A 72,089-nucleotide genomic window follows, 5' to 3' on the forward strand; every position below is an offset into this window, starting at 1 on the left:
TAAGAGGGAGAACAGCTTAAAAGCACATGAAATAAGTGGTAGATAAATGCGTCCCATTTTAATTTCTCCAGAGGGAGGGTGAGATTTAAGATCTGGAAACAGCTCCTTGCTAGCCTGGATTTTGAGAAAATAACAGATTAACAGAGTTGGAAGGGACCTTATAGGTCATTTAGTCCAACCCTCTGCCCAAGCTGGAGACCATTCACCATTTCTGACAGAGGGCCAATCTCTTCTTGAAAGTCTCAAGTGATGAAGCTCCCACAACTTCCGAAGGCAACTTCTGTCCCGTTGGTTGATTGTTCTCACTGTCAGAAAATGTCTCCTTATTTCTAGGTTGAATCTCTCCTTGATCAGTTTCCATCCCTTATTCCTTCTGGCCTTCAGGTGCTTTGGAAAATAGCTTGATCCCCCTCTTCTCTGTGGCAGCCCCTCAAATATTGGAGTACTGCTATCATGTCTCCCCTGATCCTTCTCTTCACTAGACTAGCCATGCCCAGTTCCTGTAACCGTTCTTCATATGTTTTAGTCTCCAGTCTCCTAATCATCTTGGTTGCTCTTCTCTGCAATTTTTCTAGAGTCTCAACATCTTTTTTATAGTGTGATGACCAAACCTTGATGCAGTACTCTAGCTGTGGCATTACTAGGGCTTTATAGAGTGGTATTAGTACCTCACTTGATCTTGATTGTATCCCTCTGTTAATGCAATTTAGGATTGCATTGGGTTTTTTGGCTGCTCCCACACACTGCTGGCTCATATTTAGCTGTCTGTCCACTAAGACTCCAAGATCCCTCTCACAGTCACAGCTATTAAGCCTGGTCTCACCCAGTTTGTATGTGTACTTTTGGTTTTTCTTGCCTAAGTGTAGGACTTTACTTTTCTCTACACTGAATTTCATTTTATTCGATAGGGCCCAGTATTCAAGTCTGTCAAAAATGTTGCCTTTCTGCCAGCTGGCAAATGGGAATCTTCAAAACCTTCAGAGAGAAGTTAAGGTAAGGGAACTAGATGGATTCCAGGTGCAGAGCAGTCCCATGTCTTGATCTCTTGTCCTGCCTAGGAGTTACTCAAATATACTTTTTTTTTAATTGTTTGTTTGTTTGTTTTGTTTGTTTGTTTTTTATTGGTTTTATATGCCGCCCTTCTCCCAAAGGACTCAGGGCGGCGTACAACATTAAAAAACACACATCCCGAAAGTTAAAAAGAAATTAAATATATAATTTTCATTGAATGTTTTAATCTTTAAAAACAGTAAAGAAGACACAACAAGAAAACAAAACAAAACACAGAACATACATAACAATATACAGTAATTTTACAGCGTTCTATATCGGCTTTCCTGCTTAGCTTTTACAGTTCTCCCTTCTACGTTGCTTTCTATTGCTTTAACCTTGTCCTATAATGTAGCAAACATAATATTAACACTTATAATAATATTCATTATTTGTATCACCATATATTTATATTCCCTATTTTCTGTTTTGGCTTCTGATTTCTAGCCAGTGGTACATTTTATTCCATACTTTATAGAAGTCCGATTCTTCTCCTTCTTTTAGTTCTATTGTCATTTTATCCATTTCTGCGCATTGGAGTATATTCCTGATTATAGTTTCAATTGAGGGTGTATTGATTTTTTTCCAGTTTTGTGCAGGGGCAATCCTGGCTGCAGTGAGTGTGTGGATGATTATGTATTGAGATTGTTTATCCATTTTTTGGTCTAGTAGTCCTGATAGGAATGCTTATGGTTTGAGTTCTATTTTTCTCTCAGTAATTTCTTCCAACCATTTCCGAATTTTGCACCAGACCTTCCTTGTCTTGGGGCACGTCCACCACATATGATAGAATATTCCAGGCTTGTGGCTGCGTCTCCAACATTTGGGAGATAGATTTGAGTACATTTTGGGCAATCTTGCTGGAGGCAAATGCCATCTAGAGATTTTCTTTATAAGCTACTGCAGTCGTAAATTTATAGTTTCTTTCCCAGGACTCAAATATACTTCTTTCCCCCATCTTTTCTTTGTCTAGGAAGACAGTACAATACAATACAATACAATACAATAGCAGAGTTGGAAGGGACCTTGGAGGTCTTCTAGTCCAACCCCCTGCCTAGGCAGGAAATCCTATACCATTTCAGACAAATGGTTATCCAACATCTTCTTAAAGACTTCCAGTGTTGGGGCATTCACAACTTCTGGAGGCAAGCTGTTCCACTGATTAATTGTTCTAACTGTCAGGAAGTTTCTCCTCAGTTCTAAATTGCTTCTCTCCTTGATTAGTTTCCACCCATTGCTTCTTGTTCTACCCTCAGGTGCCTTGGAGAATAGTTTGACTCCCTCTTCTTTGTGGCAACCCCTGAGATATTGGAACACTGCTATCATGTCTCCCCTAGTCCTTCTTTCTCTTAAGCTAGACATACCCAGTTCCTGCAACCGTTCCTCATACGTTTTAGCCTCCAGTCCCCTAATCCTCTTTGTTGCTCTTCTCTGCACTCTTTCTAGAGTCTCCACATCTTTTCTACATCGTGGTGACCAAAACTGAATGAAGTATTCCAAGTGTGGCCTTACCAAGGCATTATAAAGTGGTATTAACACTTCACATGATCTTGATTCTATCCCTCTGTTGATGCAGCCTAGAACTGTGTTGGCTTTTTTGGCAGCTGCTGCACACTGCTGGCTCATATTTAAATGGTTGTCCACTAGGACTCCAAGATCCCTTTCACAGTTACTACTGTTGAGCAAGGTACCACCTATACTGTACCTGTGCATTTAGTTTTTGTTGCCTAAATGTAGAACCGCACTCTTTTCACCATTGAAAAGTAATATAAGAATGAGTGAAAGAAACATCCAACTGAGCAGTAAGGAGAATAGCTGGCCTCCTGGGAGTTGTGGATGCTTCATTACTGGTGGTTTTCAAAAATAGACTGGACAACGAGTTGACTACGATGGCATAAGGCTCCTGTCTTGAGGAGGGGGTTGGACTAGAAGACCTCTGAGATCCCTTCCAGTCCTGTGGTTCTATCATTCTCTCTTCACTGTATTGTGCATCCTCCACAGTCAGACCTGATCTATCACTTATCTGTTAGATTTAAATTCAGGTTCTCCTCCAGAAGCTCAAGGCAACATACAGGGGAATCTGTTTATCCCTAGAATAATAATAAGCCCGTTTGGTCTAGGGCAGTGATGGCGAACCTTTTCGGCCCCAAGCGCTGAAAAGGGAGCGTGCGCATGCACACACATGAATGCGCTCATCAGGGCCGCAACCTGGAAGAGGAGCTGCCCAGGGAGCATGCACATGCCAGAACATGAACTTCTGATATCCGGCACGCATGCTAGTCCTCCGGTTACTGGCGCACATGTATGTGCGATGATCAGCTGGCCGGTGCGCATTTTCACACGGGAAAACAGAAGACCAGCTCTTCCCGTTTCTGGCACTGGCGCATGCATGAATGCCAGCTGATCATTGCATACACATGCATGCCAGAAACCCAGAAGAGGAATGGGTGACACCAGGCGTGCCAGGCGACGTGGCTCTGAGGGCCACTTCGAGCACACCCGCCATAGATTCGCCATCACTGGTCTAGGGGTTAAGGCATCAGGGTATAAACCAGGAGACGGGGAGTTCTAGTCCTGCCTTAGGCATGAAAATTGACTGGGTGTCTTTGGGTCAATCACTCTTTCAACTCATAAGATCAGGGTTGGAAGACAACCTGATCAGTCAATTCCTGTTGCAACCAACACTTGGTTGATCCAAAAAGTGGACCCTGGACTTGTGGGAAAACCACTAGGAATAATTTTTAAAAAGGGTGCCTTCTTAGTGGACAAGACAAAGGGCGGGGGGGGGGGTGTTGGGGATCTGAAGGCCAACCCCAACACCCTATTAAGCATTTCATCCAAAGGAGAATGTCTTCCCATTGTGTCTTTCATCCAGGCTGATTCAACCCTTTTCAGTCAGGGGTGGCCATGAAAGCTGGTTGGGTGGCTTTGAGCCCAACACACCTCACAGGGTTGTTGTTGTGGGGAAAATAAGAAGAGGAAGGAGCATTAGGTATATTTGCCACCTTGAGATGTTCATCAAGTAATAAAGGCAGGATTTGCTGCAGCTGCCAAAAAGGACAACACGGTTCTAGGCTTCATAAACGGAGGGATAGAATCAAGATCACGTGAAGGGTTAATACCACTTTATAATAACGCCTTGGTAAGGCCACGCTTGGAATTCTGCATTCAGTTTTGGTCACCATAGGTTTAGGTTTTAGGTTTATTAAATTTATAGACCGCCCCCTCTCCCCGTAGGGACTCGGGGCGGTGTACAGACCATTCGTGTATAAAACAACAAAACATAACATAAAACATCAGACAAAACAACGCAAACATACCGTCTGTATATACAACCCAAACTAATTAAATAATTAAAAACAATTCTAAAAACAATTCTAAAACCAATTTAAAACCCCAAAATTTAAAATTTAAAAAGCCATCCAGGAAGGTCAGTAGTGGGTGTTCCCTGTAAGTACAATTACAGTTACAATTAGGCCAGGCCGGCTAGTCGAAACAGGTGGGTCTTGCGGAAGGAGCGGAGGTCCAAGGTGGTTCTAATATCGGGGGGGAGTTCGTTCCAGAGGGTTGGGCCCATCACAGAGAAGGCCCTATTCCTAGGCACCGCCCGCCCGCACTGCTTAGCGGAAGGTACCCGGAGGAGTCCCTCTCTGTGAGAGCGGATTGGTCGCAGGGATGTGTGGGGTAGAATGCGATCCCACAGGTAACTAGGTCCCGAGCCATGATGTAAAAAGAATATGGAGACTCTAGAAAGAATGCAGAGAAGAGCAACAAAGAGGATTAGGGGACTGGAGGCTAGAACAGAATCAAGATCACATGAAATGTTAATACCACTTTATAATGTCTTGGTGAAGCCACTCTTGGAATACGGCATTCAGTTCTGGTCGCCACGATGTAGAAAAGATGTGGAGACTCTGGAGAGAGTGCAGAGAAGAGCAACAAAGATGATTAGGGGACTGGAGACTAAAACATATGAAGAACGGTTGCAGGAACTGGGTATGTCTAGTTTAATAGAAAGAAGGACTAGGGGAGACATGATAGCAGCCTTCCAATATCTCAGGGTTTGCCACAAAGAAGAGGGAGTCAAGCTATTCTCCAAAGCACCTGAGGGTAGAACAAAAAGCAATGGGTGGAAACTAATCAAGGAGAGAAGCAGCCTAGAACTGAGGAGAAATTTCCTAACAGTTAAAACAATTAATCAGTGGAACAACTTGCCTCCAGAAGTTGTAAATGCTTCAACACTGGAAGTTTTTAAAAAGAGATTGGATAACCATTTGTCTGAAGTAGTGTAGGGTATCCTGCCTAAGCAGGGGGTTGGACTAGAAGACCTCCAAGGTCATTTCCAACTCTGTTTATTCTATTCCATCCCATCCCATCCTATTCTATTCTATTTCCTATCCTATCCTATCCTACCCTACCCTACCCTACCCTACCCTACCCTACCCTACCCTACCCTACCCTACACTATACTATACTATACTATACTATACTATCCTTTTCCATTTTTAAATATATTTTAACAAATGTGAGGAGTGAGCAATGGAGCCAAAGTCATCCAGTTGGCTGAGGGTGGACTGGGTCCTAGATCCTCCTCGGACTTAGTCCAACAGTCTAAGGACAACGATACGATTTCAAAAATCCAGAGGTATTTTTGAAAGCAGCTTCCGTTCTACTTGATTATTTTCAGCGATGTCCGGAGAGCCTCGCACGAGTTTCCCAAACCCACGTAGCTTTATTAGCCACGGCAGACCAACTCCTGGTGGCCTGTCGCCCCGCAGCTTTTTGGTAACTTGCCCACCCACCCGGGCCACACATCCCCGCTTCCCTCCGTCTCCTTCTCCCTCCTTCTGCTTTCCACGCCTCGGATCCGGTGAGTCACGCCCGTGTCAATCCTTGTGAGAGAAAAGTAGGGATAGCCTCCCACGTGCTGTCGCTCCTCCGGGGGAGCTCAACAACTCCCGGGTGGTGGAGGGGTATTTAGAATAGAAGAGAATAACAGAGTTGGAAGGGACCTTGGAGGTCTTCTAGTCCAACCCCCTGTTTAGGCAGGAAACTTTACACCATTTCAGACAAATAGCTATCCAACATCTTCTTTAAAACTTCCAGTGTTGGAGCATTCACGACTTCTGGATGAAGTTGTTCCACTGATTAATTGTTCTAATCATCAGGAAATTTCTCCTTAGTTCTTAGTTGCTTCTCTCCTTGATTAGTTTCCACCCATTGCTTCTTGTCCTGCCTTCAAGTGCTTTGGAGAATAGCTTGACTCCTTGTTCTTTGTGGCATCCCCTGAGATATTGGAACACTGTCTCCCCTAGTCCTTTTCATTAAACTAGACTGCAATTTCTTTAAAAAAAAAAAGCCGCGGGAGGGGATGACGAGAAGTACAAGATATATATCTGTTTATGTTAATCAATATATTAACATATACCCATTAAGGTTTCTACTAATTAATGTATCAATACATACTCAAGGTTTATATTAATGCATTCTTAACATTGGATTAATATCCAACTAAGATTGGACTATCATTTGTCAGAAATGATGCAGGGTCTCCTGCTTGGGCAGGACTAGATGACCTACAAGGTCCCTTCCAACTCTTGTTAATCTGCAATATAGATAAGATTTTTACACCGTGCATTTCGGGGTAAATGATGGACGGGAGTCCCTTTGAGACCCTTTACAGTCACACACGCACCGTCCCGCCCCTGCTTCCTTCCCCAAAGCCTCCCGAGCGATGAACGAATGAAAGAACCCGCGCGCAAAAATTGTACTTCGGCATCCCAGAAACCCCGCCCACCGGGAAGGAGGAGGCGGGGCTGGAAAGTCCTTTCCTTTTTTCCCCTTCAAGGAGTAGAAAGAAGAGGGTGAAGAAGGGGGCGTGGCGTAGCCCCAGGGGGCGTTGGTGAAGACCCCTTTCCCTCTTTTTTCCCCTTCTAAAGGAGCAATAAGAAGAGGGAGATGGTGGTGGTGGTGGTGGAGGAGGAGGAGGCGTGGCGTGGCCTCCAAGGGCCGGGGCTGGAGACCCCTTTCCCTCTTCTTTCCCTTTCTAAAGGAGCAATAAGAAGAGGGGGAAGGCGTGGCGTAGCCCCCAAGGGGCGGGGCTGGAGACCCCTTTCCCTCTTCTTTCCCTTTCTAAAGGAGCAATAAGAAGAGGGAGGGGGAGGAGGCGGGGCTGGAGAGTTCTTTCCTTCTTTTTTCCCCTTCAAGGAGTAGAAAAAAGAGGGTGAAGAAGGGGGCGTGGCGTAGCCCCAGGAGGCGTTGGTGAAGACCCCTTTCCCTCTTTTTTCCCCTTCTAAAGGAGCAATAAGAAGAGGGAGATGGTGGTGGTGGTGGTAGTGGAGGAGGAGGAGGAGGCGTGGCTGGAGACCCCTTTCCCTCTTCTTTCCCCTTCTAAAGAAGCAATAAGAAGCGGGGTGGAGTTTGGGGGGGGAGCCTTCCACCTCTTCCCAGGGACCGAAGCTCCGCCTCCTTCCCCCCCTCTCTTCCTCCTCCTCCTCCTTTCGTGCCTCTGGTTTGGAGGGAAAAAAGGGAGGCGTGGCTATACACGGCTTGGGTAGGGGGAGAGAAGCAACCGCCTCTTAAAACCCCCTTCCCTGAGAGGAGAGCGGTGGAGTAGCGCTTTCCGAGGGGGGAGAGAGCGGGGAGAGCCGGCCGCTCCTTCCTTCCAATGCGAAGAGGGGAAGGCGGCGGGCGGCAGTGCGGCTCGGGAAGCGCCGAGGGGCTGCTCCGAAATGCTGGAGAATGGCTCTCTGAGGAACTGCAGCGGGCTGGCGGGGCGAGGACCCTTCGCCTTCCCTTGGCCCCAGCGCGGGGAGGAAGACGCTTCGGCCGCGGCGGACCCGAGACCGCGCTGGGTGGTGACGGTGCTGTCCAGCGTGCTGATCTTTACCACCGCCGTCGACGTGGTGGGCAGCCTGCTGGTCGTCATCTCGGTTTTCAAGAACCGCAAGCTCAGGAACGCAGGTAAAGGGAGAGGCGGCCCGGCAGGCTTTCGCATCCCCCCTCCCCCCCCGAAGACGAATCATGTGTCAGGGAGTTCCACCGGGACAAGAACTGTGGGGAGGAGGGAGTGAAGTGCAGGGCCGCCCGAGAAGATTATGGAGTGCCGGAACAAGACTAGTAGCCCCCCCCCCTCACCTACACATGGACACATAGTCTAGCCTTTATTGTCATTGTACGAAATAAATACAACGAAATTTGTTTTAGCCTCGCTGGTGCAAAATTATAGCGGAAACGAAAAACAGAAAGAAAAGTGTGTGCATGGAGTGATTGTGGTTGTATTTAAAAGTCTGACAGCCCAAGGATAGAAACTATTTTTAAAGCTATTTGTTTGGCTGGCTATACTTTGATGTCTTCTGCCCGATGGTAGAAGTGCGAAGAGACACTGACCAGGGTGTGAATCGTCCCTGAGTATCTTCCTTACTCTGCTAAAGCAGCGAGGTCTGGCGATGTCATCCAGTGGTGTCAGAGGGCAACCAATGGATTCTTGTGCCAAATTGATCCCTCTCTGTCGTGCCTTTCTGTCCGCAGCTGTTAAACCAGCTTACCATCCTATAAGGCAAATGCATACGTCAATAATTGTACATTTACAACGCACGGCGGTTTTTGAGTTCCAGATTTTGGAGAGGGCATTTCATCGCCGTTCTCATAAACTGAAATGAAATAGAAAATATATTCGTCAACGAAATGAAAGTAAACTTGCAAACTTAAATAAAGGAGTAATGAAATTAAAATGCAATAAGTGTCATAAGTAACTGTTCACCAAGTGTTATGTCAAACAAAGCTGCAAGGCGGTTTTGCTATACACACAAAGTATAGAGTGTGAAGTGTTTAGCCAATATTGTTTTTCTTCTTAAAAATTAGGTTTTGTAAAAAAAAATGTTAAAAAAATTCATGGCCCCCCTTTAGGCTCCATGGGCCCCGGAATAATGTACTGGCTGCACCCCCCTCTCCTCGGGCCTGGTGGAGTGGGAGAAGAAGATGTCAGGCACCATCTCTTCCTTGGCTTGGTTGGTTCGCCTATTCGTTGCCAGAGGTTGGTCCCTTACCCAAGGGGAAACTGAGGGAGGGTTTAAGGTTGGGCACTGAAACTTGGGCAACTTTCCTGCAAGGAGAAAGAAAGCAAATATTGCATTTTTGTTGGCAGGGTTATTCTTTAAACTTCTTTAATTTCTTTCTTTAAACTTTCAACTTCTTTAACTTCTTTCCCTGTGAGACTCTCCTCAGTGCTATCTAACATGGGGCACAGGTGGTCCTTGATTAACAATTGCACTGTTCAGCAACCATTTTAACTTAGCATAGTGCTGACAAAGTACTTTAATTGCCATTTCTGAGCTTCACTGCCAACTTCTGACAAGCAAGGTGGATGGAGAAATTGGTAAGAAGTGACAAGTCATGGTGACACGATGTCAGTCATTGGTGATTATCTTAGTGTCCTTAGAGGAACTGATGTTGTAAGTCCAGCAAGATCACATGATGTTTCACTTTATGAGTGCATTTCTTAGCGATAGCGTTGTCGCTGCTCCAGTTGTTGAGTGAGGTCTACCTGTATGGGAAGGGAATGACCTTAGGAAACAGGTGGAAGAGTGTCAGACTAAACAACAGTCAGATAAGCAGCATATTTAGCTCACAGAAAGAATGTGTTTGTGGCAATCATCTTAGAAGGGAAGCTTGCTAGTTAATTGGACTATAAAGGAGGGAGCACTATACATTTAGACTTCCAGTGTTTGATTAAAGTTACCTTACAATAAAAGGACATGGTGGCTCAGTGGCTAAGACGCTGTGCTTGTCGATCAAAAAGGTCGGCAGTTCGGCGGTTCAAATCCTTAGTGCTGTGTAACAGAGTGAGCTCCCGTTGCTTGTCCCAGCTTCTGCCAACCTAGCAGTTCGAAAGCAAGTAAAAAATGCAAGTAGAAAAATAGGAACCACCTTTGGTGGGAAGGTAACAGTGTTCCATGCGCCTTCGGCATTTTGTCATGCCAGCCACATGATCATGGAGATGTTTTTGGACAGCGCTGGCTCTTAGGCTTTGAAACGGAGATGAACACCGCCCCCTAGAGTCAGGAACAACTAGCACATATATGTGAAGGGAACCTTTTATCTTTACCTTACAATGAAGTTAGAACTAGTTACTTCTGGAGAACTGTCTTGCTTGGATGATCTCGCAAAGCTGACATGTGGCTTTCTTGATTTCTCCCTTCTCTCTCTCATTTGTTGTTCTTCAAATATTTATTTTGCAATTCATTTCTCGTTCTTTCTCTGTACACAGCCAAACCACTTCATTGTGGGTCTTTGTGTCACTCAATTTTTGCACGTGCAAGATTTCGCAGAAAACATTTTCCTGGGGAATCATTCTGATTTGGGCACATAAAACCACGCCTGCTCCTTACCTAGGGCTCGACGTAGTTTCTAAAAGGCAGAGCATTTGAGGTCAGCTCCCCCCCCCCGCAAAAAAGGTTTCCTGCTCACGAATGAGATTGATATTCCATCCTTCACAATCTCTCCTGAAGATTTTCCTTCCTCCCCACCTGCAATTTTAGTGTCCTTAGGAAGCCTAGTACAATTAGTCCTCACTTAAGGATGGTAATTGAGACTGGTAACTCTCTTGCTATGCAACACAATCATACAACGTGAGATCACATGACTGCGCCAACTTACAGTGGCAGTTGTGACCATCCCAGTTGTCAGGGAAATCCTATGCTGTCCCAACATAGCTATTTGTGATTTCTTGCCTGGTTCCCAATTGACTTTGCTTGTTGGAAGCCAACAATGTAGATTACAAATGGCAATCCCATTACTGCAGGACACTGCAATGTCACAGTTGTGAGCTTGTTGGCAAGCACTCCTCGTGATCGCATCATTGTGGGGACACTGAAACGGCCACAAGTACAAGGACCTGTCGTAAGTCCCCTTTGTTCAGCACTTTCGTAAGTTAGAACAGCTGCTAAACATGTGGCCTTTACATCACATCACTCTTCATTCATCTATAATGCATTATTAGACTGATGGATTCTCATCACTGGTTTGAGTTAAAATAACCCAACAACTGGGCATTTTTAGACTTTAAAGTGTGGATATAAATAAACATTTATGAGCCTTTTCAAAATACTCATAAAAGAACAGCTTCTAGTACTTAGTCTTCCCGTGTGCCCTGATTGAATTGGGGTGGAAAAGGACAGAGAAGAAAAGGGAAGGTTGATTGTTATCTCATCCTATGAAGGTTTATTTTAATCTTTTTCTTCCCCCTTTTTTCCTTTGAAATGAATTGTCTTCCCATCATTTCTCAGAACGGCATTTGAAAGTTCTGGCAAAGTTAGAAGAACTAAAATCAGACTAGACTCTTCCCAGTGTGATGGAAGGTGGAACCTGGAATGAAGACGGTATCATTGTTCCAAGTAACATACCCCTAGCAATCAAAACCCCAAGGCTGTTGAATTCCTCAAAGAATAGATTCATTGGATATGTCATATTGGTGCGAACTGGTGAAAACCGACTCTAAATGTTCCCACGGTTTTCACCTAATTAAAAGTAAAAGTTCTTTCATTTTCTCCAAACAATCCGTCACATGGTCCAATCGGGATACAGCCCAGTTGCTAGATGACTCCAGTCCCCTCCTTCTGTTCACCTGGCAGGAATGTTCTTGGTTCTCAAGAGAAAGTATTTTATTTTGGCTACAGCACCCCAGCTACCTCTACTCCCCCCCTCCTTTCCCACGGCTCCAGTTGTGGCAGCACTGAAGCCCCAAAATGGCCACAGCCAGGTCAGTTTCAGGATTGACAGATGGATCTCCAGGAGGGTGGGGCTGCAGGAGTAAGAGGCACATTGACCCAGATATCGTATGTGAGAGAAAGAGGGTGAAGACAGTCCCTCCCTAACAGTTGACGGAGTATATTGTAGATGCAGGTAGTAGAGTGGTTATCCTGACATGATGTTGTCTATAGGTGTGAAACAATTTTTTTAAAAAACTTGGAATAATTACTACATGTGACCTAAAATAGGCATTCTGACCGAGGCTTCCCAAGAGCATGAAACAAGCTCCTTGTCCTGACAAAAATCCCTTTGATTAATTTCCCGTGAATTCTGCTCATTCACAACAAGCAAAGTCTATCAGAGGAGGATTTACAGTCACAGGCATTATCTGGTTTGGAGAGCTGCCAGGCCGATTTCTGCAAAACTTGCCAAGGAGTCACAAACCAATTAAGCGAACTAATTGTCTCCTGCAAACTCCCCTCCCCTTTCGCTCCTCTTTTATTTCCTCTGGGAGGGATCATTCATCGTCTGGCCTTGCCCCCAAGTCGACCCCTTTTCTTTAACTATTCCCTTTGTCTGGCAACTCTGCACATGTGCACACTGGGAACAGGCTCCAGCTGTTCATCTGCCTCACTGATGTCTGACTCCGAAGGCAGCTGATAGTTGGCATACGGCTCTCTGCCGCATACGGTTCTCTGCCCCTTTCTGCCTCTGACACAGAGCCCACATCGGAGCCTTCCCCGGGCCCCAGGACTGGCCCATGTTCCTCTCCAACCTCCTCACTGTCCGAATCTGTTGCCAGCTCTGCTGGCCTCTGGCGGGCCACAACAATAGGGAAGTACATTGTCCCACACAGGAGACAATGCATTGAAATCAGATTTGTGTACCTTGGTCTAAGAATCTTTCCATCTTGGTGCATATAACACTCTTGCTGCAGTTAACCTTGGGAAAAACAAACCATCTGTAAGTCATCCATCTAGTTTGTTTAATGTCTTTGAGTACCACTATACCTGTTCTTTGGCACTGTGCCATTTGCAGCAGGTAATGCCCCACGGTTGCCGCAGAAAAGCAATGCTGCCATTCACATTATCTCTGTTTATATTGTGAGACGTCGAGGCATTCTGCGCAAGGCTGCCCGCTGAGATTCTTACAGTGAGTCAATAGCTAAGTGCAGCACATTACGGCAAGCAGTTGCCTTAAATGCTCCCAAGCCTGGTTTATGAGGAAGGGATTCAGCCCTTCGGGGAGTTTTAGATGGGAAGGCATTTGGTAATTAGGCAGAGCTCTTCCAGATGATGTTCAGGTCGACATTTGATCTTTCCTATTAAATCTCCGCACTCAGACTGGTTCAATTATACCCCTTCTGACCCCGACAGATTCTGAGCTATTAAGAATTTTGGAAGAATCTACAGTATGGTTTGCCTGCTTGGCCAGTCGATCCACTGGTGACAGTGGAAACTACCATTGGCAGAACTTTCTGCCAATTCCTGAACCTACAGCCTTCTCTTTATCTCACAATTTCTGATGCTCAAGAAGCCCCAGGATGTTGTTTATCTTCTCATCTGTGTAATCATTGTCTCTGCAATATTAAAGATGATGTGTGTTCAGGTCCACCATCCACATAGCCATGAAAATGGAGAGGCCGTTACTTTTGACTTCCAGGGTTTCAAAGTCAATGCTGGCTGGACCCGATGTCCCTTTTTTGTGGTGGAGAATTGTGTCATGATGGTTAATTAGCACATTGCTCTTTTTCCTAAGGAAATCTTACAGCTGTCAGCGTTCCAAATAGCATCCGAAATTAAATCAGAGCCCAAGGCAAAGTATTGCTCAAACTTTCAATTTATTAAGAGAGCCAGGTTGGCACATCTGGGAAAACCCGAATCTGAAAGCTTCCCGGTTTTCCCCACCCAGTTGAAAGTTCAAGATCTTGCCCCCACGCCCACCAGTCCATCACGTGGTCCAATCTCCCACTGCCATGTTGGCAGTCCACCCATCCAGTTCCTGTCAGGTGCAGAGGTGCAAAGACAAAGGATAACCTTGGCCTTTTAGAAAGAATTTTGTTATGGCTACATAGCATCTAACTCTGTACAATCCCCCTTCCCATTTTCCCACAATAGAAAATGCATAGTACAATACTAAAAAGTGTGGCAGGCCAAAGATCCAAAAGAAAAGATGGCTGCAGGCCTGACAATGGCTTTGTCATTCAGCCATCTAGCTGAGTGCTCTGAGGAGGCCCCGGGAAACCGAATCAGAGCGGTGGGTGGCCTTTCATCAGACTTTTAAGAAATACGATCAGACAGAGCTGAGCTGAGAAAAAGGATGTCATCTGCTGATTGTCAGTAAATTCAGGGAACTGAAGCAGCGATCGAAAGCAGACTCCCGCCAGATGACTGTCAGTGCACAAAGACAGCTGTGGTTAGTAGCTGAGCTTTGGCCTGTGAACATGGGAAGGTGGCAATTCATTACCTCATCCTCTACAGGCCATATGTTGGCAATCACCATAAGGAGAAGCAAATGTCTTATGATAGAAATTGTTACGGACAACAGCCGAGGGTAATTGCTAAAGTAAGGACATAACTATTCATTCAGCTTGCAAGGCCCATTGGTTTTAATGGGACATAATGTTCAACCTTCAGTCTGTTTGGCTCATCACAGTTTAGTTACCAAGCAGCCAAAGAATAATCACATAACTGTGGTGAACTTGTGATGCTTATATGGATATATATATATATATATATATATATATATATATATATATATATATATATGTATGTATGTATGTATGTATGTATGTATGTATGTATGTATGTATGTATGTATGTATAGATGTAGATGTAGATGTAGATGTAGATGTAGATGTAGATGTAGATGTAGATGTAGATGTAGATGTAGATGTAGATGTAGATGTAGATGTAGATGTAGATGATGTAGATGTAGATGTAGATGTGTAGATGTGTAGGTGTAGGTGTGTGTGTGTGTGTGTGTGTGTATTTGTGTATTTGTGTATTTGTGTATTTGTGTATTTGTGTGTATTTGTGTTACAACCCCTGGTATGCCTAAATATGGGAGGAAGGTCACTGCTCCCTCTTTCTGTCCTTCGGCTCATCACAGAAGACCATGCAGGCAGAAAACCATATTTTTATTTTTAATGTTGCCTTTTAAAAAGGCAACATTAAAAATAAAAATCAAAATATGGTTTTCTGCCTTCCTCCCATATTTAGGCATACCAGGGGTTGTAACACAAATACATACCTATTTCCCTGGCTCAACTGATAAGGAGGCGAGCCTGTGGCTTAGTGGCTAAGACTCCTGCCTAAGATATAATACAGCCCAGGTTCAAATCCCAGTAAGGGTATGGCTAGCTGATGAGAGCTAATTAGCTCGAAATAGATCTATACTAGTCTCCCTTTATTTATTTATCAGTACAAATACAACACAAATATAAAAAGGCAACATTAAAAATAAAAATATGGTTTTCTGCCTGGATGGTCCTCTGTAATGAGCCGAAGGACAGAAAGGGGGAGAAGTGAGCTCCCTCCCATATTTGAGCATACCAGGGGTTGTAACACAAATACATACCTATTTCCCTGGCTCAGCTGATAAGGAGGAGAGCCTGTGGCTTAGTGGCTAACAAATCTGCCTAATATGTAACACAGCCCAGGTTCAAATCCCAGTAAGGGTGATGAGCTGATGAGAGCTGAATAGCTTTATTTCCGGTGCTGTTGTAACTTCAAACAGTCACTGAATGAATGGTCATTAGGCAAGGACAAATCTGTAAAGTAGGCAATTTCCTGCTCAAGATCAAATGAAGCTTTTGGGCAAGATGCAAATTCAGGGATGAGCTGGTGCTAAAAGTTAGAAAACCTCTTCAAATGCTGCACTTTCTTGACAGTGTAGGGACAAGCCAAGAAAGAATAAAGTGCAATTGGTGGAGATCCATCTGGATGTCCTCTGGAATGAAATATAAACTTGAATAATCTAAAACAAGTAGATAAAAATGTATCACATTTACCATGCAATTTTTTGTGGTCAATTGCCAGACAAAATCTTGGTGGAGGATCCCAAGAGATGATTAACCTTCTGCAGGTTTCCTTCCTTCCTTCCTTCCTTCCTTCCTTCCTTCCTTCTTTACTTACTTACTTACTTACTTACTTACTTACTTACTTACTTACTTACTTACTTACTTACTTTTGCATTTCATTTTTCTTTTCTCCTTAGTTTCTTTTTATCTTTCTTCTTCTTGAGCTCCTTCCTTCCTTCCTTCCTTCCTTCCTTCCTTCCTTCCTTCCTTCCTTCCTTCCTTCCATGGCAAGAAATGTCCTTGTGGGCTCAGTTCCAAGTGGGAAAAAAGACACTGGAAACATGGAGGCTGCTTGGAAAGATGGTTTTAATGGTGGAGAAGACCATATGGTTTGAGGTCCTGAACAGAAAAGGTGATCACATGCCTCAAAGATGTTGAGGAAGAAAAAAGGGCTGGCTTGCTGAAAGGGTTTTATGCTCTCTGTTTGGCCCCACTCCGGGGCCTCCCGCTCCTGTGTAAGAAGTGCACTTTGATTGGCTGTCAGACCCTCCCCAGGGGGCAAAGGGTCTTAGCTAAGTATGTAGGCTGTCCTGAGACCCAAGCTTGTTTGCCTTGCTGGCTGATGTAATTTTCCCAGGTGCCTTGTGGTGAGTTTCTGTTTCCTAGATGGGTCTGCCTGAAGGGGGCAGTTCTTTGTTATGTAGAATAGACTGGCTCATGCCTTAATGGCCCATTGACAAAGGTGGGGGCGAGCTGAGTTTCTTTCTTTTTTTGAAAAAAGTTTTTTTTATTTTTAAATAAACAAAGACAAACAAAACATGAAACATAAAACCCTCATCAATTACATACAGCATGTCGTTAGGTTACAAGCATTTGTGCATCACCACTTTCAATTGTATATAAGGTCACAGATTATCCATCAAGCATACATAGATACATTATCATTGTACATCATATTGTTCAGTTATAATTTATATCCCTTTGTTTTAAACAAATATTCTAGAAACCAGATTCACATATATACCAATATTCCATTGCATCCTTATTTGTCTATTTAATAATAATATGTCTTTATAGAATCACCTATCTCATTATATTATTTTTGCAATATGAAAGAATTCTCCAACATTTTATATTTATGCATCACTACTTTCAGTTGTATATAGAATCACAGATTGTCCATCAAGTATACATAGGTACATTGTTATCATTGTACATCATATGTTCAACTATAATTGTTATTCCTTCATTTTAAACAAAATGTTTTAGATATTCGATTCATGTATATACCAATATTCCATTACATCATTGTTAGTCTATTTAATAATAATATGTCTTTATAGTTTCACCTATCTTATTCTATTATTCTTACAATAAGAAAAGCTTCTCCAACATTTTTTATTTCCATGTTTTTTTATCTAGTCATTGATAAAACAAGTCCCATACCTTATAAAATTGTACATCTTCTTGTTCTCTAATTTCAAATGTCAATTTACTCATTTCAGCACATTCCATTATTTTTCGAATAACTTCCTCCTGCGTTGGTATTTTCTCATTTTTCCAATTTTTTGCAAATACAATTCTAGCTGCTGTTAAAACATTTACAATCAAATATTTCAAATCTTTGTTATATGTTTCTGGTATAATTCCCAATTTTAAAAAATCTCTGGTTTAAGGTCTATGTGTTTTTGTATATTTTGCGAGCTGGTGCTAAAAGTTAGAAAATCTCCCCAAATGCTGCACTTTCTTCACAGTGTAGGGACAAGCCAAGAAAGAATAAAGTGCAATTGGTGGAGATCCATCTGGATGTCCTCTGGAATGAAGTATAAACCTGAATAATCTAAAACAAGTAGATAAAAATGTATCACATTTACCATGCAATTTTTTGTGGTCAATTGCCAGACAAAATCTTGGTGGAGGATCCCAAGAGATTATTAACCTTCTGCAGGTTTGTTTCCTTCCTTCTTTCCTTCCTTCCTTCCTTCCTTCCTTCCTTCCTTCCTTCCTTCCTTCCTTCCTTCCTTCCTTTTGCATTTTGTTAGATTCGGGCAACGAGAGAACACACTGCGGACACGTAGTGACTTATCAGCTCTTCATTAGTAGTAGTAGTAGTGATCCAGCTTGCTCTGTGGTCGGAGGGTTCCCCTTTTATAGGGATCGGGTACGCCTCTCGACCAATCAGAGCGATACCTGTTTCCCGCCGTAGCGGAGGACCTGAGAGGAGACTTGCTACGATATATGTTAATATCTAACACCCCTCCCCTCTTAGATGGAGCATTGCGGTTAGTTACATAGTCTTTTAGGTACGTAGGTGTTTGCCTTACGCGGGTGGAATGACGTAGTTCGGGTTGATCGGAAGTGGTTGCAGGATCAGTTGCTTTTTCTGCGTTGCTTTCGGGGGTCTGCAGGCTTTCATTGCTTTGGCGTTGTTCTGTTTCGCATTCGACCTCTTGTTCTATCCTGGGCTCGCAGGTGTCGTGATTCTCTATGTTGGGGCTCTCGGATGGCTGACTTTGTATTGGCAGGTAGTTCTCGTTCTCAGTTCGTAGGTCTGAGTGTGCCAGGCGACCCCGTAGTTGATCGATGTGCCTTTTCCAATTCCGCCCATCTTCCAGTTCTAGCAAATATGATCGTGGACCCGTGATCCCAATGACCCTTGCCGGCATCCACAATGTCCCCCCTGCATAGTTGTGGGCGTATACGGAATCCCCTATGCTAAAGTTCCGAATTTTACTTGTAGAGTCTGGGGGCGACGTGGCAGAGTAATTTGGGTGAAGACGGTCCAGGTGAGACTGTAGACGGCGGCCCATGAGTAGTTCAGCGGGGCTCCTACCCGTCGTTGCGGTGGGGGTAATATGCTGAATTAGGAGGTAATGGTCAATGCGTGTTTGTCAATCACCTGGACCCATCCTAGCGAGGGCCTCTTTTGCGGATCGCACCATTATTTCCGCCTGTCCGTTCGATGCCGGGTGGAATGGCGCGACGAGGGCATGCCGAATTCCCTGACCTGCTAGATACGTTTCGAATTGCATGGCCGTGAACTGGGGCCCGTTATCGGATACCAGGAGGTCGGGCAGGCCATGAGTGGCGAAAAGTCGCCGTAGAACCTTAATGACTGCCTCTGCCGTGGTTGAAGTCATTAGGACTACTTCTAGCTATTTGGAGTATGCATCCACAACTATAAGGAAGGTCTGACCCTGGACTGGCCCTGCGAAATCGATGTGTATTCGCGACCAAAGTGCTTTGGGCTTCTCCCATTCTGTGGCGGGAGCTTCCGGGGGTGCTGGTCTCGATTCTTGGCATGGATCGCAAGTGGCCACCCATTCCTCTATCTCTTTGTCCATGTTTGGCCACCAAACATAACTTCTTGCTAACGCCTTCATCCTAACGATCCCCGGATGCCCAACATGTAATGCATCTAACACATTTCTACGTAATGCATAAGGAATAACAACTCAATCCCCCCACAATAAACAACCTTGCAACACTGAGAGTTCATCCCGTTTTGACCAAAACATTTTGAATTCCGGGCCCACGTTTCCCTTCGGCCACCCCCTCCAAACCCATGTTTGAACTTGCTTTATTATACTTTATTAGTAGTAGTAGTGATCCAGCTTGCTCTGTGGTCGGAGGGTTCCCCTTTTATAGGGATCGGGTACGCCTCTCGACCAATCAGAGCGATACCTGTTTCCCGCCGTAGCGGCGGACCTGAGAGGAGACTTGCTATGATATATGTTAATATCTAACACATTTCATTTCCCTTTTTGCCTTAGTTTCTTTTTATCTTCCTTCTTCTTGAGCTCCTTCCTTCCTTCCCTCCTTCCTTCCTAGATGTATTACTATCATTTTGCTTTATTTATTTGCTTTATCATTGGCTTGATTTTTATTTAATTCCAAGTGAATTGCACCAAAGTTGATCAAGCTCATGTGAATTTAAACTTTGGATCGTAGTTCTTTACTCACAGTATCTCAGAGTAATCCTCATTACTTCTCTATAGTTATGGATAGGATTGCAGTACATAAGCAAATCCATAAGATAGCTGTGTCCATCCACTCAATAAAATACTTGCAAAGTCTCGAAGCTTATTCTCTGATCAATATTTTAGTCTTAAATTTGATAAATGGCTTATGGGTGTGCGTGCATGTCCTTATGACTGGTCATTTCATGACTGTTTGCAGTCTCAATGACCTCTCAGAATGGGTTTTTTATGGCCCATACAGCTTTAAAACCCCTTGTAAAACTTTATGCCAGTCACATGACTGCATTGCAGACACTTGGCAAACTGTTCCATATTTACAAGCGGTTGGCAAGGGCCCTGCAATCTCCATTTGCAATCTACTGTGCTGGCTTCCCTAGAAAAATCAATGGGGAAGCTGGCTGGGATGGTTACAAGCAGAGGGACATTGGATTGGAAGCCAATTCTTCCAGTGCACCAAGGTATTTTTCCTCCTCACCATATAGGGAGGGGAAATTCTCTACGTCCTAGAGAAATGGACTTCAGGTCCTATGGAATACCACATTGTGAGCATTTCAAAATTATGGGATTTGCTTTGTTATTAGTTGGGAAGTCATGCCCAACCCATCACAACCCCATGGACAACGTTCTTTCAGGCCTTCCTGTCGTCTACCATCCCCTGGAGTCTATTTAAGCTCATGTCGACTGCTTCAGTGACTCCATCCAGCCACCTCATTCTCTGTCGTCCCCTTCTTCTTTTGCCCTCAATCTTTCCCACCATTAGGCTCTTCTCCAGTGAGGCCTTCCTTCTCATTAGGTGGCCAAAGCTTTTTTTTTTTATTTATAATAAAATTTTATTGGTTTTTCAAGATTTATAGGGAAAAGGGTAAATGGACAGGTATACAAATTTTGGCAGTTGCAAAGTGTGTGAGGCCCCCCTCCCTCCATACCCATAGTATACATTTAATATAATGCATTAGTATATAATTGATTACAGTCAGCATATTAGTTCTATTATTAAATTCAATCAAATTAAACATTACAGTATAAAATCCAAATATAATTCCATTTTCACTTTCGGTCAGTTTATAATAATATGATTTTCTTGTTTATTTTTGTGATCTGAGTCTTCTTGCTATTGCCCCATCTCCCTCCACTGGCAGAGCTCTGGCCCCTCCCGTGTCCTGCGTGTCCGTTGTGGTATCTGGTGGTTTCTCTAGGAATGTTTTATTTTTTTCCATAAAGGCCTGCGCCTCTATGGGTGAATTAATTCTAATTCTTGTCTCCTCCCAGAATATCAGCATACCTTCAGGCATCAACCATCTAAACCACACCCCTTTCTGGTATAATTTATTCGCTAATTGCGAATAATTTTTTCTTTTTTCTCTAATCTTCTTAGGGATCTGCTTCAGAGTGGTTATCTCCATATCATGATATATCAATGCTTGCCCCCTTTGTACACCCAGAATTTCATCTCTTGTGCTTTTTCTAAGAAATTTAATATGAACCTCCCTGGGTACATTGTGTGTTCTAGCGTAAGCTGAATTCACTCTATAAACCAGATCTATATCCCACCCCATCTGTTGTTTTTCTTTGTGTGTGTAGTCAGCCAGAATGTTTGTCATGATGTCCCTTATATTTTCCCCATCTTCTTCTATAACATTTTGAAATCTAAGATAATAGGACATTCTCTCAAATTCTAATTTCATCTGTTGGATGTCAAGATCTTTATTCCCTTTCTGCACAGCTTCCACCCCCCCCCCTCACCTCCTCCACCCCCCCTTCCACAAGATCCAGTCTCTGTGAGTTCTTATAAATTTGGGCTTGATTTTCTTTAATTTCATCTTTCATTTCCCTTAGCTGTTTCTTGATTTCCTCCTGGCCCTGTAAAATTTGTTGAAGCATTTGTTGAAAGTCCATCTCTATAGTCTTAGGTTGCATCAGTTCTGTTATCTTGGACTGTGTGGCTGGACTGGATGTTACAGATGTTGGAGCAGATGTGGCAAAGCCAGATTTCCCAGGAGGTGGTCTTTTGGATGCCATCCTTTATAACATTAGAAGTTCAGTCCATATATAAGATAAACAGTTAGAAAAGAAGGGTAGCCAGGTGAGGTCCGGGAGCAGAAGAACCAGGCAGAAGAGAATCTCTCTAATAAGTCTGGCAATAGATGAAAGGTTTCCCCTAGAAAGTTCAAAAAGACCAATCCACAAGAGATTCCTCTGGGAGACACGGAGACAAAGACCGGAAGCCTGAATTTTAAAGGTGGAGTCAGGTTTCACAGTTCATAAAGACAACGGAAGTGTGCCATCTTGCCCTGCCAGTTTTGGGCACAGAGGCATATCAAAGTTTTAAAAAGTTCCAAAGGTCCTCAAATCTCAGTAAATAGTGAAATTAAATTGCAAAGAAAATCATCCAACCTGGGTGAGGCTTCATTCGTTGGCTCTCCCCCCTCCTCCTTCCCCGGGGGCTGAGAGCAAGATTATTCCTCGCCGCTTATCCAAGGGGGGGGGAAACCCCCCTCCCTCCAGCCGCGCCTCCAGAATACTCCGAAAGTTATTTAAAGAAAGCTAACTAGTTCTTTGTGCAAAATAGGGCATGAAGAGAGAAGCAGCCTCACCGCACCGCAGCTGCTTCCTTCACTTGCTTCATTCTCCCGACGGCTTTAGCGAGGCGCGAAGCGCAGAAACGCGAGGCGCCCTCCGATCTAGCTCCCCGATGCCTTGGGCGCGCGAGAGACCTCCCGCCGGCCGCCGCCGATGCAGGAGCTCCCCGCGATGCCGCCCCTCCGGCAGGACCCCTCTGAGGGGTGTCCTGTGCCCCCCAAGGAGTGGGGAAGCCCACCGGAGAGCCGGAGCGGGCAAAGAGCTGCCCGTCGCCGCTGCCGCCGGAACCGGAACTCCGGTGGCCAAAGCTTTTGAGTTTCATCTTCAGGATCTGGCCTTCTAAAGAGCAGTCAGGGTTGATCTCCTCTAGGACTGACCAGTTGGATCGCCTTGCAGTCAATAAGTTAACAGTTAACAGATTAACAGAGTTGGAAGGGACCTTGCAGGTCATCTAGTCCAACCCCTGCCCAAGCAGGAGACCCTACATCTGCCTCTACCTAGGATTGAACTCACAACCTCCTGATTGTGAGACAAGAGCTCCACTCCACCTCTAGGGTGGAGAAGACTCCTGCGAGTCTTCAAAGTTCAATTCTTTGGCGCTCAGCCTTTGTTATAGTCCAACTTTTGCAGCCGTACATTGCAACTGAGAAAACCATAGCCTTGACTAAATGCACTTTGTTTGGCAGGGTGATGTCTCTGTTTTTTAGTATGCTGTCTAGTTTTGCCATCGCTTTCCTCCCCAGGAGCAAGCCTCTTTTCATTTCTTGGCTGCAGTCCCCATCTGTAGTGATCTTGGAGCCCAGGAAAATAAAATCTATCACTACCTCCATTTCTTCCCCATCTATTTGCTAGGAATTCAGAGGGCTAGTGAATGCCAATATCCTGAAAGGCTCAGAAGAATGATGTTTGCTAGCATTTTATGTTGGAGAGTGAGGAAAAAACAAATGGCCATTTTTTTTCATGATTGCTCAGCTTGGTGGGGCAAGGAGAGGACTTGGGCCTTCTGGTCTGGTGGGACACCTTGGTTCTCTCCCCATCCCCACCACACCTGAGAAGCCTTCTCCCAGCACTCTATTTAGCCATGGTCACTTAATGACTGAAACTAGGACAGATTGGACTGCAGTTGTTGAGTGAAGTGCTCATATGGCATCTTGCTTCATGCCTGCTTTGCTCAATGAACAAGGCTATGTGGTCATAATGGGAAGACTATAAATACAAGACTGTGTATTTATTCTCTTGGTTCTCTTTTTAGAACAGCCAGTGGAAACAGCTACCACTGCAATAGTTGGAAGTTCTAAAAAGTTGAAGATGTGTGCTAAAGGAAGGGTCGGCAAACTTAAACACTCAAAGAGCCATTTGGACCTGCTTCCCACAGAAAAGAAAACACCGGGAGCCACAAAGGTCCTAACCGGAAGCCCCCTGTTCAATTCTGCAGCTGACCGGAAGTTCAGTTCCCCACCATAGAGTCTCCTCCTAGCGCGGCGTACTTTTTCCTCTACCTGTCATAACCGAAAGCCCTATCAATTGTGGAGACAACTGGAAAATCCTCCCCTTGCCATAGAGTCTTCTCCTGGTGCACTGTGCTTCTCCCCCCACCCCGGCCACCGGAAACTCCTCTCAAAATTGTGACGCCGACCGGTGACAGAGCTGCAGCAGAGGGAGGAAAGAGCCACATGAGGCTCCAGAGCCGCAGTTTGCTGACCCCTGTGCTAAAGAAACTTAATGCTTTCAAGCATTAAGCATGATCTTGACCTAACTACTTTCTCTCAGGACTGTGGCATTAGGACAGTGATGGTGAACCTTTTCAGCACCGAGTGCCAAAAAGGAAGTGTGCATGCGCACGCTGGGCACCGAGTACAGAAAAGGGAGCACTTCGCGCATGTCTGGGATGCGACCAACAAGAGGAGCTGCCCAGGGGTCATGCGCGTGCTGGAAAATGAACTTCCAACTAGCAAGTCTTCTGGTTACTGCTGCGCATGTGCATGCACTGATTAGCTGGCTGGCATGAAGGCTCACGCTAGAAAACAGAAGACTAGCTCTTTCATTTTCCAGCACTGCAGCACGCACAAAGGCCAGCTGTTCGTCACGGGCACATGCGCGCCAGAAATCCAGAAGAGGAGCAGGTGACGCCATACATGACAGGCGACATGGTTAAAACATGCCACTTTGGGCACATGTGCCATAGGTTCACCCTCATGGCATTAGGAGAAACAGATATTAACTTGATCTCATGAAATAATTGATATAATGCTGCAACTATAGCTTCAGGACAGGTCTAAAGAGCTCTTGGTTCTAACTTCTGTCCAACTACGAAACTCCATCATTCACTTTGCCCTAATGGGTAGTGTTGGTGTAAGGATAAAATTAAAAAGGGGAAACGTTATTTAAAATGTCTGGGGATCCTTGGTTGTGGCTAAGCAAACAACCAAAATAATCGGCAGAATACAAAATTAGTATGATTCAGCAACAATCCTGATCCAAAATATTAATCAACTTGCTTTGCTTGGGACATCTGTTTCCAGTTTTCCAGGATATTAAATATATAATGATGAAGTGAGTCAGTCTCACTCAGTGAATAACATTTCAGAGCCCTCATTCACAAGAATAGTGAGAAGGGAATTCTTCCAGATTTGGTGATTTCAATCTCACAATGTCTCTTTTTAGAAATGAATTTAGAATGGAATCTCTTAAAAACCTTACCGGTGTAAAATTAAAACACGGAAGAACGTTAATATTTTACAAAAAGTGACGGGGCGCGACATCCTTAGTTGTGAAATAAAGATGAACTGGGAAGATATAAGAGTATGAAAAACACGAAGGAACGGAATCATTTTGCAAATCCAACTTCATCTTAGAAAATGAAACGAGCAAGTATGCCTTACCTTGTGAAGTTCTGGGTTGAGCAAGCGTAACGTAACATATAAAACTCGATCCTTAATAGCCCTAATGTGTTTCTTAGAATTGCTTGGTAAAGATGACATGACTACTGAATATTTATATATATATAGTAGAAAAATAGGAACCACCTTTGGTGGGAAGGTAACAGTGTTCCGTTAGCATTTAATCATGCCGGCCACATGACCACAGAGACGTTTTCAGACAGCGCTAGTTCTTCGGCTTTGAAACGGAGATGAGCACCGCCCCCTAGAGTCGGGAATGACTAGCACATATGTGTGAGGGGAATCTTTACCTTTACCTTTTAGATATACATATATTCTTGTACTACAATAAATGTATTAAAGACGCTATGAAACCTTTCCCTTTTATTTACTCCGCTTATTTCTATTTCCATATTCATCCAATGTCATTTTCAGTTCCTTCCTCCCTAAACAAGAGTTTATTCCCAAGTGCATCAGGCTGTTATCTAAATAGATTGCACAGCTGAGTGATAATAATGACTCTGCTGAACATGAACACTGTTATTGATTTTTTTTTCCTAAAAAGAAAAAGAAGAAAGAAATCTTAGTAAAGAACAGTGACCCTGAAATATACAGTACTATGACTGACAATACTGAAAGCTGTTAAAAGATCCAGGAGGACAGAGAATGTCACCATTCTCCTTCGAGTTATTGGATGTACATCATCCATTAAGATAATCAAGGCTGGTTATGTCCTAACCCAGGGTTGTCAAACACAAGGCCCGCCAGCAAGATCCGCCCCGTGATGTGGTTGGATCCAACCAGGTGTGGGTTCCGGTTTCTGTTACTCCCACTTCATTCAGGGACGAACTTTGGGCCTGCACACGCGCTTGATGTGCACATGTGCAGAAGTAAAAAACAAGGTGGCGGCTTCTATTGCGCCAATAGAACTGGTTCGGGGCGTGGCTTGCCAGTTACTACCTACTCAGCTGAACCGGGCCGAACTGGTAGGAACCCACCTCTGGATCCAGCCTGCGGGGCCGTCCTGGAAAATGCAAGGGCTTGCCCAATGCAAAGAGGAAAAATCGGGCCAGCGTGGGTTCGGACTGGCCTACCCAATGCGAAGAGGAAACATGCCAATAGTTTGAGGAGTGGCATCAAGCTGGCCATGCCATTGCAAGTAGGGCCACAGATGGACGATGAGTGGCCCTCCCACAGGAAATAAAAGAGGAGCAAAGGGGGAGTTTGCAGGAGACAATTAGTTTGCTTAATTGGTTCGTGACCCTCCGAGACTCCTTGCCAAGTTTTGCAGGTATCGGCCTGGCAGCTCTCCAAGCCAGATAAGGTCTGTGATTGTAAATCCTCCCTCGAAAGACTTTCCTGGATGTGAATGAGCAGAATTCACAGTCAATTAATAAAAGCGGTTTTTGTCAGGACAAGGAGTTTGCTTCATGCTCTTGGGAAGCCTCGGTCAGATCAAATGTATCATTCCTTCTCCAACTTAAGTTATTACTGAAGTGCAGAAATTAAGTGGGGCACAGCTCTTGAATCAGAGACTTAAAATGAGAATGACTCACTTTGAACCCTGTTTGCAGAACTGCTTGAGAGCCGGGGAAAACGAATGACGTCCAAAGCGTGTTTACAGAATTTTGATAGGCATGAAGCTCACCGGCCAGCTTTTTATACAAACATACAGCACAACCCCCAGAAGCTACGGATAAACCCGTAAAAGCCTTTTGATACAGAACTTCAGAGCATTTTCATTGTTCGCTTCACAAATCTACTTCAATGGGGTAATTCAGTCATTGAGGCGGGACACATTTGGGCAGCTTTGGAGAACCTTAAATATTGCTTCTTTTTACTGTCATCATCACCACAAAAGGCCCGAAAATAGACACCTGCGCGCACATCCCCTCTATTCTCATCCCATGGCTCTCTGACTCATATATTCTATCAGCGGATGAACTCAAGACCCTGTGGGGAATGAGAACCACACGGGAATATTGTTCAAAGTCTCCGTATCAGAGACCGTGATTCGTGAGATAAAGGGAAAGTAAATAAGGTTAGATTAGAAGATAAAAGAAGTAGGCCCATAGCAACAATCTCAGTACAAAAGAAGATGCTAGCACTTTTCAGGGGTGGGCTGCTGGGGGTTCGGGAGAACCTCTAGCTAAGATTCTGTGCAGTTCGGAGAACTCCCAAATCCCACTCCTGGCTGGCCTTGCCCACCCCATCCCTCCCAGGAGTCCCCATGCGGCTCATTTTGGATGCAGGTAAGTGAGGGACACACGGAGGCTCGGGGAGGGCAAAAAACAGGCCTCCCATAAATTCAGGAAAGCCAGAAAGGGGCCCGTTTCCAGACTCCAGAGGGCCTCAGGAGCCTGGGGATGCTGTTTTCTCCCACCCGGAGGCTTGACAAAAACCTCCGGAGGCCAGGGAGGACAAATCCCACCTCCCGGTGTGGTGCAGAAGGCTGATTAGGCCACACCCACCATGGCCACGCCCACCCAGTAACCCGGCAGAGAACATGTTGCTGAAATTTTGAACCCCACCCCTGGATTGGTCTACAGTTTCACCATAAGAAAAAGAAAAGGATGATATCTATCAGATGTCTAGGCAGGAGATTGGACTAGAAGACCTCCAAGGTCCCTTCCAACTCTGTTATTCTATTTTAAGATGTTTGGGTGTCTCCATTGTCAAAGGTATGGGATGAACACAATGGGCAACCTCTCTTAGGCAGTCATACCCAAAAATTTGGAATGCCATTCTAGATACTCAATTCTATTCTATTTTCACTGGCCTTAGGCATGAAACAAATTTGCCCACCAAGCCTTTACAATTGTAAGTTTGCCTTTGTGTATTTGAGAACCTGATTGCTTATTTGCTTCATTCTGGTGCTCTGGGAATTTCCTTTTTGCAACACCTGATTTTAGTACCACCGCTTTAAAAATTGCACTGTCACTAAGTTGTTGTTCATCTGTTCGTGGATGCAAGGATTCCAAGTTGGGATATCAGAACTTGGTATAACAAATGCACGTTTGAGATGTTCCATACCCCAAAAGTTGCATTTTTCTTTCCGGGATTTTGTACCTAAGTTGCATTTAGATAAAAGATAGAATTCTTTATTGGCCAAGTTTGATTGGACACACAAGGAATTGGTCTTTGGTGCAGATGCTCTCAGTGTACATAAAAAGACAAGATACACTGGTCAAGAATCATAAGTTACAACACTTAATGATAGTCATAGGACACAAATAAGCAATCAGAAAACAATATCAATATAAATTGTAAGGATACAAGCAACAAGTTACAGTCATACAGTCATAAGTGGGAGGAGATGGGTGATAGGAATGATGAGAAGACGAATAGTAATAGTAATGCAGACTTAGTGAATAGTTTGACAGTGATGAGGGAATTATTTGTTTAGCAGAGTGATGGCGTTTGGGGAAAAACTGTTCTTGTGGCTAGTTGTTCTGGGGTGCAGTGCTCTATAGCATCATTTTGAGGGTAGGAGTTGAAACAATTTACGTCCAGGATACAAGGGGTCTGTAAATATTTTCACAGCCCTCTTTTTGACTCGTGCAGTGTACAGGTCCTCAATGGAAGGCAGATTGGCAATAATTGTTCTTTCTGCAGTTCTGATTACCCTCTGAAGTCTGTGTCTGTCTTGTTGGGTTGCAGAACCAAACCAGACAGTTATAGAGGTGTAGATGTCAGACTCAATAATTCCTCTGTACAACTGTATCAGCAGTTCTTTGGGCAGTTTGAGCTGCCTGAGTTGGTGCAGAAAGAACATTCTTTGTTGTGCTTTTGGATGACATTTTTGATCTTATGTATCCATTTTAGGTCTTGAGACATGATAGAACCTAGAAATTTGAAAGTCTCTACTGTTGATATTGTGTTATCTAGTATTGTAAGAGGTGGTAGTATGGGAGGGTTTCTCCTAAAGTCTAGCACCATTTCTACAGATTTGAGTATGTTCAGTTCCAGATTGTTCTGGTCGCATCATGAGGCTAATTGTTCAACTAAAACCTCAGTTTAGTACACAAACATAATAATTTGACCCTAATGCCATATCTGAACACAAGGGACATTCGGTTAATGCCTTTAACCAGATACTGCCAAATCTGTTATAATGTTGGAACAGTGTCCGTTCATGTAATAAGTTACACATGGCTTCATAAGAATTGTCCTTGACAATACAGCAGTTGAATATCATGTGATCCAGAGCCCGGCTGGTTTTCTTTATAGTTGTCAGATGTGTACCTTGTGGCAATCAGTTATATTGTACCAGAATCCTTTCCTTTTTGACTTGCGTGTGCATCACAATTGAAATCTGTCTGTGAAAGAGAGTTAAGGAAACAAAGTATTTAGATTCAGACTCATAGAGAATTAAATCTTTAAGTCTCATCTTTCCAGACAAAAATCATTACGAATTGGCAGCATTTCTAGTTCCTTAAGTGTATCTAAGGCAGGGGTGTCAAACTCGATTTCATTGAGAGCCTCATCAGGGTTGTGTTTGACCTTGGGTGGGGTGGGGTGGAGTGGGCGTGACCAAAATGGGTGTGGCCAGCTTGACGTTACTTGTGTCAGGGGCACCTGTGGTGGCCCGAGCACTCTGCCAGAGAAAACAGGCTCCCGAGCTCCATTTTTGACTGTGACAGCCTCCTGCAACCCTCTGCCAGCAAAAACGGAGCTCAGAAAAGCCGCCTGCAGTCCTTGCAAGCTCCGTTTTAGGCTGCAATGGCCTCCTGCAACTCTCTGCCAGCAAAATCGGAACTTGGAAGAGCTGCATGTGGCCCTCCCAAGTTCTGTTTTCACTGACAGAGGCATTGTGGGCCAGTCCTTTGTTGTCTCCAGGGGCCCCTGCGGGCCAGATCTAAGCACCCCATGGTCTGGATCTGGCACCTGGGCCTTGAGTTTGACACCCCTGATCTAGGGTAGGGAATAACATCTGATTTTTCAGAAATGATGGTTACTGAGGGGATATTGGTGTCTCATTGAACTGTGCCTCCTTTTGAAGAAGGGATAATTTTCTTCGAGATAAGACCTCATTGAAAACTTAAGTGAGGAGCAGTGAAAAACAAGCGAGCTGCCAAGTTTCCTGCATGAAATTAGGGTTTGCAAGAACGCTTCAGAACGCTTTGCTGCAGAATTAAATTGTAGTGAATGACTTTTCCAGAATCAGTTCCCGCACCCAGCAGTCGGCTTTGGCTTGATTACACCGCTGCTTTTCATTTCGTTCCATTTCTCTGTAATGGGATTTGCTTTGACAAGGCTAGTATGCGGCACCTTTTAGACGCTGCTTTCAGGTGAGAAGTGGATTCACTAGGTCTTTCTTGAAAACCTCTAGGGAAAGGCGTTATCCTGCAACAGTAGGGACCAGTTCCACTGTTGTGCAATTGCTATTAAGAACATCCTGTTTCTGTATCGGGGGTCTATTACCAGTTCTTCATTCTCCACTGCATTCATTGGCTCTACTTTCACAGAGACATCTTGACATCTTCACGGATTCCAGTGGATAGTTAGAATTATAGAAAAAAAAGCCTATTGCAACCAGCTTGCCTTTCACTGAGGATATGTATATTGTGTGGGTCAGAAGGAGCTCTGAGAAAATATCTACAGACCCCTCACATCTTGGACATAAACTGTTTCAACTCCTTTCCCCCCCCCCCCAGGGGATGGCGCTATGGAGCACTGCATGCCAAAACAACTAGACACAGGGGAGTTTCTTCCCAGTGCGGTCACTCTGCTGAACATCTAATCCTCACAGCATTGTCTTATGTCTCAGTATATTTATCCAAGTTGTATGGCTGTAGTATTGTTATTATCCTTCTCACCTTCCCTACTACCTGCTCTTATTGGTATCATTGTTATGATTATTATTACCCTATTGCTTTGCGTGTACATTGAGAGCTTCTGCACCAGTGACAAATTCCTTGTCTGTCCAATCACACGGCCAATAAAGCTACTCTATTCTATTCTATTCTATTCCATTCCATTCCATTCCTGCTGGGGAAGGATCTCATTCTGTGACATCACTTTGACATCATTCTGAAAGTCTCTTCAGCAGGAGGTGAAACACAACTGCATTTTGTTTGTGGAAAAGTCTTCTTGAACCAATGCAACCCTTGAACCCTTTGGAACTGTGGGAAGAGGAAGCACTTAAGTGTATTGCTTCCTGTGTCACTGCTACTGTATCACCGCTCCATCTGTGTCACTGCTCCATCCGACTACTGTAACTAGAATGGATTGAAACCCCAGACACATTCAAGATTCCTTGGGCTAATTTCAGGTAGACAATTCTGCTATTCAAGGCTGATCCAGACTTCCATCCTTACGAGATTGGTAAAATGAAGATCTAGATTGTTGGGGGCAGAGATGGTATTCAGCCGGTTTGCACCGGTTCACCCTAACCAGTGGGGGAAATTTGGCCAAGTTCAGCGAACCAGTAGCAATAGTTGATGCCCGTGAACCAGTCCCCCTGTCGCCGTTTCCTCGTCCTGACACTTTGCAAAGCGGCTCTCAAAGAGATAGCAGCTGGGAGGCTTCTTTGCCAGCCAACAGGTTTCCAGCAGTGGCAGCTGGCTGGGGACCACTGAAAACTCTGGTTAGCTTGCCTTCCGGAGTCTCAACCACCCATTGTGGAAGGTAAGCAGGCCAAACAAAGAGGCGGTGGGGAGGTAGGAAGAGGGGCTAGGGCCGGAGACTCTAAAGGAGGGGAAACTGGCGAAGAGAGGGTGAGGGTAGATAGGTAGAAAATTTCCTACTTTTTCCTGTGGGCGTGGCTTGGTGGTGGGGGCCATGTGACTGAGTGGGCATGGGCATGAGTGATGTCAAGCTAGCCACGCCCACTCAGTCACATGCCCCCTACCTAGCCACAACCACTGAACCGGTAGCAAAAATGTTTGAAACCCACCACTAGTTGGGGGCAATATGCTACTCCTTAGAGAGGGCTGTAAAGCATTGTGAAGAGGTATGTAAGTCTAAGTGCTTTTGCTGTTCACAAAACCTGGCATCCTATGGCTTTTGGAGAAGGCATACGTGGGTTCAAGATTAGACCTAAAAAGGAGAAACTGAAATAAGCTTGAACATATGAATACTTAATTCAATCCAAACCTATTACGAAAACGACAATTGATGCATTATCTTTGCTAGAAGCCTCTAAGACAGAAATCTTGGACTGAAATGGATGAGCTATGAACAATCTTCTGAATCATCTTTGAAGCTCTTTCAAGGATGCAGAAGACAGTGGGGTGGGGGCAGGGTAAGCTCAACCGTCAATGAGTAATACATGATTTTTAATGATGAAATAAAAGATGGTTTTCTAGGAGGAATTCAGATCAGTGGTGGGATTCAAAAAAATTTACTACTGGTTCTGTGGGTGTGGCTTGGTGGGTGGCAGGGGAAGGATACTGTATAATCTCCATTCCCTCCCCACTCCAGGGGAGGGTTGCTGCAAAATCCTCATATCCTCCCGATCAGGTGGGACTCAGGAGGCAGAGAATAGATGGGGGCGGGGCCAGCCAGAGATGGTATTTACCGGTTCTCCGAACTACTCAAAATTTCCACTACTGGTTCTCCAGAACTGGTCAGAACTGGCTGAATACCACTTCTGATTCAGATGACTGTAATTCTTGCTCCATACTTACAATAGGTTGCAATGAAAATGATGTGATGCATTCCAAGAAGACCATCTGAAATTTCTGGTGTATCCATTTGCATAGGATGTTGAGCAAATGCAGACACAAAGCCTGTAACTGGGTCAGTCTGTTCTCTTAACACAACACTGGAGATAGACCAGCCTACAAAAATGATAAAAGTGATTAATTCAGTTAAATTAAAAACACATAATGGAAATCACACTTTGGAGGTTACTTCTGCTAGCATCCATGAGTCTAAAAGGCTGGGCCAAAATGGATTAGCAATTAGCATTTGTGCAATTCTTTTAAGCATAGAAGAGACCAAAAAAAAGGGCCAGGGCTCCAAAGGATACTATTAAATCAATTAGTGGTTGCATGAATGGCTTTTAATGAGATATAACAGATGCCAGAAATGTTCAGAGATTTTCAAGAGTCTTTCATTTTTTGTTATGCAATGCAGTTCCTGAGCTGGATTGGGGTTCCTGCATCTCCTTTTTTGAACAAAAAAATTGGTTCCACAGAGAGTTTTCTCCTCAGGCAAGATTAGATTAGATTTGCTTCATTGATTAGCCTACATAGGCCGTATCAAAATACAAGGTCCAAACATGTATTACCAATAAAACCCTATAAAAACAATTTAAAATGAGAATAGGGTAAAATACAATAATTATGGGATAAAACCCAATAATTTAATAATATGTGTTGTGGCCCAGCAGGAGCCATTGGAGCTGCCACCAGACTCCGACAGCGAGGGTCCCTATGAGTCGGCTCTGGAGGATGTGGTGGACCCTGGGCAGGGTTCTGATTCTGAGCAGGGATTGGAGAGTCTGGTTGGCCACCAGGAGGCGCCTGAGGCATGGAGCAGTGGTGAGAGCCAAAGGAAGGGGGCTCCTGATGCCATGCCTTGGAGCAGTGGGGAGGAGTCACGGGACAGTGACTCAGACATCAGCAGGGAGTTATTAGATGCTCGTTATCGCCGCGCCCACAGGCGCAAGGAGCAAGTGCGCACTTACCGGCGGTAATTGTTCTCAGCTGCTGATAAGTAGACTCCTCTCCAGTCTATAAAAGGACTGGTTGTGCATACGCCCTTTGCAGAAGTCAAAGTAGGAACTTTTGGGAAAGTTCCGTCTTGTGAGCTTGGCATGCTGGATAGCTGCTATCATGTCTCAGTGCCGGAGGGTTCTGAGAGCCTAGTCGTGGTGGATTGCTGCCAAGGATCTGTCTGTCTGTCTGTGCAATAAATCCTGTTGCAGTAGTTTTGGCCCGGAGTGTGTTCTTTGTTGGCGTGGGAAGAAGGGGGGTCAGAACACATACGTATGTGAAATAGAATAAAATAACATAAAATTATATTTCTGTATCCCCCCTACAATCTATCCCAATCAGGCCCACATATGCCGACTATTTTAGTCAGAAACTGTGCTGTATTAAATGTCATTTTCAAATTCTGACCACCCATGAGGTATCTTGTTTTCATATGGTCCTCCCACTGGGCCATACATTTATCTCTACCCCCCCCCTCCCTCTTATACGGACAGCAATCAAATAATATATGAGTTAGGTCTTCTACCACTTCAGCTCCTCAAATACATGTATGATCATTTTATGGGGTAGAATGGAATCTCCCATATCTAACCATTGTATCAAGCTGTTCGAATCTTGCTCGGATAAATGTCTCCCTAAGTTTAGGCCTCAAGCAAGTAGGGCAGGGGTGTCCAAACTTGGGAACTTTAAGACTTGTGGACTTCAACTCCCAGAATTCCCCAAACAGCCGGCTGGGGAATTCTGGGAGTTGAAGTCCACAAGTCTTAAAGTTCCCAAGTTTGGACACCCCTGAAGTAGGGGATGTAGGGTAAATAGCAAAGTTTACCACTCCATTTGCCCGCATCTCCTTCCTGTTATTTACTGCTGATATCCATTGGCTCCATTTCATCCAAACTGTGGGAGGTTCATTCTAGAGGACTGGAAAAGAGCTGATGTGATTAAAATTTAGTGACTAAATTAGTAGGCCAGCGAAATACTGTGGACATAAAATGCTTAGACTTCACCAAGGGCATTCGACAATGTAGACCACAACCTACTTGGTAAGCTAGACAAAAGTGTGATAGGTAGTATCACCACCAGATGGATTCATAACTGCTGACAAAACATACTCAATGAGTAGCCTTAATGGGTCTACATCTACATGGAGTACTGGGTTACCACAAGAATCTTGCTCAGGTAAACGTCTCCCTGAGATGTTTTGGCTTCAGGCAAGTAGGGGATGTAGAGTAAATAGCAAAGTTTACCACTCCAGTGAAACCTATTTGCCTGCATCTCGCCTGTTATTTACTCCTGATATCCATTGGGTCCATAGCAACCAAACTGAAGCTTTAAAACTCTCGACTTTCCCCCCCCCCCCTAGTAAATATTGGAGAGATGGATTCAGCCACTACGGGATTGAAGGGTACTCCGTATTCTGTTATCAGATCATCCTTGTCTTCTTCCTTCTCCAATAATATTATAATGATGGAAATGGGGTAAGTGAATGCCCCTATAATGGCTCCTCTATCAATACCATTGGAAGCCTTTCTGTACAATTCCTATGTTTACTCTATACTCCCTGAATTCAACTCAACAGAAGATATATTGGCAGTCCCTTGTCATCTGTTAATGGTTTTGGCCGCAGGGGAGGGATTGAAAATTTTTAGTAACTGGTTCTCTGCCTGGTTGCTGGGTTGGTTTGGCCATGGTGCACGTGGCCTACTCAGCCTCCTGCACCTCGGCGAGGGGGTTGTTTTTGCCCTCCCCAGGCTTCGGAGGCTTTCCTTTAGCCTCTGGGAGGGCGAAAACGAACTCCCCCATGCTCCAGAGGCCCTCCGGAGCCCTCCAGAGGCCAGAAACAGGTCTGTTTCCTGACTTCCAGAACTTCCAGGAGACCTGTTTTTCGCTCTCCCAGAGCCTCCGCGAGGCCCTGCGCTCACCTGGCATCCAAAACGGGCCGCACAGAGACTCCTGGGAGAGGTGGAGTGGGGTGGGTAGGGCCAGTCAGTCCTTGGAACTACCGGTTCGGTGAACCAGATGTGAAATTAACATCCAGTTCGCCCGAACCAGTCCAAACTGGCTGAATCCCATTCCTGGTTTTGGGGAATTGCACTTGATTTTTGCTGGATGAAGAATAGTATATATTTCATTTTTGTCTTGCTGCAAAAGATTCTTTCCAGTTTAGTTAGTTTGACTCAATACTCAACGCCTGTGGGTAGGCAGAAAGTAGGAGGCTTCTGTTCAGTTTCAAGTCGATCCCTTCAGGCCCACCCACATCCCTTGCTTTTCAAAATGGTTTAAATGGTTATCATTATTGTAATTAGCAGTCTAATAAACAAGTGAGCAATGCATTAACATTCTGGCAGGTGGAAGCCCACATCCCTCCTGTATTAAGGTTTCACTCCAAAGCCCCTGAATTTGCAAGTAGTTTGCACTGCATTTCCAACTTCTTCCCCCCCCCCAATCCCTCCCCCCCAAATGGTTTGAGGGATTTTGTGCACTCTTGCAAACGACGGCATTCCTTCATCTCTGCTAATATGTCTAGTTTATGCATAGATGAGCTGTGGACACCTAGTATTGTTAGGCTGCAGTTTCTATCATCTCTTACCATTGGCTGTTCTGGCTACAATGGATCAGAGCCGGAATTCAGGAGGTAACCATGATTAGTGGCTCAGTGGTTAGAATGCAGTACAACTTCTGCTGACTGCAATTTGGCAGTTCGAAACTCACCAGCTCAAGGTTGACTTACCCTTCCATCCTTCCGAGATGAGTAAAACGAGGACCCAGATTATTGGGGGCAAAATCGGGGGTGGGATTCCAAATCTTTTCCTACTGGTTTTATGAGAATGCGCTTCACCCGCACTTAACACGCGCTTTGCACGCGGGCGCAGCACTCTTGGTGTTAGCGCTGGTGAGCTGAGCTGTTTTTCAGGTCAGCTGAGGCATGTCAATCTATTCTGCTGCACGAATCAGCTGAGCTAAAAAAAAACAAGGGAATATAGGACAGGAAACGACCGAGGGATCAGAGGTGGTATTTGCCGGTTCTCTAAACTACTCAAAATTTCCGCTACCGGTTTGCCCAAACCAGTTTGAACCGGCTTAATATCACCTCTGGGCAAAATGTTGACTCTGTAAACTGCTTAGAGTGGGCTATAAAAGCATTGTGAAGAGGTGCAATATAAGTGCTATTGCTACTGCTAACTGCATTGTAAACTGTACTAGTATGAGAAATTGTGGTGGTTCATTCTCTTTCAGCTTAATACAGGGGTGTCCAAACTTGGGAAATTTAAGACTTGTAGACTTCAACTCCCAGAATTCCCCAGCCAGCTTTGGACACCCCTGGCTTAATAGAAAGAATTTATGACATTCGTTGATGACTGTCACTACGCCATTTTGGTTTGTCTACTTGAGCCTCTATTATGAGTTATACTGTAGAAATATTTTTCTTATCTGACAATGATTTACTGCGCATGCCTCCTAACACGTTTCTTAATAGGTCACGCATTCTTGTACTTCCCTTCTGATCTTCGTCTGCCTACCGAAGAAGGTGGGCAGCAATTGCTCTTGCCAAAATGTAAAGTTTAGATAGTGAGGTTTATTTTTATTTTCATATTAAAGTTTGTTTTCATTAGAACATGTTATCGGGTTTTATTTCTTATCAAGAGATATGCTTCTCGGAAGGGCTGCGATCCACATCTCGTTAATTGAAGGTGGGAGGGAAACTTCCATTCCTTCTCAATGACCATGTGGACTCATAACAACTGCTGAAAAAAGTGACTTACAACCCATCCTTATTCTTACGACCAACATCATGACATCCCCACAGTCACATGATCAAAATGCGAGTGTTTGGCAATTGGCATATATTTATGAAACTTGTGGCTTTTCGAGACCCTTTCCAACAAACGAAGTCAATGGGGGGAACCAAGTTCGCTTCACAACTGCATGATTCACTTAATGACCGCAATGTTTGACATAATGCCTGCAGCAACAGAGTTTGTAAAATTGGACGCAATTCACTTAACAACCACCTCACTTAGCAACAGAACTTCCAGCCCCAATCAGGATTGTAAATCAAGGAAGGCTTGTATCAAAGACAGTGAAAAGGTAGATTTCTAAAATTGAACTGGAAAGGAAAATCAATCTACAGGGAAATAGTAGTCAAACTTTCTCACTAATAGTCCTCATTCTTTGGAATATCCTAACCCTGAAAGTTTGGGAACACCCCCCCACCCGATAACTTTGCAAGGCTTTTGGAGACCACTAAAATATGCTATCTTTAAATTGTGGCCAGAAATAAGATTATTTCTTAGTGCTTCTTATTTCTTATTGCTGTTTTGTATTCAAAACGTTTTGTATAAGCCTCAGTAAAGTTCCAGAAATGGAGCAGCATATGAGAAATGAAATTGTATAACTATAAAACATTGTAAGACAAAGGATGATTGGATCCCGAGAGTGTCATGAGAAAGAGAATGTGCCGTCTGTGATGAAGACACAAAGGAATTGTAGGGAGAAATGTCCATTTAGGTTCAGTTTCAAATGGGGAGAAAGACATTGGAAACATGGAGGCTGTTTGGAAAGATGGTTTAATGGTGGAGAGGACCACATGGTTTGAGATCTTGGGCAAGTGAGCACATGGAAGAGAGAGAGATTTATACCCTCTCTTGGGCTTTGATTTTGAACATATCCTATTGGTTGCAGTCAGACTCCCATGGGGCTATGCAGGGGTAGCTTTGTAGGCTGTCTTGAGTCCCAGGCTTGGTTGAACCTAGATGGGTGATGCAATCTTCCCAGGTGCCATGTGGTGAGATGGGTAGAAAGCTAATCCTGCTAAGTCCTGAGGGTGAAGGTCTTTTGTTTTGTAGATAAGCTGGCCCAGCCTTTTGTCTTGTAGATAGGATGGCCCAGTCTTTCTAGGGCTACTAACAAAGGTGGGGGCTGCTTTCCAAGAGCTTGTTTCTCCTTTTCTCATCCAGGGAGGTATAATATTCTGCCTTTTTAATATTTCCTAGAAGATTTCATTCTTCTAGGAGAGGGGTGGGTGCTAATTTCCTGATTTCCTACAGAATGTAGGAATCTCGATTGGTGAATCTATAATCCCACCACCCTGCTAGACTTTGTGACTCAAGAGATCCATCCAAGCTTTGGGGGAAGGCTATCCCACCATACCAGGGGTGAAATGCTACCGGTTCGGGCCAGTTTGAACAGACCGGTAGTAAAACATGCTACCGTTCATCCAAACCAGTCGTAAAAAAATGTTTTAAAAAGTTTTTTTTTAAAGTTCCGACGATGAGCTGTGCAACAATCAGCTGTTGCCATTGCTTGTTGCCATTTTGTGTGAAGTCCAGCTGCTTTTACATTGTGTGAGTCAGTTGTGCAGCTTTTGTGTTGCTTTTGTGTAAAGTGTGATAGTTGGTTTTTGAGCTCTCTGTGAGGTTCCCGCTTGTTGCAGGGGCCATTTCATGTGAAGTCCATTTGCTTTTACATTGTGTGTGAGTCAGTTGTTCAGCCATGCCCACCTGCTCGCGTGACCACCAAGCCATGCCCACCAAAACAGTAGGGAGAAAATTTTGAATTTCCCCACTGCACCATACTATTCACTCCTGTCTACAAAACCTTCATGCATGTGATAAAGTTGCTGAATCTAGCAGGCTCTAATTTCCCTTTGTAACAGGGACAGATGGGGAAGACCACCAATGGTTTACAGACACTTCACCCTTCAAGCACACACTGTTAAAACCATGCCTCCTGTATTTCCTAATGGGAGAAAGGTCTAGAGCAGTGTTTCTCAAACTTGGTGACTTTAAGTCCTGTGGACTTCAACTACCAGAATCCCCCAGCCAGCACAGCTGGCTGGGGGATTCTGGGAGTTGAAGTCCACAGGACTTAAAGTCACCAAGTTTGAGAAACACTGGTCTAGAGTTTCCAAACCTTTCAAAGCTTCGTTTTGGTTGCTATGGACCCATCTGGCAATTCAGAAACTAAATCAGAGGCTGGGAAACTTCATTGGGATGGAAGTCAGTACCACAAGCCAGAACGGGGAGAAGCAAAGCAGAAGAAATCAAATATGCAATCAAGAAGCCGTAGCTTTGCAGAGACCATCCATCCAATGATGCATAGTCTATCTCTTCTACAAACCAGATCAATGCTTCCCAATTTTGGCAAATTACAGGCGGGTGAATTTCAAATCTCCCGAATATTCAGTAGAGGCTATGTTGGCTGGGAAATTCTGTGAGCTAAAATCCATCCATCTGGAATTTGTCAAGGCTGGAAAATACTGCACTAGACTACCAATGAGAATCTTACACTCCATAAAATTATACACATCCTTTAGTTTTATGCAACCCTTAATGTATTTTTTTTAGAGGTTCGGAGAACTTACAATTAGAATAACAGAGTTGGAATTGGCCTTGGGGGTCTTCTAGTCCAACCCCCTGCTCAAGTAAGAGACCCTGTACCATTTCGGAACATATGAAAGGAAATATGAACATATGAAAGGAAGGTAATTTGGTTTCCTGCACAGGTTGGGAGGTTGTTTGACTTGTAGGTCTAAGTTGCCTTGTACGAATCTAGGATTTGGTGATCCCAAGCCAAGGGTGTCAAGGCCCGAGGGCCGAATCCGGCCCATGGGGTGCTTAGATCTGGTCCATGGGGCCACCCTGGAAAGAGCAAAGGACCGGCCCATGGTGCCTCTGCCGGTGAAAACGGAGGACAGTATCATCACCTGTTCCCTCATGAGCTCTGCTTTCGCTGGCAGAGAGTTGCAGAAGGCCATTGCAGATGAAATCGAAACTCGGGGGCAGAGTTTTCAGTGGCAGAGCGCTTGGGCTACCAGGTGCCCCCGACATGAATGATGTTGAGCTGGCCACGCCCACCCTGGCCATGCCTACCCCGCCCCCCGCCCCCGAGGTCAAACACAACCCTGATGTCAGCGTTCCAAATATCATGCAGAATTAAATCATTGTCCAAGGCAAAGTTATCCTTAAAGCTCCAATTTAATAAGACAGACATGTTGGCATTATGCTATGAAATTTCAACTCTATTTTACATCCTGTGGGTTCACCCAGTTGAAAGTTCATGATCTATCCCCACACCCCATAATTCATCACATGTTCCAATCATCATCTTCCACGCTGGCATCTACACCCCTCTGCTTCCGGTCAGGTGTCGAGGTGCGGAGACAAAAGATGACCTTGGCTTCTAAGAAAGAATGACAACAATACATACCACAATCCTACTCCTTTCTATCCCCCCTCCTAATTACTACACTAATGAAACACATAGGAAATTATAAGAAAATGTGGCAGGCCAAAGATTCTTAAAGGAACCTCTGCAGGCCAGACACCTGATGTGACCCACAATGAAATTGAGTTTGACACCCCTGTCCTAAGCTTCCTGAAAGTCAGCCGTAAAAAAAATTAAAATTAAAATACCAAAATCCCCCAAAGGTGTGCCATCTACTTTCTCAGCATTTGCTTGTTGTATTTGAACTGCGAAGGTTAAATTAGCACCATTTTGTAATCAGATGCTTTTTTAAAAAAAAAAATTGTGGGGATAGATGAATTTGAAACAAGAGATGAAGGTGGATGTACATTTTAAATAATGCATGCAGGAAAGGATAATTTCCAGGAATAGGATGCTGAATTCGGTAAGGGTGGAAGAGAGCAATGAATAGCTTGCTTTAAGCCAAAGAGGCAAGGCAAAAATTGCAACCACAGCTGTGAAAAAAAATAATATTTGCGGTGTTTAGAAAAAAATATCACAGTGAAACATAAATTATAGTGACCTTCCTCCCATATTTAGGCATACCAGGGGTTGTAACACAAACAGGTTTTTTCCCAAGTGTCATCACTCTGTTAAACAACTAATTCCCACAACCATGCCAAGCTATTTACTAAGACTGTATTCTTTTTCTCATCCTTTCTATTACCTACCTCCTCCCACTTATGGCTATAACTTTGTTGCTTGTATCTTTAGGATTTATATTGTTTTATTTAGTTTCCTAGTATGATTTGATTGCTTATTTAGTATCCTATGACTATCCTAAGTGTTGTATCTTATTATTCTTGATGAATGTATTTTTTTAGGTACACTGAAAGCATATGCACCAAAGACAAATTCCTTGTGTCCAAACACTCTATTCTATTCTATTCTATTCTATTCTATTCTATTCTATTCTATTCTTTTTTAAAGTATCTCCAAATATAGCACAGTAACGTACTGAATTAACATTGCCACTAGCTGCCCATCCTTCAGCTGTCTATGGTGCTAAAAATTACCGTATATTTGGACTATATGCACTTCCTCCCCCCTCCAAAAATTGGGTGGAAATGTCTGTGTGCCTTATAGATCAAATACAGCCTTGTTTTTGGCCCCCTGAACCCCCCTCCCTCCATGCATCCCATTTGTTGCCAGAAACAGGCTCATTTTAGGTTCAGGAGGCCAAACCTGGGACACACAGGGGGTTTGGGGCGCCTGCAGGATGCTCCTGGGGGCTGGGGAGGGCAAAAACTGGATGTACAGAAGCTAAACACTATTTCTTTTCCTTGTTTTCCTCTTCAAAATCTAGGTGCATCTATACTCCAGTGCATCTTATATTCCGAAAAATACGCTACATTCTCAATCTTGAGACCCAGTTTGGTGTAGTGGTTAAGGTACCAAGCTAGAAACCAGGAGACTATGAATCCTAGTTCTGCCTTAGGCAGGAAGCCAGCTGTATGACCTTGGGCCATTCATTCTCTGCCTGTCTTAGCAATAAGACAAACCACTTTTATCAACATTGCCAAGCCAACTGCAGGGACTCCTCCCAGCACTTGCCAGGAATTAAGGCTGATTCATAGGAGGAAAAATGAAAAAGAAAGAAGTTAGTTATCTTATCTCCATTGTCCATTATCATTTCCCAGCCTAATGCTCTGCAGATGTGTTGAAGTACATTTCCCATAATTCCAGGCCAACTTTATTGTTTTACCGGAAACGATGAGAAATATAATTAACACATCTGGAAAGTATCACATCCGACATATCTGATGACTGGAAGGACCAATCTAGGGAAGACCATATCATTCTTTGAAGCAAAGGGATGCATATATATATATTGTTGCCTTTGCTATGTTTGTGTTGTATTTGTTCTGATAAATAAATAAAGGGAGACTAGTATAGATCTATTTAAAGCTATTTAGCTCTCATCAGCTAGCCATACCCTTACTGGGATTTGAACCTGGGCTGTATTACATATTAGGCAGGAGTCTTAGCCACTAAGCCACAGGCTCTCCTCCTTATCAGCTGAGCCAGGGAAATAGGTATGTATTTGTGTTACAACACCTGGTATGCCCAAAGACATTATATGTGTGTGTGTGTGTGTGTGTGTGTGTGTATTTATATATATAATGTCTTGTTCCAAAGTCAGATTTTTTAAACAAGAAAATCCAATTGCTTCTCCTTATAAATTTAATCCCATATGCTAGCTAAGTTTAATTAAAAAATGTAATCCCGTCTATTCAAATCAAATTCTAAAGTCTTACTGTAGCATGATAAGAACTGTGTGATATAGGCATGCTGTTCATAATAACAGAGTTAGAAAGGATCTTGGAGATCTTTTGATCTAAGCAGAGACCCTATACCCATGATGGCGAACCTATGGCACGTGTGGCACAGGTGGCAGGCAGAGCCATTTGTTAGGGCATATGAGGTGTTGCCCTGTCAGCTCCAGCGTGCATGCGTGCACTGGCCAGCTGACTTCGGCCTTCTTTTGAGGCCATTTTTCACCCTCCGGAGGCTTCCTTGAAGCCTCCAGAGTGCAAAAAACCGGCCCTACAGGCAAACCGGAAGTTCGGGAACGGACTTCCGGTTTGTTCATAGGGCTATTTTTTGTCCTCTGGAGCCTTCAGGGAAGCCTCCGGGGGGGGTGGGGGGCTGTTTTTGCTCTCCCCAGGCTCCTAGAAAGCCTCTAGAGCCTGGGGAGGGTGAAAAAAGCATGCCAAAAGCAGGGGGAGCGCTGGTCGCATGCACATGCGTGTGGGGTGTAGTGTGCGCATGCACTCTGGGGTTGTGTGCATGGCATTATGGGTCTGGCACGCCCATGCATGACCCCCCCTGTGCTTCCCCCGCTTTTGGCATGGGAGCCAAAAAAATTAGCCATCACTGTCCTATAGCATATTATTTTAGTTGGCAGACTGTGTTCTGACCTAGGCTTCACCAGATCACAAAACAGACTCCTTGTCCCGAAAAAAAAACCCCTTTTTTGGGCTTAAGTGAATTCCTAGCATTCACATCCAGCATTCACATCAAACAGTCTTTCAAGGGTGAATTGCAAACACAGACCTTATCAGTCGGGGTGGCGCGGCCGCTGGTGGGCTTGAGTCAGGGAATTTTGAACTACTTGTAGGGTAGGGCTGGCCTGATTGTGGGAAGGCCATGGCGGGGAACAACGCTGGAACTGGTTGCCCAACGGGGGCTGGAACGCTGGAGGGCTGTGGCCAGCGGAAAGCGCCAGGCCCAGTCTCGGCTGGCAGGTCTTGAGGAGCGGGCAATGGCCACGGCGGAGGAATCGGCTGCGGTGCCAACCCAAGGGCCTGCGGTTGAATGGTAGTGGCCAACCCTGCAGGGTTGTTGGTTGGATCCGGAGGCAGGCGACGCCTTAACTGATCCACGTGGCGGCGCCAGTCTGCACCGTCGGCGGTCCGGACCCTCTAAGAACAGGGGCCGGTTACAGAGGTGACGGTGGCAGGCACCCACTTCAAGTCTCCCGAAAAGGCCCTCGCCCAGACCAGATCGCCCTCGATGAAGGAGCGGGAAGGGGGCCCCAGGTTGCCCGGCTGTGCCTCTGAATAGGTTGGGTGCAGCCTATCTAAGGTGGTCCGCAGGCGCCGGCCCATCAGCAGCTCAGCAGGAGTTTTTCCGGAAAGAGGGCACGGGGTGGAATGCTGAGCCAGGAGGTAAGCAGCCACCCTCGTGGGCCAGTCGCCCTTGTCCATCCGTCCAAGGGCGTCCTTGGCCGAGCGGACAGCGCATTCCGCCCGGCCATTGCTGGCCGGATGATAGGGGGCTACCGGGGCATGCCGGATGCCCTGGGAGGCCAGGAATTCCTGAAAGACAGTGGACGCAAACTGGGGCCCATTGTCCGACACAACGATGTCTGGCAAGCCGTGGGTGGCGAACAGGCGCGTTAATGCCCAGACAGTGGCCTCGGCTGTGGTGGAGGCCATGAGGATGAGCTCCACCCAGCGAGAGTAGGCGTCCACCACGACCAGGAAGACCTGGCCTCAGAAAGGCCCAGCGAAGTCCAGGTGGAGGCGTGACCATGGGCTGCAAGGAATCTCCCACTCCCGCGGCGGGGCCGCCGGAGGCACTGGACGGGAGTGTTGGCAGGTCGAGCACCTGGCAACCCAGGTGGCAATCTCGTCGTCCAGACGGGGCCACCAAACATAGCTGCGCGCAAGCGCCTTCATGCGAGCTATGCCTGGGTGGCCCTCATGGAGGCGAGACAGCACCTGTTCGCGCAGGATGGGTGGGATGACCACCCTGTCTCCCCACAGGAGGCACCCACTGTGGAGAGACAGCTCTAGCTGCCTGGCCTTGTAGGGGCGGTAGTTGTCGGACACCGGCCCCCCAGGCCATCCCCGCAGAACCCAAGCCATCACCTGGGAGAGGGTGGGGTCGGCCCGGGACGCTGCAGCCACATCACTCGCGGAGAGCAGCAAGGCCAGGTCCGCGATGGCCAAAACAGACAGGCAAGGCACGGTCTGTGGATTGGAGATTGGCAAGGGGCAGCGGCTGAGGGCATCAGCGTGCCCCAACTGCTTGCCAGGGCGGTAGACCAGGGCATACGAGTATGCCGCTAGGAACTCCACCCAATGGGTCATGTGGGGAGACAGGATGGGAGGGGTTGGACGGTCCCCGGCCAGAAGCCCAAGGAGCGGCTTGTGGTCAGTGAAGAGCGTGAAATGCCGTCCGTACAAATACTCGTGGAACTTTTTAACCCCGGACACAGCAGCCAGAGCCTCCTTGTCAATCTGGCTGTAGTTCCTCTCCGCCGGAGAAAGTGTCCGGGAATAAAAAGCTATGGGGGCTTCCGAGCCATTGGGGAGGACATGGCTCAAGACAGCCCCCAAACCCACGGGGGAGGCGTCACAAGCTAGAGTCAGGGGCATCCTGTCATTGTACTGGACTAGGACTGCCTCTGACGTCAGCATGTCTTTGACAGCCGTGAACGCATGCGCTTCACGGCTGCCCCAGCGCCAGGCCGTGGATCGGTCGAGCAACCGATGCAGCGGCTCAGCTAGTGACGCCTTGTGCGGCAAAAATGGCGCGTAAAAGTTTAAAAGCCCTAAGAACGACTGCAGCTCCGCCTTAGAGGCAGGGGTGGGGGCGTTCTTAATGGCTGCAACCTTAGCAGGGGTGGGGTGGATTCCATGGGCATCTATGGAGAAGCCCAGGAAGTCCACTTTAGGCACAGCAAATGAACATTTGCTGCGTTTTAATTTGAGACCCGCGCCCCTAAAACGGTCGAGGACCTTCCCCAACATTTCGAGGAGTCCTGAGCGGCTGGAAGCAGCGATCAGGACATCGTCAAAATAGGGTACAACGCCAGGGAGCCCATGGAGCAATCACTCCATGAGGCTCTGGAAGAGCCCCGGGGCCACGGAAATGCCGAATTGGAGGCGGCGGCAACGGAAAGCCCCTCGGTGGGTGACGATAGTCTGCGCAGCCGCCACTTCGTCATCCACCGGGAGCTGCTGGTAGGCCTGCGCCATATCCAGTTTCGCGAAAATACAGCCCTGCCCCAGGGAGTGGAGCAGGTGCTGTACAACAGGGACTGGATAGGGGTTTGCCTGAAGGGCCAAATTGATGGTGGATTTAAAATCGGCGCAGAGACGTATGGAGCCGTCGGCCTTCACGGGGACCACTATTGGGGTCTCCCATCGTGAGTAGTCAACGGGCTCCAATACGCCCTGCGCCAGCAAACGGTCAATCTCCTCATCAACTTTGGCCCTTAAGGCAAAAGGCACCCTGCGGGCCTTCAGCCTAATGGGAGCAACCTGGGGATCTAGGTTGAGAGAGATGGGGGTGCCCTTATACAGCCCAAGCTGTCCGTCAAACACATCCGCATAGGCGGCGATGACGGCAGCCACGTCAGGGGGCGTGTCGGAGAGTGAATACACCCCCTGCACGGAGAGACCCAGGGCAGGGAACCAGTCCAGCCCCAGCAATGCGGGGAGGGGCTTCTCGACCACCAATACGGACAGGCATCCAGAAAACCCCCCGTATTCCACCCTGACTGTATAGCTACCCAGGGTTGGGATAAGTGACCCCTGATAGTCCCTGAGGGCCACGGGGCTGGCAGTCAATTGGCGTTTTAGAACGCCGGGGCAGAGCGCATTAAAGTCAGCCCAAGATATTATGGAGCGGGATGAGCCGGAGTCCACCTCCATTACGCATGGGGGGCCCTCAATGAGGACTGACGCCTTGATTCGGTCAGCACCTGTGGAGGCTTGGTAGATTGCCTCAGCAGGGGCGGCTGCTGGTCCTGGCTCCACGGCGTAACAGCTGGCTCTCGTGCGCGGCTGGCGGCGGGGCTGCTGCGGTCCTGCAGTCGTCTGTTGGCCGGAGGCTCCTTGGAGAGGTGGCGGAGGCAGCACAGCCCTGCAGACTTGGGCCAGGTGCCCTTTTTTGGAGCACCGGCGGCAGATGGACGCCCGGAACGGGCAGGCTGACCGGTTGTGGCTGCCCCCGCAGCCAAGGCAGGCTGCCGCAGTCTGGCGCGGTGGTCGCGGATTGCGACGTCTCTGCAGCTCTGCCAGACGGGCCATGAGCTCATCCTCCTCTTCAGCCGGGCTTGGCAAGGGTGCCAGCTGGTCAATGAGGCAGGTGCGGGCTGGATAGCTCGGCAGCTGGTGGTGGTCTATTTCTGCGGTGGATTGTTCGGACAACTCCACCGCCCGCGCCTCAGCGACCACTTCGGCCAAGGTGATTTCAGGCCGTGCCAGGAGGCGCCTCTTCAGCCGGAGGTCCTTGACCCCGCTGACGAATTGCTCCACCAGGTTGTCCTCAAGGTCCAGGAATTCGCAGGGAATGGCCATGGTCCTCAAAGACTGGAGGAACTGGCTCACATCTTCCTGCGGTTTCTGGACACATTGGCGGAACGCGTATCATCGCACTATCTTCGACGGGGTCGGGGCGTAATGACCACACAGTTTGGCCATTAAAGTGTCCCAGTCAAGTTCGTGGACTGGCAGAGGTGCTGCCAACGCCCGGGCGGCGTTGAACATTGGGGTTCCGCAACTGCTGAGGAAGAAACTACATTTCTCCTCCATCGGAATGCCCCGCTTCCCATTGGCCCTGAGGAAGCATTCAAATCGTTCTAAAAAGCCGGTCCATCCTTCTCCGTCTGTCCCGAAGGGAGCGAACGGGGGAAGCGATGCCATAGTAGCTCGGAGTTGTACGGCTCGGGAAGCTGAAAACTCGAGCGGAATATCGCGGTGGTCGGGTTCCTTCAGGTTCATCGCCTCAGAGCGATCCCACCTTCGTCGCCAGTGAAATGTAGTGGGAAAAGACGAGGCTTGACACGCTGAGGAACGTCCAACTTGATTTTATTAAACAGAACGGCAGTAACTAATACAGGAGAGAATCAGCCCGTTCCTCTGCCTGACAGCTATTTATACGAAGAGCTGTCAAGCAGAGGAACCAATCAGAATAGCAGAACAGCCCGCCTTCAGCCAAGCCACGCCTGATTGGCTAAGGCGTGGCATGGCTGTTGCTAGCTGTCAAGAGAGGGAATCCCCGGTCGTAAGTCGGGGAGGAAAGGAATATAACACTTGGATAGTTGCCAGGTCGATAGCTCCAACATGCAACGTTGTACAAGGAAATAGTCAGCAAGGAATCTTTCAGATAAGCACATCTTCACACTAATGAACTAATTGTCTCCTGCAAAAACCACTCCCCTTTCACTCCTATTTATTCCCTATGGGAGGGGTCATTCAGTGTCCCCCTGTGCCTTTACTCCCGAGTTGACCTCTGTTCCTTAATTGTTCCCTTCACATCAGGAACAGGCTCCAGCTGTTCTTCTGCCCCACTTATCTCTGACTCGGAGGGTAGCTGATAACTGTTGGATGGCCCTGGCCTCATCCTGCCTACAACACAGAGCACTCATCAGAGGCTTCCCCGTACTCCAGGACTCGTTCATGTTCCTCCCCAACCTCCTCCACTGGTGGTGGAATTGTTATTGTTTTGTGAGCTGCCCAGGTTGTGGTTACAACAGGGACAGCTATATAATTCTTTGAAAACCAAATAAGATAAAAATAATCTTGCAGCCTTGTAAATAAGCCAACGGACATTCTAACACACACACCACCACCCCAAGAGGCTAGTAATCCGGATCCTGTGTTAGATATGGCAGATAAATCTTTTCTTTGAGGCCAGGATCTAAATGTTTACAATTTAACTTTAAAACTGGGAAGGTTACCTGGGCTGGGCCTAATAAGATTAGTCTCCACTCTGACCTGGTACAAAATGGAACATAACATAAGAGCTTCAGTGGTGCAGTGGTTAGAGTACAGTACTGCAGGCTACTTCTGCTGCCTGCCGGCTGCCTGCAGTTTGGCAGTTCAAATCTCATCAGGACCAGGCTCAAGGTTGACTCAGCCTTCCATCCTGTCGAAGCGGGTAAAATGAGGACCCAGATTGTTGGGGGCAATAGGCTGACTCTGTAAACTGCTTAGAGAGGGCTGTAAAAGCACTATGAAGCGGTATATAAGTCTAAGTGCTATTGCTATTGCAAGGAAGTTTGATCTAATGGTTAAGGCACCAGACTAGATGCTAGGAGATTGTGAGTTCTAGTCCCTTCTTAGGCATGAAAGCCAGCAAGGTGACTTTGGCCTAGTCAGTCTCTCTCAGCCCAACTCGCCTCAAAAGGTGATTGTGGTGGGGAACATAAGAGGAGGCAGGGATATTAGGTAGGTTTGCCACCTTAAATTGTTTATAAAAATAAAAGTGGGAAACAAACAAACAAATGAAACCATCATTCCCCATAGGAAGAGCAAACTGGGCCTTGGATCAATACCAACAGGAAGTTGGTAGAAACAAATGGTCAGTTCACTGTTTCATTTTCCTTTATGTCCCCTGAAATGGGCAGAGCCATCCACCTCAACCTCACCAAACAACCCAGAAAGGGGTCAGAATACTCTGCCTTGGCTTTATTGATGTGTTCACTTATGAGTTACCAAGTGAGTTATGAACTAAAAAGCAGCATTGGCATAGCTTTGCATAGGTGATACTATTTGGAAGGCTAAGGAAATAGCATTTGCAGGGCACTTGGCTCAGGAGCAGTAGTGAGACTTGCAAAGTATGGAGTAGATTACAGATACCTATGCCGCCTCAATTACAGATTCTGATGGCTCACAAATTTGGAAATAACCCTGTAAAGTCATGCAGATATAAACTAGTCTAAAGCCTCTCTCCGTCTCTCTCTCTCTCTCTCTCTCTCTCTCTCTCTCTCTCTCTCTCTCTCTCTCTCTCTCTCTCTCTCTCTCTCTCTCTCTCTCTCACACACACACACACACACACAAACACACACACACACACACACAAATATACACACAAAGAACAGAAAAACATATCCAAAGTCTTGACTTTGTTTCCCCCTCTCTCTCTCACACACACAAAAATACACACACACAAAGAACAGAAAAACATATCCAAAGTATTGACTTCCCCACCCTCTCTCTCTCACACACAGACACAAAGAACAGAAAGACATATCCAAAGGCTTGACTTTGTTTTTCCCCCCTCTCTCTCACACACACACACAAATATACACACACCCAAAGAACAGAAAGACATATCCAAAGGCTTGACTTTGTTTCCCCACTCTCTCACACACAGACACAAATATACAGACACAAAGAACAGAAAAACATATCCAAAGTATTGACTTCCCCACCCCCTCTCTCTCACACACAGACACAAAGAACAGAAAGACATATCCAAAGGCTTGACTTTGTTTTCCCCCCTCTCTCTCTCACACACACACACAAATATACACACACCCAAAGAACAGAAAGACATATCCAAAGGCTTGACTTTGTTTTCCCCCCCTCTCTCTCTCTCACACACACACACAAATATACACACACACAAAGAACAGAAAAGCATATCCAAAGTCTCGACTTTGTCCCCCCCCATCTCTCTCGCACACACAGATATATATATATATATATATATATATATATATATATATATATATATATATATATATATATATATATATATATATATATATATATATATATATATATATATATATATATATATATATATATATATATACACACACACACACACAAAGAACAGAAAAACATAGCAATGCAGAATTCATATTCTCCATTCCAAAGATCTGGTGGAAGAGGCTAGTCTTAACTTCTTTTTTAAAGGCAAATGGGGTGGGGGGAGGCAAAGGTTTCCTCTGTCCAGTCATGTCCACCTCTAGGAGGCGATGCTCATCTCTGTTTCATAGCCAAAGGAGCCAGCATTGTCTGAAGATGCTTCCGCAGTCATGTGGCCAGCACGACTATATGCCAACATGCAGGAAAGGTTGTTACTTTCCCACTGAAGTGGCACCTCTTAATCTACTTGCTTTTGCATGCTTTCAAGCTGCTAGGTGGGCAGGAGCTGAAGCAGGAATGCGAGCTCAACCTGTCACATGGGGATCCTTGGCCTAAATCCATGATGGCGAACCTATGGCATGCGTGCCAGAGGTGGCATGCAGAACCCTCTCTGTTGGCATACACGCCATCGCCCCAGCTCAGCCAGTTGGTCATCAGATTTCCAAGGTGCGCATGCGTACTGTCCAGCTTGTCATCAGGTTGCTTTGGCACGTGCCTTCCAGTTTGGGCATTCTGTGCCTAAAAGATTTGCCATTCACTGGCCTAAATTATGTCCTGTAGAATACTGACACAAAACTAGGTCTCCTCCATCCACACCTGGAAAGCTTGAGATAAATGTTCTTTATTAAGAACTTTGGATCCACCCCATGTCTTAAATCAAGAGAAACAAAAAATATACATGCCAGTCCAAACCTGGTGCCAAGTTCTAGAATGATTTTTTTTTAAATTGAAGTCTGCATATGATCTTGAAATTTGTCCTTTATATCTGAAAGAGTTTCTTATTTTGAATATCCAAAGTCTTGACTTTGTTCCTCTCTCTCTCTCTCTCTTATTTTCTTTTTCAGGCAATGCGTTTGTGGTTAGCTTGGCCCTGGCGGACTTAGTGGTGGCCTTGTACCCTTATCCTTTAATCCTTGTTGCCCTTTTTCACAACGGCTGGTCCTTGGGAGAAACACACTGCAAAGCCAGCGGCTTTGTGATGGGATTGAGCGTGATAGGTTCCATCTTCAACATCACCGCCATTGCAATCAACAGATACTGCTACATTTGCCACGGTTTTGTGTACAATAAAGTGTACAGTTGGTGGAACACGATATTCTACGTCTGCCTTGTCTGGGTTCTCACCGTGGTTGCCACCGTGCCGAACTTTTTCGTTGGCTCCCTCAAGTACGATCAAAGGATCTATTCGTGCACCTTCGCCCAAACGACCAGCTCCTGTTACACCATTGCCGTTGTCGTCATCCACTTCATCCTTCCGATCACCATTGTGAGCTTCTGCTACTTGAGGATCTGGATTCTGGTGATACGAGTAAGGAGGAAAGTCCAATCAGAGTTGAAGCTGAAGATAAAACCAAGCGACTTCCGAAACTTTCTCACCATGTTTGTTGTCTTTGTTATCTTTGCCTTTTGCTGGGCGCCACTGAACTTCATAGGTCTAGCTGTGGCCATTAACCCTTCAGAAGTAGCACCCAAAATCCCCGAGTGGTTGTTTGTGGTGAGCTACTTCATGGCTTACTTCAACAGTTGCCTTAATGCAATAATCTACGGGCTTCTGAACCAAAATTTCCGGAAGGAATATAAACAAATTCTAATGTCCCTGTGGCTTCCCTCGTTATTTCATCAGAACACTTCCAAAGCAGCGGGAGACAGAAATACAGAAGAGCAAACTTTCTCCTGCTTTAAATAATAATGACCAAATTCATCCCAGTATGTTGTAAATAGATGAATGTGAATTGTAAATGTGTCCCATCGCATGGGATCAAACTGATTTCTTTGTACGTTTGTATGCCTAAATCTTATTCTGCCACTCCATCGTGACCACATGGAACTGAGCTCTCAACAAAGAAGATTCTGTTTACATTTTTATTCACTAGGAACAATTTTAAAAATAGCTTTGGAATTTGGAAAGTAAACTTAATGTTTTGTTTGTTTGCTTGCTTTAAGTTCAAAAACCTAGGTGGGACTTCAACGTATGGACAGAAACAATTGTGACCTTTGTTGAGTTTGTCCAAAATACGACTCTTAAAAAACAGAATCTGTCTCTAAGGAAAGAGGAATGAATGTAATTTAATGACAATTTTTTAAATGGTGATTATGGTGATTATTTAAACTTCTTTCAGCTGAATGCTGGTTCCGTCTTATTTAGTACTAAAAGAGCAAAATGGGAATAGCAATGTCTATTTCTCAAAGTTGACTTAATTGTTGTTTATTATTTATTTATTAAATGTATGTTCCCCCCATCTCATTGTCAAATGACTCTGGGTGGCTTACCCAGACTTCATAAAAGATGATGTATAAACATTAAGGCATTACCGTATTTTTCGGAGTATAAGACGCAGCTTTTTCCCTCAAAAAAGAGGGTGAAAATCTGGGTGCATCTTATACACTGAATACAGCATTTTTGGCCTCCTGAAACCCAGCCCCCTTTGCAAAAATGGCAATTCATAGCCTTTAGGAAGCTTCCAGAGTGCTCCTGGGGACTGGGGAAGGCAGAAATGAGTAAAAAACAGGCCATTTTTTGCTCGTTTCCCCTCCCCAGCCCCCAGCAGCACTCTATAAGCCTCCTAAAGGCTTATCATACCCTTTTTTGACAAAAAAGGGCTGTTTTTGGGAGGTCTGTTTTTTTAAATTTGCCTCTTCAAAATCTTGGTGTGTCTTATACTCCGGTGCATCTTTTTTTATTATAATTTTTTCAATTTTATTAACAAACATATAAAATACACACACACAAAACTTAGACGTACAACACATTTACACAATGCAATACAAACAGGAGCTTCCTGTTCTTTCTAATAGCAGTTATCAATCGATAGCGCTCACCTTATATTATTTCCCATTCAATTGTATTTCATTTGAGGTTCACCATTCTTAACTTTCTTATTTTACTCATAACTATTATTTTTGAGTTTTATTACATTCCTTCATTGATTCTTGTTTCTTTCCTCCATCCACCTATACCATTTATCACATATCTGGTAGAATTCTGATTCTTCTTTTCCCTGAATTTCTTTAGTTAGTTTGTCCATTTCAGCACAGTCCATAACCTTTCTTATTATTTCATCTTCGCTTGGAGTTAGTTTGTTTTTCCATTTCTGGGCAAAAGCAATCCTTGCCGCCGTAATTATATGTAGTATTAAATACTGGATTTCTTTTTTGTATTTCGCAGACATTATTCCTAATAAAAAAAACTTCAGGTTTCCATTCTATTTTAACCCCCATTATTGCCTCCAGCCAATTTTTGATCTTTTTCCAAAAAAATTTAGCCTCCTCACAGGTCCACCATAAATGGTAATACGTTCCGTGTATCGATTCGCATTTCCAACATTTTGGGGAGGTATTTGTTGATATTTTAGCTAACCATGTTGGTGCCAGGTGCCATCTATAAAACGTTTTGTACTGGTTTTCCTTGTATGCAACTGAGAGTGTCATTTTTAAGTTTGTTCCCCAAAATTTTTCCCATTTGTCTAATTCAATATTAGTTCTGCGCCCATTTTATCATTTGTTCTTTCACAATTTCCTCTTCCATTTTATACTTCAGGAGAAATTTATATATTCTCCCTATCATCTTTCTATCTGAGCTTTGAATAATTTTATCCAATTCGTGTGGTTCTGTTTCGATGTCATATAATTTGATATCTTTATTGTATTTAGTTTTGATTTGAAGGTAAGTTAGCCAGTCAATTTTCATGTTCTGTTCTGCCAATTCTTCAATTGTTTTTAAGTTTCCCTGTCTATCAATTAAGTCTCTATATCTTAGCATTTTGTTCAAATCTATAAAATTTGGATGGGTCATCCTTTCTGTCGGTGATAGCCAATTCGGAATTTTCACATAGTGGTTTTTTTTAATTTTGAGCCATTTTTGCAATAACGCTCTTCTAATTAAATGATTTTGAAAGTATTTGTGCGTTTTATTTTTATCATCCCATAGGAATGTATGCCAGCGTGCTTGCAAATCATGGCCTTCCAAGGTCAAATTTCTTTTATTCTTTAGCTCTATCCAATCCTTCACCCATGTTATTGATACTGCTGATGCGTATAGCTCCCAATTTGGTAATGCAAAACCTCCCCTCTCCTTGCTGTCTTGCATTGACTTTAGTTTAATCCTCGCTTTTCATCCCGGCCAAATAAACCTAGCGGTTATTTTGTTTAATTCTTGAAAGAATTTTTTACCCGGATTAATGGGTGCGGCTTGCAACAGGAATAAGATTCTTGGTAAAATATTCATTTTAATTGTCGCTATATGTCCCATGAGTGATAGTTGAATGTTTTTCCAATTTTCTAGCTCTTTCTTTATTTGTATCACTAATTTATTATAGTTATCATCTTTAATTGTGGAACATTTTGCTGACACCCAGATCCCCAAGTATTTCACTTTCTTAGTTATTTGTATTCTGGTTGTTACTTCCAGTTCCTCTTCTTGCTTTTTTGTCATGTTCTTGGTTATCATTTTTGTTTTGTTTTTATTGATCTTTAGTCCTGCCACTTCGCCATATTCTTCTAATTTTTGAATTCATTTCAGACTGGATTCTAATGGGTCCTCTAGAACAAATATTAAGTCATCGGCATAGGCTTGGGCCTTATATTCTTCATTTTTGAGTCTTAAACCTTTTATTCCCTGGTCCTTCCGAATTTCATTTAATAAAATTTCCAAAGTCAATATAAACGGCAAATACTCCGGTGCATCTTATACTCCCAAAAATACGGTAAGTTTTATTCAGCGTCCCAGGCCAGTCAAAAGGGGCTGATTTTGAGCCTCCTGTTGTGTTAGTTGCAAAGTCGTGTCCGACCCATCGCAACCCCATGGACAACATTCCTCGAGGCCTCCCTGTCCTCTACCATCCTCTGGAGTCCATTTAAGCTCACACCTACTGCTTCAGTGACTCCATCCATCCACCTCCTTCTCTGTCGTCCCCTTCTTCTTCTTCTTCTTTTCAATCTTTCCCAGGCTTTTGAGGCTCTTATGGAAGGCCAAAAAGTTGGGAGGTGGCTCTCAACTCATGGAGCACGATGTTCGAGATGGCGGGAGTCAATTAAATTGATTGCCGTATTTTTCAGAGTATAAGAAATACCGGAGTATAAGACGCACCAAGATTTTGAAGAGGCAAATTAAATAAAAAGTTTTTGCACTCTGCAGACCTCCCAAAAATGGCCCGGTTCACAAAAATGGGTCCATTTTTTTGTCAAAAAAGGGCATCATAGCCTTTAGGAGGCTTGTAGAGTGCTCCTGGGGGCTGGGACAGGCAAAAAGAGCAAAACAATGGCCCGTTTTTTGTCAAAAAAGGGCATGGGTAGCCTTTAGGAGGTTTATAAAGTGCTCCTGGGGGCTGGGGGGCAAAACGAGCACAAATAGCCCATTTTTCACTCATTTGTGCCCTCCCCAGCCCCCAGGAGCACTCTGGAAGCCTCTTAAAGGCTATGCACGGCCATTTTTGCAAAGGGGGTGGGGTTTCGGGAGGCCAAAAATGCTGCATTTAGTGTATAAGATGCACCCAGATTTTCACCCTCTTTTTTGAGGGGAAAAGGTACGCCTTATACTCTGAAAAATATGGTAAGCTGTCAGCTCATGATAGGTTCATTGTTGTTTTGTATATTGTCAGAATTATAATACAAGTGGTGGGTCTCCAACGATGAAGATTCAATTGAAATCAAGTTCAGAGAGACCTTTCACACCTCCTCTTCCCAAAACTGGGTTTTTTGTTGTTGTTCTATTGCTAGGTCATGCCCAATTCTTCTCAACCCCATGAACCATAGCATGCTAGGTCCCCTGTCTTCCATTGTCCCCCAGAGTAAGCTCAAATTCATATTCATTGCATTGATGACACTATCTAACCATCTCATCCTCTGCTGTCCCCTTCTCCTTTGGCCTTCCATCTTTCCCGATGTCAGGATCTTTTCCGGTGAGTTGACTCTTCTCATTTGGTGGCCAGAGTATTTCAGCTTCAGTATCTGTCCTTCCAAAGAACAGTCAAGGTTGGTTTCCTTTAGGAAAATCTGATTACTACATACATAATCACCAGGGTGGGATTCAAAAACTTTAGCAATCGGTTCTCTGTCCCGTTGCTGGGTGGGCATGGCCATAGTGGGTGTGGCCTACTTGGCCTCCTGCACCACAGCAGGTGGGGGGATGTGTTCACTCTCCTCAGGCTCTGGAGGCTTTCCCCGAACCACTGGGTGGGCAAAAATGACCTCGCCTGGGTTCCCGAGGCTCTCTGGAGGCTGGAAACAGCTTCTGGAAGGCCAATTTTTTGTGCTCCCCAGGCTCCAGAGGCTTTCCTTGAGCCTCTGGGAGGGAAAAATGTCCTCCCCGGACTTCTGGAACTTCCAGGAGGCCCATTTTTCACCCTCCCAGAACCTCTGCCTGGTTCCTACACTTACCTGGCATCCAAAACAGGCCATGTGAAGACTCCTGGGAAGGCCAGGTTGGGGTGGGCAGGGCCAGCCAGTCCTTGCAACTGATAAGATGTAAAATTAGCATCCAGTTCACCTGAACCAGTCTGAACCGGCTGAATCCCCCCCACTGATAATCATTTATAAGTGAGTTGAGCAGTGAGCTTTCCCTGGTGTCCTACAAAAACTCAGCCCTCTCACAATCAGTCAAGGGGTTTCCTCTCTGTCCCAACGTCTCATTCCAGAATCTTGCCCCAAAGAAACAAGAAGGATCAATCTTGAGAATATTTGAGTGTTTACAAATCTTGTTGGGTTGGTACAGGTGGATCCATAGGAAAACTATCCCCATTCCTAATGAGTGTGCTTTAAGTGTTCCCATGATTATCTTAAGTCATCTTAAGTCAGTAATCATGGCAGACAAAGGGAAGACTTAAAAATAAAATACATATTGTATCTTAAATACAGGCAGTCCTCGGCTTACAAAATAGTGGCCAGTCAAAGTTGCAACAGCACTGAAAAAAAGTGACATGACTATTTTTCACACTTATGACCATTGCTGCATCCCCACAAATGGGGCAAAACTCACTAAACAGATTTCTCACTTAAAAATTTGGTTACCGAGGATAACATTGAGGACTTACCTGTCAATGTTATATTTTTATATATGCGATTAAAGGATTACAGGGCTGTAAAAAGGAGTTTTTGTATATTTTATAAAGGAGAATGTGGTTTTTTCCCACATCAGGAGGCTCCATGCCTTGCAGCTGTTGGAATCAAATGTAATGTTTTGTGCTCATTAAAAGGATATAAAAGAACTGAAAGGTTAACATTTCATAAGTGAAATGTGTCCTTGTTCTTACAACAAAATAAAAGTATGCTTTTGTTCTGGTTCAGTAATGAATATCCACTGTATTAAGCATGATCATTTTTCTCCATCTCAGTTATAACACTGGGATTTAAAGACATACTATGTATATTTTAATGTATTGGGTCAGGGCTTCTGTTACTGCTGGCTTGCTCAAGGATGTGATTCGTACTTGCAAGGACACATGCACAGTAGTAAAAAAAATTGCTTCTGCGCAAGAAAAAAAAGATGGCAGAGCCAATAGAACCGGTTCGGGGGCGTGGCCAGCTGAGTTACTACCTACTTGGCGGAACCAGTCCGAACCGGTAGGAACCCACCTCTGTATTGGGTGCATATTTACCTCAGTTTCGTCTTCATTGTGTGAAAAGAAGGTCATATCGCCTTACTCCAACAAGAATTAGGATGAAAATAATATTTTCCCCCATATTGTTCAAGGGGAATTTTTTAGAAATCTCACAACCATTGGAGGTATACTGATCCTGCCCAGAACTTGGATAAGAAGAGAAAAACCACCTACTATACAGATGTCAAACTCACTGCATCACGTTGCCAGCACATGAAGTTTCACAATGTTTTTCCCTTTCATGGAGTGGGTGTGGCCTGCGCGTGACGCATCCTGCCCGCAGGCCACCAGTTTGACACCCCTGACCTACTACATCAGTGTTCCCGAATCTTAGCAATTTCTAGAACTTTCTTGAGATTCCTTGGGTTGAGCAAGTACAGCAAGGACAAAGGCAAAGTGGACTGCTAAATTGGCCATTCCCACCCAGTCACACAACCACCTAGCCATGACCACCCAGTCACATGACCACCTAGCGATGCCGCCCCCAGCCAGTCTGCCCCCCCTCCAACAGTGTGAGGGACCGTGAATCGGCCCCCTGTTCAAAAAATGTACATGCATATTTTAATACACGTTTCATTAGAAAAGTGAAGAGATTTCAAAACAAATTTTAGCTTATACACAGGTTGAAGTTTTCCAAACAAAGCTGAATGATGAAATTTGAACAACGCATATACATATGTGTGTGTGTGTGTATAGACAAATACATATACACATATACATTTACATTTACATTTACATTTACAGATACAGATACAGATACAGATACATACATACATACATACATACATACATATATCCCTCCCATATTTGGGCATACCAGGGGTTGTAACACAAATACGTACCTATTTTCCTGGCTCAGATGATAAGGAGGAGAAATTGTGGCTTAGTGGCTAATATAACTGCCTAATATGTAATACAGCCCTGGTTCGAATCCCAGTAAGGGTATGGCTAGCTGATGAGAGCTAAATAGCTTGAAATGGATCTATACTAGTCTCCCTTTATTTATTTATCAGCACAAATACAACACAAATATATACCCATTCACCCATTCTGACTTCTAAGATAGCATGATTAATTCATATCACTATTCAGAAAGATTGTGTTCCTGAAGCATCCCTTTTTCAAACCTGGAAATTTGTACTTTATCTTCCTTTGTGAAGAAATTATAATTGCAAGAGGCAATTTTTTGTGGTAGAATAAGGGCAGACAATTTTACTAGCCTTTACTAGTTAGCTGTTTTTTAGCAAACAAATTTTAGTTTGAAGGTTTTTAGCAAACCTTCAAACAAATTCAAAAAGGATGTGAACCTTTATGTATCTTCAAGGAAATTAGCATGCCGGTTTCAAATAAAACTGATTACAGCATTTAAAATATTGATGCCTTAATATTTCAATACGGCAGCAAAGAAAATGAATTTAGGCGGCTTCATCTATAAAATATTTGGGGAAAATGCTTGCCATTTTGGAAAGCAATCATTTTATTCTTTCTTATCCTACGTATTTTTGAAACGCCATCGCATTTATTTCCAATAAATAATATATACATAGGTTGCATGGGTCACTTTATTAGATGCAATTCATCCTATTGGAAGGGAGGGGGAAAACCCTTTGACTTTTCAATGTTCCATTTTTGCCTAAATGGGAAGAAGCTCTTCTGCCCCCTAAAAATCAATACTGGAGTATAGGAATGACTGAGATCATCCCAGAAGCACTCTTAGCCCAAGTCCACCGATTCCCTTGAGGAAATGCCAAATGCTCAATTAAACAGAGCCACTTTGTTAAGATGATTATGTAAAACTCCAAGATGTTCTACCATCTGAGACATAGGGCAAAACACCACACATACTGTAAAACTCCCCTTTTTACAACCCTGTGATCCCTTAATTCGGGGTAGAGTCAGGGTGCTGGATGGAGCTGTGCATTTACTGGCTGGATGCCCTTCCTGATGCCACACTGAGTTCACAGCAGATTGTGCTGTGAGGAATGGAAGTGAGGAATGGAAGGATTTACATTCCTTGCAGACAGCTGGTAATTTCCATCCTTTTAGAGGGGCGGTGGCTCAGTGGCTAAGACGCTGAGCTTGTCGATCAGAGGTCGACAATTCAGCGGTTCGAATCCCTAGCGCCGTGTAATGGAGTGAGCTGCCGTTACTTGTCCCAGCTTCTGCCAACCTAGCAGTTCAAAAGCATGTAAAAATGCAAGTAGAAAAATAGGGACCACCTTTGGTGGGAAGGTAACAGCGTTCCATGCGCCTTCGGCGTTTAGTCATCCCGGTCATATAACCACGGAGATGTCTTCGGACAGCACTGGCTCTTTGGCTTTGAAACGGAGATAAGCACCGCCCCCTATATTCAGGAATGACTAGCACATATGTGCGAGGGGAACCTTTACCTTTACCTTAGAGGGTCCTTGAAGCACTTGGAGATAGACTGTTTGTTGTGACTATAAATAAGTACCTGATGCTGAAAAGTCTACAAGAAAACAAGCTCTGAGAGGACCAAGAACCCCACAGCTCAACCCTGACTTACAAATATTCTCTTCTATTGATAACAGTCTCTTAACAGTCCTGGTTGCTACGTCAGGCTTGATTCATAACCATTCACCATTTCTGCTGATGTCTGGAAGACTTCCAAGATCTTTTCCAACGCTGTTATTCCGTATTCTGAGCTTCGTGCAGTCCATATGAATAATGGAACAAAGGCATAAGCTGTTTTTCATTGATTGATTGGTTGGAGTTGGCTACCGATGTTCCATTTGTCTCCTCTCCTGCGCCATATTTAGCTGGTTTTATTTTTCCTTTCCTTTTTTTTCTGGACCTACAATAGCATTTTATGAACAAGAAATAAGACTACTTTGATTTTGGGTATTATCCTTCACTGAACATGTAATTAAAATTGCTTCAAACACTGTACCATTCTTTCTTAAGTTTGACTACAGTTTAGTAAAAAAAAATTAAAATGCAAACAGAATTTGCACCACGCCAAAAAAAAAAAAAGCATCTTTTACAGCTGAAAGAAGACAGTCCAAGTCAAGCCACACTGATTTTTCTGCCAAGGATCTCACTATGAAGAGATCTAATGCTCTATAGCACAAGGGTGACCAAACATGGCAACTTTAAGACTTCTGGACTTCAACTCCCAGAAAGAGGATTTTCTGACATTTACTCTCAAGTAGCCTTATATAAGGTAAAGGTAAAGGTTCCCCTCAGACATATATGTTAATCGTTCCTGACTCTAGGGGGCGGTGCTCACCTCCGTTTCAAAGCCGAAGAGCCAGTGCTGTCCGAAGATGTCTCTGTGGTCATGTGGCCGGCATGACTAAATGCCAAAGGCGCACAGAATGCTGTTACCTTCCCACCAAAGGTGGTTCCTATTTTTCTACTTGCGTTTTTACATGCTTTCGAACTGCTAAGTTGGCAGAAGTTGGGACAAATAACGGGAGCTCACTCCATTATGCGGCACTAGGGATTCGAACCGCCGAACTGCCAACCTTCTGATCGACAAGCTCAGCATCTTAGCCACTTAGCCATCCTTTTTCCTTATTACAATACAATACAATACAATAGTAGAGTTGGAAGGGACCTTGGAAGTCTTCTAGTCCAACCCCCCGCCTAGGCAGGAAACCCTATACCGTTTCAGACAAATGGCTATCCAACATCTTCTTAAAGACTTCCAGTGTTGGGGCATTCACAACTTCTGGAGGCAAGCTGTTCCACTGATTAATTGTTCTAACTGTCGGGAAATTTCTCCTCAGTTCTAAGTTGCTTCTCTCCTTGATTAGTTTCCACCCATTGCTTCTTGTTCTACCCTTAGGTGCTTTGGAGAATAGTTTGACTCCCTCTTCTTTGTGGCAACCCCTGATTAGTGGCATCCTTATCAGTGGCACCCTTATTAGCCACTGAGCCACCCTTATTCCTGTATATAGATAATCCTTAACTTACAACAGTTTGTTTAGTGACCGTTGAAAGTTGCAACAGCACTGAAAAAAGTGACTCATGGCCCTTTTTCACATTTAAGACCAATCCAGCATCCCCGTGGTCATGTGATCAAAATTCAGACGCTTGGCAACTGACTCATATTTGTGACGGTTGCAGTATCCTGGGGTCATGCGGTCCCCTTTTGCAACCCTCTGACAAGCAAAGTCGATAAGGAAGCCAGATTCACTTCACAATCATGTTACCAGCTCAACAACTGCAGAGATTCACTTAACAACTTTGGCAAGAAAGCTTGCAAAATGGGGCAAAGCTCATTGAGTAACTGTCCCATTTAGCAACAGAAATGTTGGCCTCAGTTGCGGTCGTAAATCAAGGACTGCCTGTATACTCATGGATAATATCATAAATAACGTGCCACCCAGAGTAAGCTGATCTTTGAAACTTTTTGTACGTTTTAATTTTCACGGCTTGGCTTATTTGCAAATGGGCCGATTTTTAGGGCAAAAGTTGCTTAACATTTGTGGGTCTGCTTACTTAAGGATAGGCTTATTATCATCAGTTTTTAACAACCCCATAGTCCCTTGCAGGGTGGAGCCTTGGGCAACTGAATGGAGCTGAGTGTTTCCTGGCCAGATGCCATTCCTGTCGCCAATGCGGAGGTTTTTTTCCCCCCAGCAGATACATTCCAGAGATGGGATTCACTTACCTCCCGTACCGGTTCACAAATGCCTCATCTGCATATGCGTACCGCCTTCCGTGCATTATGTCAGGGGGGCGGAGCCTCCTGCAGCCGCCGCTACCGGTTCACCCGAACCGGAGAGAACCGGCTGAATCCCACCTCTGATATATTCCCAGTGTGCCCAGAGAGAGAAATATCTGTCTCTACCTAGGATCAAACTCACAGCCTCCTGATTGTGAGGCGAGAGCTCCACCTCTAGGCCACTGCACCACTCCTGAAGATTGGCTTATCTGGGAATATATAAGGGATAAATAAAAGAATTGAGGGGGGGAAATCTATCATATATACTCATGGATAAGCCCATCTGTGATTAAGCTGAAGCCAATTTGAGAAGGGGGTCTATTTTAGCACCTAAAATTATTGGCTTATCCACAAATATACATGATAGCTACTATTAAGACTTCAATTTTCTAAAAGCAGAGGGTGAAATTTTCCAGGAGGCATGTTGGAATGAGTTATGATCTCTCAAAACATTTGACAGCATTTTATTAGGTTATTTCCATCGATTCCACCTCAAACACAGTCTCTGACACCTACAAGTAAATAAAGACAAAAAAATTGTGGTGAAGAAGTGCAATGAAGTATCGGCTGGGACCCGGGGAAGATATCCATCATTGTTATGGACACAGATGTCCATGAGAATTTTTCCCGGGATGGACAATGCTACAATAGAGAATCAGATAGCTATCCCTATGCACAATGCGTAACATTAAAAAAAAAAAACCCATTTCTGTTTCTAGAAAGAAATTTCCGTTTCATACTACTGGATGTTTTTCAAATAATTGCCAAAATGATGCTAATAAAATGACAAAACTAATTTTAATCCAAGGATTAAAGTTAAACCATGATAAAATCAACTTATCTTGCGTGTGGCACATTTTTTATGATATTTTTTGGTTTAAAATGTAAGGGCCAGCTTATCGGCGGGTGGGGCTTCTCCGGGAGTATACAGGTAGTCTTCGACGTACAACCACAAAATTTCTGTTGCAAAGTGAGACAACCGTTAAGGGGATTCTGCCCCATTTTGCCACCTTTCCTGCCAAAGTTATTAAGTGAAGCACTGCAGTTATTGAGTTAGGAAGACAGTTGTTAAGTGAATCTGGCTTCCCCAGAAGATCGCAAAATAAGATCACATGATCCCCAGAAACTGCAACTGTCATAAATATGAGTCAGTTGCCAAGCTTCTGAATTTTGACCATACAATCCATGGGGCAGCTGCAATTATTGTAAATGTGAAAAAGGGTCATAAGTCCCTTTTTCAGCGCTGTTGTAAATGCACCCACCCCCCCGAGCTCAATTTTTGCTGGCAGGGGCACCACGAACCGGTCCTTTGCTGTTTCCAGAGTGACTTTGTGGGCCAGATCTAAGCACCCCGGGGGCCGGATCCAGCCCACGGGCCTTGACACACCTGTCTTAAATCTTGGACTTTAGAGGTATCTTGCTCAATAGCAGTAACTGTGAGCAGGATCTTGGAATCCTAGTGGACAGCTATTTAAATATGAGCCAGCCATGTGCAGCAGCTGCCAAAAAAGCCAACACAGTTCTAGCCTGCATAAACAGAGGGATAGAACAAGACCACATGAAGTGTTAATACCACTTTATAAGGCCTTGGTAAGGCCACACTTGGAATACTGCATCCAATTTTGGTCGCGACGATGTTAAAAAGATGTGCAAACTCTAGAAAGAGTGCAGAGAGGAACAACAAAGAGGATTAGGGGACTGGATGCTAAAGCATATGAAGAATGGTTGCAGGAATTGGGTATGTCTAGTCTAATGAAAAGAAGGACCATGGGAGACATGATAGCAGTGTTCCTATATCTCAGGGGCTGCCATAAAGAAGAGGGAGTCAAGCTATTCTCCAAAGCACTTGAGGGTAGAACAAGAAACAATGGGTGGAAACTAACCAAGGAGAGAAGCAACTTAGAACTAAGGAGAAATTTCCTGACAGTGGGAGCAATTAATCAGTGGAACAACTTGATTCCAGAAGTTGTAAATGATCCAACACTGGAAGTTTTTAAGACGTTGGATAACCATTTGTCTGAAATGGTATAGGGTTTCCTGCCCAAACAGGGGGTTGGACTAGAAGACCACCAAGGTCCCTTCCAACTCTCTTCTCTTCTATTCTAAATGATTTTTTTGAAAGGGCATCAAGCTGAATCATACCTCTTCCCCAGTGAAGACTAGATAGGATCAACTTTTCAAAGAGCAAATATGCCCCCGAACAATACTTTCTCCTGGAAGCAAATGCCAGTTAGGTTTTTCTCTCCAGATTTTGAAAGGCAGCTTACGGAAGACGATGCTGGGCTACGTAGAACTGTCACATTCCAACAAGGGATTCTGCTCCCTTATTATGATAAAATGTGGCAGAGAAGGCCTTCAAGAAATAGATATTTCCAGTTTTGTGTCTGCCGGATATTGTGTAACGGGCAGTGGGAATAACCTTAATGGACAGAGGAAGAGTAGCAACCAAGGCAATAGTCAGATAAATAAAACCTGGCTCCAGGGCAAAAATGTTGTTTTGAGAAAGTGTCTTAGACTGGATGCTAGAACACGGAACATGAAATAATAGGGTTAGAAGGAGCCTTGGAGGACTTCTACTCCAACCCTATGCCTATGGCAGTAGATCCTATATCTGGCAACAGAGTTGGACAGTGAGGAGGTTGGGGAGGAACATGGACCAGCCCTGGAGTCTGGAGAAGGCTTGGACAAGGGCGCTGCATCGGAGGCAGAGATGGGGCCAAGGCCGTCTGGCAGTTCTCAGCTGCCTTCGGAGCTAGACAGCAGTGAGGCAGAGGAACAGCTGGAGCCTGTTCCCAGTGTGCGCATGCGTAGAGCTGCCAAAAGAAAAGAACAGCTAGCAAAGCCAACAAAGCCCTTCTCCCGATCTCCCTGGGCTCCGGCTCATCCTCTTCCGCAGATTCAGGTTCCAAGAGGGGCACGATAAAAATCTTTACCTTTTTACAATGTTTACCTCCCAGTTCCTAAAGTTCTCCCACACTCCAGCAAAACTGAGATACAGAATCCAGAAGATGACCCTGCCATGAAAGAGGCAGGCAGGTGGTGATGTATTTGGTCCTCCACAATTGAGATCCTATCAGTGGTGAAATCTAAAAAAATTTTTACGACCGGTTCTATGGGTGTGGCTTGGTGAGCATGGCTTGGTGGGGTCATGTGACTATGTAGTCATGTACCTGGGGGATCAAATGACAGAAACTCCCTTTAACAATGTCCTGCTGGAGTAGGGTTGGACTAGATGACCTTGAGGTCTCTTTCCAGCCCTGGATTATCCTCTGAAGCTGTGTCTAGTGCCAGGTTTATAGTCCTTCCTTCCTCTCCTTTTTCCCTCCCTCCCTCCCTTTCTTTCTTTTTCTTTCTTTTTCTTTCTCCCTTCTTTCTCTCTCTATGTCTGTCTCTCTCTCTCTCTGTCTCTGTCTCTCTCTCTCTTTCCTTCTTTCTTTCTCAGCATCCCCCACCCCCTGTTTTTGGCTATGCACTATGTGATCATCAGAACTTTTTTAAAAAACTTTTTTTTAGTATTTTTTACTACCGGTTCGGGCGAACTGGCCCAAACTGGTAGCATTTCACCCCTGGATCCTATCCACATTATTTTTGATTGTCTTCCATCTTACCCGGTTACCCAGCCGTTGCCCGTTAAGATGCAAGAAATACAGTCACTTTGTTTCCCGTTAATCATTCTATTGCAGCTTGGCTTATTGAAGTATAATAGAGACAGATTAGACTCCATGCTGCACACGGAGTGTCTAAGATTCTTAATTATACGAGAAACTGCTTCTTAATTTGATTTGATTTGATTCTTTAGGAATCTCGCTAATTCAATCTGCTTTAGCTCTGTCTCACACAGATGCGCCATCTGGCTGATGTCACATTTCCACCCAATCTTCCCACACAAAATGCTCCTTTTTCACCCACCCCCTCACACCATCTGGAGGGTTTCCCAGTGGGGAAAAAATGTGCTATTTTGCAGTGATGAGATAAATTAATCCAAATCAAACCCTTAGCGGGTACAATTTTGAAAAGAAAATGAAGACAAACTAGGCACAGGCCTACAGCTTATCTTTCTGCTTTGTCCCATCCAAAATTGGAGACATGCACGTTGCTTATACTTCCAGGTTTTCTAATGCAGATTTCCACTCTCATAGGTTTATGTCCAGAATTATGTCAAGGTATTTATCTTCCTGCAGACATATGGTTATACCAGACGTAAACATGCTGGCCTCTTTTATGGTATCAAAGAGTTTTACCAATAATACAATATAAGATGTGGCTATGGCTCTTTAGCTCTTCTGTCTAAACCAGTGGTGGGTTCTGGGTGGTACGGCCCAGTACGGCTGTACTGGTAGTAGCTGGGAGCAGCGGACACCGTACGGGTACGGTGGCTCATTTGGACCACGACCAGCCAATCGCACAACCCCCGCCAACCAGCTGGGTGTCGCAGGGCGGTGGCGTGCCTGACTAGAACGCCCGGCCCCGTGCACAGCGTACCGGTTGCGACAGGATCGGGAATTCACCCCTGGTCTAAAAAGCAAGAATCCAACATGATTCCAGCAGGATGGATTTCTCCTGAGGTTGCTTTTACTTTGCAAAACTTCCTAGAATGACTTTGTGTCCTTCAAGAGGCTTAATTCTATGTTCTGGCAGTCCTCGACTTACAACAGTTTACTTAGGAACCGTTGGAGCTTAAAATCGGCACTGGAAAAAATGACCCATTTTTCACACTTACGACCGTTGGAGCATGCCTATAGTCATGTGATCAAAGTTCAGTGGCTCGGCACTGACTCATATTTATGACGGTTGCAGTGTCCCCAGGTCAGGTGATTCCCTTTTGCAACCTTCTTTTTTTTTTAAAAAAAACAATCTTTATTTGTTTTTGAACAAGGACAAAAAAAAACATAAAAATAAAAATAAAAAACCATCTTCCATTACAAATTGTAGAAAGTGTGTCAGTTGGTTACAGTATTTCCATGCATCTCTTCCATAGTCCCCACCTGCTTTTCATATCAAATTGCATATTTTAAATTCACCTATATTCATGTATATCACAATTATTATATCTCAACCTTAATTTGACTATAATGGTTTTTACATCCTTTTATATATAATATTCAAAATCTAGAATAGGATTGTATGATAACATTCCATTAAATCATCCTAAAATCGTCCAATCGCAATACATCTTTATAACATATTCTAGTTAAAACTTTTAAACCTCCTCTCATAATCTCCATGTGTTGTTTATATAAAATTTCATATTATCAAACTAATATATCTATATGTATTGTTATCATTATTAATCATTATTTAACTATAGCTATTGTCGCTTCATTTTATACATACTACTAGTAAACTAAATTTAGCTTAATTTTTTATTATACGTTTTCATTACATCAGCCTGTATCTTTCCAGTAATAGTACGGTCTTATATCTCTTGCCATTTGTAGCATTAATGTTCTAGTTACTTTCTTAATAAATCTTGTATAAACTTCTCTTAGCAACATGTTATTCCTTTTGTAGCTCATAAAAGCTAGAAACCCAACATCTGTTCTTTCCATCAGCTTATCTTTGGTTATTGCTAGTGCTTCTGTCAAGATTTCTCTCCTTATCTCCATCAATTTTTCTCTCTTTTCTTCTTCTGTGCTTTGAAGTCTGGGGTAGAGTTCCAATCCGTCTATTTCCCCTTTCCATATTCCGCTCTTGTCATTACCAACCACACTCACTTTGTTGTCAGTATCCACAGTTTACTTATCTCTTTGCTCATTTTTTTCTTCCATCTTTTGAACTGTGTCCTCCACTTTCTTCATTTGGTAAACATCCTCAGTTTCTCCATCATACTTTTTTGTTTTGTATTCCATATTCTCCAATCTCTTTTCAATTCTCTCTGTCACAACTAATAGATTTTGAATTTCAAACATAATCATTTGCAATGTTACAGTTTCTTTTTCCTGCTGGGCCATTCTTTCAATTTTGCAGACACTGACACTATAGGGCTCAAGGCTATTTTAATAAACTTCAAACAGGTTCATTTATTATCTTTCAAGTCAAAACGTTGTCTTTCCTCCAATAGCTAGTGATAGAACTTCCAAAAGGCATCTGTATAAACAATTTGTGCTCTTCCTACTATCACTGTCAGTAAACAAACTGAAAGAACCTTGAATCTCAAGTGATCAAAGAGAAAGAAGAAAAAACAATGTATCCAGCCTCCAGCCTCTAAGTGGCAGTGTAACTGCTTTTCCTCCTGTTGTTACAACCCTCTTTATAATCCTTCTTATTATCTTCTTTATATTCCAAGCTTAAGAAAGAAAGAAAAACCCTTAAATGGAGATCAAAAACAATCCAATCAATCAAATCAAGCATTATAAAAAAAGAAGGAGAATTTTAATCCATATGTATAAGTAAAAGTGAAAAATGAAGAAGAGAGAATTAATCCATTCAGTTTAAAAAATAGGGAGCCCCTGCAAAAGTTCCATCTGTGAAAAAAAAATAGAAATGGATAACACACTAAATTCAATGCAGATCAATCTCGCTGCCTACAATCTTCTGTCTTCAATCTTAATTTAACTTAATTTTTTTTTCTTGGGTAGTCTCTTCCTCTAATAATAAAATTTCCTCACCAATTCGACACACTTTCTTTTTCTGCTTTCTTCCCGTTCCAGAGCCATCCCAACTTCAGCAGCTTCATTAGCTGCATTTCCGTCACCGGAAAAAAAGGGGTATTCCTGGATCTTTCAGGGACTTTGCGGTGTCCCTGAGATCAGCAGGAGGTTCCCTTCTCAATCACTGTCTCTGTGGGACGGTTTAGGTCCAAATGGACCGTCCAGCAGCAGAAATTTGACTGCGATCTCAGAGCACCAAGATCGCACGTTGTGCAATCGCGACGTCAGCTCTCCTCCCCTCCCTTTTGCAACCTTCTGACAAGCAAAGTCAACGAGCGAAGCCTGATTCACTTAACAACCGTGTGACTAACTTAACTGCAGCAAGAAAGGTTGTAAAATAGGGCAAAACTCACTTAACAGACTCACTTAGCAACAGAAATTTTGGGGCTCAATTGTGGTCTTAAGTCAAAGACTATTTGTAGACTTCATTCTGCTGGATTTTACTCTGCTATGAGGACATCGTTTCATTAATCGGATTCCAAAAAGATGCGAGAAAAAAATCTCATTGATTCCCGTTTCACACCAAACCTACATTTTTCTCTCTCCCAGGGTGCAAAAAAAAAAAAAGCACTATGAAATTCTTCTGTATTTGAATTTGCTCTAAGTCAGGGGTGTCCAAACTTGGGAAGTTTACGACTTGACTGCATGGCTGGCTGGGGAATTCTGGGAGTTGAAGTCCACAAGTCTTAAAGTTCCCAAGTTTGGACATCCGTGCTCTAAGTTCTACTTCCAGCCTCATTCCAGGCACTCAAAAGATTGAATTGTGGTGACTCCGAGCAATAGATCATGCTTACATGTTAGATATATCATTAGTCATCCTGGCAGTGTTTTTAATTTAAAAATTGAATAAATATGTAACAAATAATATCTTTTTCTTCCGCTCCAAGGTTAGCAATTTGGTTGGTGAAAAATATGACTCAATGCATGGTGCTTTTTAAGAAGCCACAATAAACAATAATAAATGACCAGCTAACATTTTAATATAGGAAAAGGCACAATTCTTTCCTGAAAGATCCATATAGAGGCAAAAATGCTACTTGTTAACTAAGCAACTGCACTGGAGCAAAGTATCAGTTTAAATTCTTGTATCTTAATACAAATTTTACAAATACTAATGAGACTTTGGTAACCATTTCCTAAAAACAAGCAAAGTGGATTAAGCATTATTCTCCCAAAACTTCCTTATTCTTGGATAATGATAGGTGTGACCATAAAAAAAAAAAATTCTTGTTTTCTTTGGAATTTTGTTTCCTCTTAAAGTAAAAGCCGTTGCCATAAACCGAAAAGTCCCTCGAAGAGACAATGAAATCATACATTAATTTGCAAATAGTCTGTAAATTAGCATAAGCTTTCAAATATAAACATAGAAAATCAATCTTTTTATTTAATAAATAGCCTGAGCTACCTGAGTTTGGGTCTGAAAAATGGCCTTCACTGACCAGATGCCATTTTATTTGACTTCATTGAAAAGCTTACTAATTATTGGTAAGAAAAGTTGTGGGAGTTTCATCACTGGAAGCTTTCAAGAAGAGACTGGACTGCCGTCTGTCAGAAATGGTGTAGGGTCTCCTGCTTGGGTGGGGGGTTGGACTAGATCAGTGATGGTGAACCTATGGCACGCATGCCACAGGTGGCATGCGGAGCCATTTATCAGGGCACGCAAGGCGCTGCCCTGTCAGCTGGCCAGCACACATGCGCGCTCTGACCAGCTGGGTTCACCATTTTTAAAAGCCATTTTTCGCCCTCCCCAGGCTCCAGGGGCTTTATAGGAGCCTGGGGAGGGCAAAAAGAGCCTCCCCCGCCCCCCGGAGGCCCTCCGGAGGCTTCAGGGACCGTCCGGAGGCTTCCCTGAAGCCTTTGGAACGCTTAAAA

The 72,089-nt window shown here is 44.3% G+C and overlaps 1 protein-coding gene across 1 annotated transcript; it reads left to right on the plus strand.

The window, feature by feature from the left end:
- The first annotated feature begins 7,553 nt into the window (after positions 1–7,553).
- MTNR1B (melatonin receptor 1B) lies at positions 7,554–54,619 on the plus strand. Its single transcript, XM_081950714.1, is given in 3 exon segments — positions 7,554–8,013; positions 52,125–52,924; positions 52,926–54,619. Coding segments are annotated over 3 exon segments (1,104 nt in total). The 5' UTR covers positions 7,554–7,781; the 3' UTR covers positions 52,998–54,619.
- The last annotated feature ends 17,470 nt before the right edge of the window (positions 54,620–72,089 follow it).

This window comes from Natrix helvetica (genome assembly GCF_964273705.1).
Source record: "Natrix helvetica genome assembly, chromosome: 4".
NCBI lineage: Eukaryota > Metazoa > Chordata > Lepidosauria > Squamata > Natricidae > Natrix > Natrix helvetica.